The sequence below is a fragment of the Amblyomma mixtum genome, chromosome 3 (genome assembly GCF_055824585.1).
Source record: "Amblyomma mixtum isolate Tamu chromosome 3, ASM5582458v1, whole genome shotgun sequence".
In the NCBI taxonomy this organism is placed as follows: domain Eukaryota; kingdom Metazoa; phylum Arthropoda; class Arachnida; order Ixodida; family Ixodidae; genus Amblyomma; species Amblyomma mixtum.
In genome coordinates, this window is record NC_143014.1 from 395,525,592 (window position 1) to 395,597,680 (window position 72,089).

The 72,089-nt window shown below is 47.8% G+C and overlaps 1 protein-coding gene and 1 long non-coding RNA gene across 2 annotated transcripts; one reads left to right on the top strand and one right to left on the bottom strand.

The window, feature by feature from the left end:
* Positions 1-1,391: 1,391 nt before the first annotated feature.
* LOC149357260 (uncharacterized) lies at positions 1,392-57,604 on the bottom strand. The gene is made up of 4 exons (XM_089576550.1): positions 57,536-57,604; positions 55,723-55,885; positions 2,159-2,296; positions 1,392-1,498 (listed from the first exon to the last, which is right to left on the bottom strand). Exons 1-4 carry the CDS (start codon positions 57,602-57,604, stop codon positions 1,392-1,394), a joined length of 477 nt encoding a protein of 158 aa, XP_089432676.1.
* Positions 23,661-35,948, top strand: LOC149357261 (uncharacterized). The gene is made up of 4 exons (XR_016289896.1): positions 23,661-23,730; positions 28,930-29,082; positions 32,752-32,874; positions 35,867-35,948. It is a non-coding gene; the product is annotated as an uncharacterized LOC149357261 (long non-coding RNA).
* Positions 57,605-72,089: the final 14,485 nt, after the last annotated feature.

Sequence of the window (72,089 nt, forward strand, 5' to 3'; positions counted from 1 at the left end):
GTTACTTGTTTTACTGTTCAGGGGTATTGGCAAGATGTTATTCTCGACCTATGGATACTAACCAAACGCACTTGACCCTGTTCATATTTTCTTTGGTTTTTCCCTCTTATCCTCCGGATATGCAGTGAATACTTACCCTAGATAGAGGTATTTCCACTACACTTCTAATACTCCGCTACCTATTAAAACCCGTTCTTCCCTGAATTCCCTTTTTGTTGACCATTACTTCAGCTTTTTGTCATGTCAAATTTTAGCGCCACCATTCTGCTTTCAGTGCTTAGGCTCCGAACTGTTCGCTCTACTCATTTGCGCAGTTGGTCAGGAGGACAATGTCACCAGCAAATCAGAGATTACTAAAATTTCCTACGTTTGCCTTTATCCCCAGCTCTTAGCAATACAGTCCATGAGTATCTCCTGTAAAGACACGTTCCATAACATTATGTAGAAAGTGCCCTTGGCCTAGCGTCCTTTTTTATTGGCATGTTCTTACTTTTACTATGGAAAACCATGGCCTCTCTAGTCCTTAAAGATACTGAAACATAAGCGCACAGATGTATCTTTGTAACGCTACAAAGTACCCTAAACACTCCCAGGAATTTCATCCTGACGACCGTCGGCTATGATTTAAAATTACTATGGAACTGACTGATGAAGAATCTTTTGCACTCCCTTCTAATGTGTTCTTCCCTTTCTTTTGAGACAGGAAAAAAATTGAATCTTCTTTGCGTGTCTGCATTCCAATATTTGGTTTGGTTTTAGCGATTCAGTCTATGAGCGACGCCGTATCGGAGGGCTCCGGATAAATATTCCGACATTTATAAGAATCCATAGTGACGTAGCTGGGCTCTGAGTTCAAAAAAGAAACAACAATTCAATGCCTTAAAGTTGGAGCGCTTAAACACGAGACTGGTTGACGCTGCGGAGAGTTTATTGGATTGAATACAGTTTTCCTATGCATAGCAGAAAGGATGTCCTCTTTCTCTACACCCTGCACAATGTCCTTCCTACATTCATCGCCATGGGCAGTTTTTTGTGGTTGTTGCTATTGTTTCCTGTATTTCGGCAATGCGACATCTCACCAAACGTCGTTGCTCAGAGGATATTTGTTGTTTTGCAACAGAATGTGAGGTCACGTCTTTGATCCCAACCGCTGTAGCCAGATTTGGACACGGTCTAAATGCAAAAAAGCTCGTTTGCTAAGGTCTTAACATACGTGACAGAGGAGAAATATATGTGAAACAAAGGAGCTGTTCTTACAGTGAAGAGCGTTTGCGGGTATACACCTACTAATATAACAGTTCAGCCGTTTACTATGATTTACATTCCTGCAGATAATGATGAGCTCAGCCAGTTTCATTCTGAATTGAAGCGTACAGAAGCCACATACCGCACTACACGGACTTGCGAGGCCGCAGAGGGTAGCAAGGGCGCTGGCACTGGAAGTACCGCTCGACGCTCTTCTCTTCTCCGCCTTCCAAGTCCTCCCTGCGTTTGCAGGCTGCGAGAAGTTCCAAGGGTTACTGTCTACGCGGTCACAGTGGAAAGCACCTCTTGGCTTAGCTTAGCGTTCTTTCACAGCGGAAAGAAACAATGTGCCTTTAGGTGGAGTTACTTTATCCAACGTGCAGAAAGCAAAATCCGTTCATAGCGTGAGCCAGCCTCTGCCCCTTCCACGGCCAAGGCTCAGGAGGCCACGGCGCGGCGGACCGAAGCTTCCAGGAGAGATTCTCGCATATTGAAGGAACACTGAGGCCAAAGTGATCTCATTTTTGTTCTAAGGGAAAATCCATTCTGTGGCGCTTTCGGGCAACACTGATGTTTGTTTGCGATTAAAATTCGTATTTATTACTGAGAAGATTAAATTTAAATGTGGAACTTTTTTCCTTCCACTCGACTCAAACGAAAAACGTCAAGTCTAAAAGCGACTCTGTGATCCCCGTTCGAAAGTTAATGGCGGCCTAGCCTATAGCCTCTGAGATCCACAAGAAGACTGTCTGGTGATCGTGCTACCTGTATTTCGTCCTCTGACCTATTCTAGCTAAAAAAAAATCATAGATTGCAGTGAAAGTAGTCTCTGTGCCCTTACAACACGGTACGGTGCTATAGCAACTACGATTCGCCCTCTGTGTCCATTTTCGGTAGGGGAGCATGTGCTCACCAACAATTCGGACGAGGCACCAGTCGCAGCACGTGCACTTGTCGTCGAAGGAAGGCGACTTCATGGCGCACACGCTGTCGTTGAAGGGACCGCACGTCGCCTTGGCGCAGAGGTTCTGTGCACAGAGCAGGTAATTGTCTGAAAAAGAAGAGGGAGTCGCTTCCTCAACAACGGTTCCCGCCTGAGCAACTGCAGCAACGAACGTTGCCACCGCAGTTACGTATGTTCTCCTCAATCAGTTATCGGATTCACTGCACCGAACATTCCCGCCTCTTTGACAACCGTAACCAAAAAGTGAAACAGCGCATATTACTACCACTGTGGCAATAACAGTGGGGGTGCAAGCTCTAAAATGCAATTCAGTGCTAAAGAGGCGCCCATTTCCCTAAAGCTTTCTGAAAGCCTGGATGTTCTCGAATACATTTCTGATTGTATTAGAGCGTAAGCTCTACTACGCCATGTCTCCCAAGGTCAATCGTCTGCGGCGGGACAACCGTGAACCGGCTCGGAGCGGGAGTGCGTACGTGACGTCGCGGTGTCACGTGACCCGCGCAGTCGACGCAGCAGCTGCTCCGCGGCGCTGGCTCCTCAGCCTGTTTCCCCCGTCTTGCTCGTTTCGCATCTCGTTTTTTAGCTTAAGAATAGCCACAATTTTGAGCTGCATTTTTACCCTTGCGTTAATGCACGTTGGTGATTCATAGCAAAACGATTACTAAAGGCATCTTTTGTCAGTTCTCACATCGTCCGTGATTTATTTTTTAAATTTATCTCTTCATTAGGCAGTTAAATCCCTAAGAAAACCTTTCCGGCCCTTTCGCTGTTTCTTGCCTTAAGTTAGTGAAACCAATGTAATCAACGATCGCTTAGTTCACGAAGCAACAAGCAGTGTTCAGAGCAATCTCGTTGCATGGTTCATAATCATCATTTATTTATTCCCTTGCTGCTTCCATTGTTACGCCGCCTTTTGCGAACTGGTGTGCCCTTTCATATTCTACTGACATGATTTCTTCATATTCACTTTTATACATGTGGGGACCTTCCCTTGTATTCCCTTCGGTTGTCTTCCCCGCGATGTGCCCTCCTTAGCATAGTCGGTAGTCTTAAATAACAAGGGAGGGCGCCGGTGAGGCAGCGACACGAGAGCCATGGATGGCGTGATTGCTGCGTGCGCGGGGGAGAGGGCCCTCTTCGGCTCGGGAACTGGGACGCGCGCTGACGCTGACGCGCGACGCTCCGCTCTCCGCCAGAGGGCGCGAGGCCTCGAGGGGGGAACATTCTCCCACCAGCTCGTCCCGTCTGGTCTCGCAGTTTCCCCCTTGCCCTGGCATGGCCGAACGTTCGCTCGTAACCGTGATGGTGAGTCGGACGTCCTCGATTCCTCAGCGTATTTTGTTGCTAGCTGGCGTTATTATTGTTGTAGCAATTATTGCCATCTTTGTGTCAGCCAGAGTGTCTTTCCTTTGTTCTCTCAGAGTAAGACCCGCCATGCTCGGTGTGCGCTCGGTAGCGTGCGCGATCTCGGGGTGAGGTCCGGCGGTTTTGAATTGTGTCAGCCGCGATTAAGCGGGGAGAACGTATTTCTCTACCTCTCCCCCCCCCCCCCCTGTTAAAACCCCACATCTGGCCGCCCAACGTGGGGCCTGCTCATCAAACATTGGGCGATTGTCATTCGCTTCGAGGAACGCTCTTTGTCCGGACTTGACATGTGCTAGGCCTAGAGTAAATTTTGATCTCTAGGAACTGCGGCATGCTTTCTTAGTGAGAGGTGTATTGCGCTGCAGCATCTTTGAACTTTTCGACATGTTCAGCACGTTTTTTCGCCATGTTTTCCCTGCAGTTTCTTCAGCATGAGGACCGCTTGGTTCGCATCGAGGAAGCGCGAGGCCTTGCGCCCGCGGAGTTGCCGAGCTCGAAGCGAGTGACTACGGAAGCCGGGTGGGTAGCCCGAGTTTTCTGTACATATTTTTCTCGGCTGTCACGTTTTCGATTCTGGGAGTCACGGCTCCGGGAGCCGGGTGGCCTGAGGCCACGGGTGCCGCTACGAGCTTGCCGGTATTGCAGCTCGGCAACGGGTGCTCCGACACCGTCCGATACGGTGGGCGCCGACCGCTCAGAAGCTACTTCGTGCAGCGAGCTGAGTAGGACCACCCCTCAGAGCTGATGACTCCTAGCGGCAGCACGCACGTAACCCGTTTCGGGTCTCTTTTTTGCTTGCGGTCGTTGTCAGAGTGGCAGTTAGGCCTAAGGCTTTTCAGAGCTGCCTGCATCACGTCAGAAGAGACACGGCTACCGGACCGTGGTGCTGAGAGGGGACGCTTTTTGCTGCCCGACGTTTTGTAACCTCGCACGAACTAAGCAGCCTCGTTCAACACAAGAAAATGCTTTGTTCACTCGAACTTTGCGTTTGCACAGCGGCCCGACACATATTGCTATTGAGTTAAGCATTGAGCCGCGATGCTCTTGACGTCGTTTCCCCTCCCGTGACCTACGTTAAAGGCATGCGGAATGTGTTTCGAAAGCCTTGCAGATCCCGTGGAACCACCCAGGCTTGCTCTCCTGTGCACATCGTCTCGCTGCCGCATGCTGCTACAGATCGGCCTCTATCTTGTTTGGCGCATCCATCCGGGGCAGCCGTGGCGACACGAGTCGGCATTCACCTCTGGCTGCTGTTATCCTGGCCTGCAGTCTTCAACCGGCCTTCTCTTCGCAGGCCTGCGGACATTTAGTCCACGGGCCATGCGTGTCGTTCCAGCGGAGTCCTTCACGCCGCCTTCGGAACACCGCGGCAGTCTGCGCCCACCGCGGAAGTCTGCGTGGTCGGTGTCTGCGTGACCTCCGCCGCCAGACCTGCTTCAAGTGCATGAAGACCAGGAGACTCCTCCATATCATGTAATTCAGGCGCGGAGGTCTATTGAAGGTTGGAGGATGTGGGGACCTGCATCCGCCGTTCCCAAGTGGTTGGCTTCCACGCGATGCACCCGCCCTAGCATAGTTAGTTACCTTAACTAACAAAGGAGGGCGCCGATGTCGCAGCGACACGAGCGCCATGTATGGCGTGATTGCTGCGCGCGCGGGGGGAGACGGCCCTCTTGGCTCGGGAACTGTCACGCGCGCTGACGCTTATGCGCTCCGCTCCGCTCTCCGCCAGCGGGCGAGAGGAGGGGGGAACATTCTCCCGCCACCTCGTCCCGAACGGTCCCCGGAGTTTCCCCTTCGCCCTGGCGTGGGCGAACTTCAGCTCGTAACCGTGCTGGTAAGTCGGATGTCCTCGATTCCGCAGCGTATTTTGTTGCTAGCTGGTGTTAATGTTGTAGCAATAAATGCCGTGTTTGTTTCAGCCAGAGTGTATTTCTTTTGTTCCAACAGAGCAAGGCCCGCCGTGCGCTCGGTAGCGTGCGCGATCACGGGGTGGGGTCCGGCAGTTTTGAACTGTGTCAGCCTCGATTAAGCGGGGAGAACGTATTTCTCTCCCCCTTATTAAAACCCCACAACCTACCGCTCCGCTTCGCCTGCCTAGGTCCTCGATCGTGCTCCGCGATTCGACTTCTAAGACGCTTAGCAATCCAGCAATATCCCTAAATCGCAGATTAGTTAGGTATTCTCCATTAACTGTTATACCCAACTCTTCCAAATCCTTTAATACCTCCTGTGAACACGCGGTGAAAAGCACGAGAAACCATCCCTCCTTGCCTGACTTCAATTATTAACATTAAATATGCACGATTATCTTTAAAACATTCTCCCCTCTGTTGGCATGCAATCCCATAACTCATGTTAAGGAGCCAGTAAGGGCAATGCCCATAGCAAAATGTGTCTTTCCCAAAAAATTGCAATGCACTAACACCCAGATATTACAGCAATGCACAACACCAAGCGAGGCGCTGCTAATGTACGGAGGAAGAAGGTAAGTGGTGAGGGGGTTTTCTACGTGGTGAGGCCGAGAAATCTACAAGTAAACGATCTGAGCGTAAACGCCCTCGATACTTGTGCATCTTGCGTGTTTTGTGCTTAGACAGAGACTTAGACATAGCGACTTGTGCTATGATAGACACCAAGGGTTTAAAAAACAAATAAAAGAAGCCCCCAACGCTTCAGGGCCGACTCGATGGCTAGCACGCAGCGGGGAGCAGACCTCGCTTCCCCTTCCTATACACGTGTCGGGGGCCATTGGCATAGGCATGTCCAACATTCTGTGATAAAAACGGAAAAATGGTACGACACTGTTACTGAAGAGGTATGGGTAACTATACATTTTTCTGATATGTACCAAATCTTTTTTTTTAACTGTTTCCATCTATCTCGTCGAACAGCTAAGACTGCAATAGAAAACAAAAAAGGGACGCCTTTCAGGACAGCAGAAACGCTAATAAAAAAAAATACAAGACTGCTGTCGGATGATGAATGGATGTAGTGACTGTTATAGTGAAGTCTTACAATGCATGAAAAAATTGCGTTCAGAAGTGGCTTCCTACTTAAAAATGATTTTGTCCAGCGAGAGAGAGAGAGAATTATTCGGTATGGCGGAGGGCAGAGTTCCTGGGAGCCTGTTTGCGTTTCCTTTTCCATTCCGAGATACAACGTGTGGACGAAGTGGAGGCTTGGGCGAGTCGGTTCAACATTATCCGAACAATGCAAATACGTGGACGAGAAAAGAGGACACAGACAGGGCGCCGACTTACGAGTAATTTTATTGAGGCTTTACCAATGGTTACAGGCTCCCAAAGCATCGGCGAGTGACGCTGCTGCACCTGATGTGCTGTGCCATCTATGGAAGAAAAGCAAAAACCGGTACGCCGCTGCTTTCGCGACGCTTTCTTGCACGTGCACAGGCTCGCGTTGTTGCGATGTACCGGCTGCATTGCAGCTTCAAGGTGATCGGTCAGATTAGCGAGCAATTCCGCAAAGCAAACCTAATTGAAGCCGATTAGTCGCGTCTACGCTGTGGAGCAGACGATCGACGACGAGGAAGGAGGCCCCTGCAAAATGCGCGTCTTAAGCCAGTGATAACGTCGTGAAGACGTGTAGCTGTAGGTAAGTGTACTGTTTATTTTATATAACGGGTGTCCCAGCTGACTTGGACCAAGATTTATAAAAAACTAAGCGGTCTTCAGAACTGAAATCGCGTGGATGTTATTGAGGTTTATCTAAAGTTACAGTACCATTTTTTCCCTCCTCCTACTTGAATAATTAGCCCAGATAAATAAATTAACTTTTTAAATATAGCTTGAAACGTTCAGGCGTCAATAGGAAGGTTGTGGAGCTCCGCAAATATCGTCCAACCCAGGCACTTCCATCGAGATAGACCTAGCGTGGCCATTTTTATTCGGGAAAAACGAAAGCCCGCGGATTTTAAAATATACCACGTGACAGCGCGCTCCATGCGCCCGGATGCGCCGCGATTACAGCGCTCTCATCCGTGCTTCGTTAGAAACATCACCCGCTTCGGGACTTTCGTGCTGCCCAAGACAGGGCTTCGCGATGTGCTTGGTTCCAAAATAAGCGCCAGTGGGTACGATCGGCGGAAAGAAAGCGCGACTCCTGTTTTTCAGCGTAATTCACACGACGTTATCAGGCTTGTTATATGCGTCTTTGCTAGTTGGGATCTTGCTCCCAAATTCAAACTCATGAGATTGTCATCGTTCTTCCGCAAGCATTCTGCTAACGTGAGTGTGCAGTTATTACCCTCAGGAACGGGAGCCGCGCTTTCTTTCAACTGCCGCCCGAACCCTCTGGCGCTTATCTTGGAACCAAGCGCAACGCGAAGCCCTGTCTTGGGCAGCACGAAAGGCGCGAAGCGGGTGATGTTTTTTACAAAGCACGGATGAGAGCGCTGTAATCGCGGCGCATCCGGGCGCACGGAGAGCTCTGTCACGTGGTATTTTTTAAACTCCGCGGGCTTTCGTTTTTCCCGAATAAAAACGGCCACGCTATGTCAATCTCGTTGGAAGTGCCCGGGTTGGACAATATTTGGGGAGCTCCAGGACTTTTTCATTGACGCCTGAACGTTTCAAGCTATATTTAAAAAGTTAGTTTATTTATTTCGACCAAGTAATCAGATAGGAGGAGCAAAAAAATGCTACTGTAACTTTCAATAAACCCTAACAACATCCACGAGATTTCAGTTCTGAAGAACGCTTAGTTTTTTTATAAACCTTGGTCCAAGTTAGCTGGGACACCTTGGATATCTATATATATATCCACGGTGTCTCAGCTACGTTGGACCAATGTTTATAAAGAAACTAAGCGTTCTTCAGAACTGAAATCGCGTGGATGTTGTTAGGGTTTATTGAAAGTTACAGTAGCATTTTTTCGCTCCTCCTATTTAATATATATATATATATATACATATATATATATATATACATATATATATATATATATATATATATATATATATATATATATATATATATATATATATATATATATATATATATATATATATATATATATATATTAAATAGGAGGAGCGAAAAAATGGCTACTGCTATATATATATATATATATATATACAGGGTGTCCCAGCTAACTTGGACCAAGGTTTATAAAAAAACTAAGCGTTCTTCAGAACTGCAATCGCGTGGATGTTGTTGATCTTTATCTAAAGTTACAGTACCATTTTTTCGGTTCTCCTACTTGAATAATTAGTCGAGATAAATAAATTAACTTTTTAAATATAGCTTGAAACGTTCAGGCGTCAATAGGAAGGTTGTGGAGCTCCACAAATATCGACCAACCCAGACACTTCCAACGAGATAGACTTAGCGTGGCCGTTTTTATTCAGGAAAAACGAAAGCCCGCGGATTTTAAAAAATACCACGTGACAGAGCGCTCCGTGCGCCCGGATGCGCCGCGATTACAGCGCTCTCATCAGTGCTTTGCAAGATAATTGTGCGGGTTGTGGTTAAAGGCCGCTAAAAAAACTACTTTACGTAAATATTACTTTGCTGCAAATGTCTCAGTAAGCTGTTTCTCAAAGCGATCTACAACTTTTCCATTGACACTTTATTCCTCAAGTCAATAATTAAAAAGTTAGTTAATTAAGCTTGACTAATTAGTCAACCTTGAAGAACGAAAAAAATACTGCAGACTAGGTCACGCGACTCTAAAAAACCCTCATTTAGTTTCAGACGGCTAGGACACCCCGTGTTTTTTAAAAGCTTGGTTACATTTAGCTGGGACACCTGGTATATATAGCAGACAAGAGAGCGTGAATGAGGGGCTCGTTATACATATTAAAGAAGCCAACAGCCACAGAAGCCAAGAAACACAGGGGATTTATTTTAGATTTATTTTGTGGTGCTGATCACTGAGGAATACTACTGAATACGTTATCACTTAAAGATGATTGATTAGAAAAGCAGAAGAAAAAACAACCACATGCCGACGGTGGGAACCGAACCCACAACCTCCAAGTTACGCGTCCGGTGCTCTACCAACTGAGCTACGGCGACGGCGGTCAGATCTTCTGCTTGCGGGTGTATTTATGTTTACAAGTGACCTAAACTTGAGAGTGTTCATCAGCGCCACCCACGTTCATAAGCGGCGGACGCTGTACGTCCTCAATTACCGCTGGTGTGACGTGGAACGTCATCGAACGGCGAGGGTGGAAGCTGTGTGAGAACCCTCTTATGCTTCCTATGGCGTCAAGGCTGCCAGAACCGAGGCCCTCGCTAAGCAATTAAGCAGACAAAGAAAGGAGAATGAGGGGCTCGTTATACATATTAGAGAAGCCAACAACCACAGAAAGCAAGGAACAACGAGAATTTTTTTTAGATTTATTTAGTGATGCTGATCAATGAAGAATATTACTGAATACGTTATCTCTTAAAGATAATTGATTAGAAAAGCAGAAGAAAAAACAACCACATGCCGCCGGTAGGAGGTCGTGGGTTCGGTTCCCACCGGCGGCATGGGGTTGTTTTTTCTTCTGCTTCTGCTTTTTATCTTTAAGCGATAACGTATTCAGTAATATTCTTCATTAATTATCACCAGGAAATAAATCTAGAACAATGCCTCTGCGTTCCTTGGTTTCTGTGTCTGTTGGCTTCTCTAATATGAGACCGCATCTGGACATTGCATTTTCCTACTGAGTACCTGTTCTGCGCACTCTCCATTTTTTTCGTGTGGGTCCTACTTCCCCTATAATTGATTTGTCTTTTATGTGCATTTTTATTCTACCTACTTTGTGTTTCTCGCTCACCTGTTCTGTGCCCACCCCTCTAAAAGGGGAAGCATCAGCAAAGTAAAATCACCCTTGAAGAAGATCGGTCTTCCGATCGAAACGCGAGTCAAATAAATATTTTCCTTTAATGAAGCGTATACTTCGCTATATACTCCTGTAAGCAGCCAAGTACTTCATGCTCTCGCAGCCCATATATATATATATATATATATATATTGTTACGTGCTTAGCACGCACGGAGGGTTATTCACAGAGGGGATCGGTCGGAGCAGGATGGAAGCAGGAAGCCTACCAGCGTCCTTCAGCTCTTTCTCTTCCTTTCTCTCTGCTCGTCCTTTATCTTCTGCTTCTTCCGTCGAGGTTCTATGGAAGCACGTTACATTTCCCTCCTCGCAGACGAAGCCCGTCGGGCGAGTTAAACAGACCGCCTGGGATGGAATCGCTTGAGGCGGGCTACATGCACCACCTGAGACTGGCGTGACCGTCGACCACTAGCAGTTAGTCGCGATATAACGTAATTAACGTCACTAATGCACTCCAACACAACAAACGGTCCAGTGTAGTGGGATAGCAGTTTCTGACACAGACCACGCTTGCGTAGAGGGGTCCACAACCACACAATGTCACCAGGAACATAAGAAACTTCTTGGTGTTGGACGTCGTAGCGGTTCTTGGAACGCTCTTGCGAAGATAAAATTCGAACGCGGGCAAGCTGGCGAGCTTCTTCAGCTCTGCAGAGTGTGGTCGCAAGAGAAGGTTCGTCGTGGATGAAAAATGGTAGAATGGTGTCAAGGCCACAGCGAGGCGAGCGAGCATAGAGCAGGTAAAAGGGGCTGTAGCCAGTTGTCTCATGTTGCGCTGTGTTGTATGCATGAGTAACGAACGGGAGGACGCCATCCCAGTCTTTATGATCTGCAGCGACGTACATAGCAAGCATGGTGGTGAGCGTCCGATTAGTGCGTTCTACCACACCGTTCGTTTGGGGATGATATGGCGTGGAGTGGCGAAAACTGCAGCTGCTGAGGCGGAGAAGTTCTTCAACAACGTCCGCTGTAAATTGGCGTCCACGGTCGCTAATGAGAACTGCAGGAGGGCCGTGCCGAAGAATGACGAAACGAAGTAAGAAGTTAGATACTTCAGACGCAGTAGCAGCTGGTATCGCGGCTGTCTCACAATAACGGGTTAAGTGGTCTACGCACACAAGAATCCATCGATTTCCTTTCGAGGACCGTGGGAAAGGTCCAAGGAGGTCAATGCCAACTTGCTCAAACGGGGCTGTTGGAGGTGTGATTGGCCGCAGTTTGCCAGGTGGACTTGAAGTCGGCAGCTTAAAGCGCTGGCATTGCACACAGCTGGCTACATAGTGCTGGATGGTTGAACGCATGTTAGGCCAGTAAAATCGTTGCTGTGTGCGGTGGAGTGTGCGTGTCACTCCCAAGTGCCCAGACGTGGCGTCGTCGTGCATCATTTCAAGAACTGTGATGCGTAGGTTTTCGGGTACGACAAGAAGCATGCGTGCTCCTCCAGAAACGAAATTCTTCTTATAAAGCAAACCGTCGCGAATGCAAAAAGTATTCTTTGCAGAATCTTGAGCGGCATCAAACAAAGAGGTTAATGTTTGGTCTTTGCGTTGCTCAGTTCGGAAAACTTGAAGATCGGGGAAGGCTTGTGAAAGTGACGCCAAGTATTCATCAAAGTTGTCTGCGTCGTCATCAGTCGTTTGAAGCGGCAAACGGGAAAGACAATCGGCATCTGAGTGTTTACGGCCGCTTTTATGCACCAGTGAAATTAAATTCTTGTAGGCGCAAAGCCCATCGAGCAAGCCGGCCACAGGGGTCACGAAGACTCACTAGCCAGCAAAGCGAGTGGTGGTCGGTCACGACGGTGAAAGCATTCCCGTACAGATAGGAGCGGAAGCGCTGTACAGCGAAAACAACGGCGAGACATTCTTGCTCAGTAACCGTGTAATTTCTTTCGCTCTTACTCAATGACCGGCTGGCATATGCTACCACGTGCTGATCGTGACCATGGCGTTGTATAAGTACAGCGCCGATACCGATACCACTTGCATCAGTGTGCACTTCAATTGGTGCAGATGGGCAGAAGTGGCGTAGGATGGGGCCCGAGGTCAAAAGAAATTTCAGATGTCGGAAAGCTGCGTCACATTCGCTGGTCCAATTGAACGGTGCATCTTTATGCAGCAAACACGTCAGTGGGTAAGCGATGTCCGCAAACCTAGCTATAAAGCGTCGAAAGTACGAGCAGAGTCCTAAAAAACTCTGCAGCTCTTTCACTGATTGAGGCACCGTAAAACTTTTGACAGCTTCAATTTTCTTTGGATCTGGTCGAACACCTTCTTTATCAACTAAATGACCAAGAACAATTGTTTCACGGTTCCCAAAATGACATTTCTTGGAATTGAGGATAAGGCCAGCTCGTTCCATGCAATCAAGCACAATATCCAGGCGGCTGTTGTGCTCACTAAACGTTTTGCCAAAAATTACAACGTCGTCCAAATAACATAAACAAATTTGCCACTTAAGGCCACGCAGGATTGTATCCATGAACCGCTCGAATGTTGCAGGTGCGTTACATAATCCGAAAGGCATAACGTTAAACTCGTAAAGTCCGTCTGGTGTTATGAATGCCGTTTTTTCCCTATCTGCAGCGTGCATGGGGATTTGCCAGTAGCCGGATCTCAAATCAATAGAAGAAAAGTATGAAGCGGAGTGCAGACAATCAATTGCGTCATCTATACGTGGAAGCGGGTAGACGTCCTTCTTCGTGGCCGTATTTAAGCGACGGTAGTCAACACAGAACCTCCATGTGCCATCTTTTTTCTTAACAAGGATAACTGGAGCTGCCCAAGGACTTGAAGACTCTCGAATTATGCCTCGCTTTAGCATCTCTTGAACTTGGTCATCTATTAACTTACGTTCAGTGGCTGAGACTCGATAGGGCTTCTGGCGTATAGGAGGTGCGGAGCCGGTGTTGATCGTGTGATGAATACGACTGGTAGGCGGTGGTGTAGAATCGTCTTTGGCAAAGTCGAACACGAACACGTGCTTCAGAAGGAGTTCCACTAGAGTGCGACGCTCGGTTGTGGGAAGAGCCTGATTAATCATAGCCTTAACTTGGGTCTCCATATCTCTTTTCACGTGCTGCTCACTGACAGAGTTGGTTAACGTCGCGACGGAACCTGACACACCTTCCTCGAAACGGGCGAGTTTGAGGCCCCGGGGCAACACAGCTGGCTCTTCAGAGTGGTTCACTGTCCACAGCTCAGTACGGCCTCTCACCACGGGAACGACGCAACGAGGCACGACGATACTCTTCTTAGAGCAGGCGAGTGTCGTAGGCTCTACCACAGCTTCAAAAGATTCGCACTGATTGTGAATAGAGGAAACCCGCACGAATGCTGCGGAGAAAGCTGGTACAATAGTGTCTTCTTCCACCGCAAATGCTCCAAAATCCGGGTAACAATATATATAATATGAAGCGACGGACTCGTTGATCGTAGTTGTCGGTTATCGCATGCAGTGTACAGGATGTTCACTCTCAGGGTGAACACGCTAGTGTGATGCCGCGCTCTTCGGAGCGCCCACGCGCGTTCGACATGGACAAATTGGGGTACGCGCACGAGGATCCGGATGCGGTGCTTCGCGCAGCCGCCTGCTCGTGTATTCGTGATAAGAGTGGGTAAGAGTGCTTTGCTTTTAAATAACTAAAGTAAACTTTCTACATCCGGGGAAGATAGTGTATGTAGAGGAGGAAAAAAAAACCGGCAGAGACACATAACGAGTGCTCACGTGTGAGAAGATGTAAGCCCTCTCGCTCACTTTGTGATGTAACGGAATGCCGCGCAGATGGCAATTCTACCTCTGCATGGCTCTACGTAGCCGCCACTGCGACGCCACTGCACCCCTTTTGATCGGCGCGCTAACTTCGTGAAGGCAGTCGCCAACGTACTGCGGGCCGCTTTCCGCCTTAAGGGTATGACGGGACAGCTAATGGGTTAATGCGCATGCCTTTTTCTACTTAACGTTCATAGCTCCCCGCAAGCCCTAACCCTCCTGGCACAGTAGTGCAGCGGTTAAACGGTGCACCTCTGGCCTGGGATGGCAAGAGTGCTGCAACCGGTGGGTCTTGTGCGGTCCAGGTTGTCCACTTGCCCGGTTGAATTAGGACATCTTTTATGGGTACCATTGAGTGCCACACACACACACACACAAGCGCGCGCGCGAGCACGCACGCACAAAGAAAAAAGAAAGAAAGAAGGAAAGAAAGAAAGGAAGAAAGAAAGAAAGAAAGAAAGAAGAAGGAAAGAAAGAAAGAAAGTAAGAAAGAAAGAAAGAAAGAAAGAAAGAAAGAAAGGAAGAAAGAAAGAAAGAAAGAAAGAAGGAAAGAAAGAAAGAAAGAAAGAAAGGAAGAAAGAAAGAAAGAAAGAAAGAAAGACGGGCTTTCGCTCAATGGAGCAAAGTAAAACTTACGCCTTAAAAATGTGTTTCTACACGGCGAAGCACGTTATAGAATGCAAAGCCTCTTAAACTATGGCCTGGCCCATGCTCCGCGCTTTGGGACATCACCCGCTCGATGAGTCGTGAGGCAGGTGAACTTTTAAATTCTGCGAAACCAGGGTACTACTCCCCAAATTTATTTCAGTCCTTAAGCCATGTTTGTGTTTATTGGTGCTTAATTAATTAATCATGCTTAATTAAAGGTGGTCAGCGATCACCACGCACTGTGCTGGCTCGCCAGTTTGAAGGACCCCTCCGGCCGCCTCGCTCGATGGAGCCTGTGGCTCCAGGAGTTTGATGTAACCGTCGTTTACAAGTCCGGACGCAAGCACTCTGACGCCGACTGCCTGTCACGAGCCCCTGTAGATGCACCACCACCGGACAACGATGAGGACGCCTTCCTGGGACCCATCACCTCCAGCTCTTTTGTACAACAGCAACGCTCGGACCCGACCAAAAATGCCGCATCGAGTACTTGGAAGGCAATGTTTCTTCACCCCCAGCCTCGTTCAAGAGAGCATTGTCTTAGTTCTGTTTACAGAGTGATGACCTCGTGAAGAAGAACTTTGCAGCGAACAAGACAGCCTACCTCCTTGTTGTACCTGTAAGTCTGCGCGGAGAAGTTCTTCAGGCTTCACACGACGAGCTGACAGCTGGACATCTCGGGTTTTCTCGCACCCACCACCGCACTTAAGAGAAGTATTACTGGCCACGAGTGTCTGCCGATGTCGCACATTACGTGAAAACCTGCCGAAACTGTCAGCGACTAAAGACCCCTCCAACCCGACAAGCAGGATTTCTGAATCCCGTTAAACCCCCCTCAAGGCCCTTTCAGCAGATCGGCAGGTACTTGCTTGGCCCTTTCCTGAAGTGAAAATCTGGAAATAAGTGGATCATTATAGCAACTTACTACCTGACCTGCTACGCCAAGTCAAAAGCCCTAATGAATGGAACAGCAGCAGAAGTTGCCAAATTTTTCGTGGAGTGCATTCTTCTGCGACATGGCGCCCCCGATGTGCTCATCACGGACAGAGGAACACCATTCACGGCGGAACTGACGCAAGCCATCCTGCGCTACAGCCAAACCAGCCACCGGAGGACAACCGCATACCATCCACAGACTAACGGACTGACCGAGCGCCTGAACAAAACCATCCCCGATATGCTGGCCATGTATGTAGATGCCGAACACAAGACATGGGACGTTATCCTGCCTTACATCGTCTTCCCATACAACACCGCAGTGCAGGAGACCACCCAGATGACGCCTTTTAGGCTCGTCCATGGCAGGGAGGCCACGGCCACGCTAGACGCCATGCTGCCCCAATGTTACCAAAGAAGATAACGTCGACGTCGCCGGCTACCTTTGTCACCCAGACTTCGCGCACATTTAGTGGGAAGGTCCCAGACACCCTTAGAGCGTGTGGGGGTAGCGGTCTCGGTCTCGAAGGAGATGCCCTCGACTCAGCGTGGCAAACTCAGCGGAGACCAGCTACCAAGTGACAAGAGGTTTTTGGGCGTTCGGTGCCCAGCTTTCGCTGGTCGCAAGCCAGAAAATGGGTCGGAGCCAAAGGTTTACAAAACAAAACAAAGTTTATACAGCAATTGAGACGATACAGAGGGTTTCACAATCACTAGTACAGACACATACAAAGTGATTAACTGAACAATGCAACACGTGCAAAGTTAAACTCGAGAGAGAGTACAATACAAAGGCAATATTGCACCTAAAGTGCACTAACACTCGAAAGAGAGGTAAACAAACAAAACACAATTTGTTCACCGGGCACTGCGGCAGTCCGACGACCAGAGTTCCACGACGATGCCGTCCCGCAGACTGGCGACCGTTGCCTCGTTGGTCCGACGCTGGCCCAGTGGTGTTTCCCCGAGAGTCGAACGGGCGCGCTTCGATGAAGCTTAAACGGCGGTCCGGACTGACTGATAGCTGTCAGCGTCCTTCTTTTATAGGCTCGCTCTCACGTCTGTTTGTTCTACGCGCCAAAGTAGGCGCGCACATACACGCAGCATCTCCAGTGCAGTTTCCCTTTCTTTCTCTCACCGGCCGCGCGTCCCCATTGGTCAGAGTCAGGAGTCGTTTCGCGAAGATTCCAGCGTGTTCTAGCGTGGCGCCGTCGTGGCGGCGTCGCCGACGTCGGAGTGCAGAGGAGGGGGACATGTCTTAGCGCACGCAAGGCTTCCCCCTCTTCCCCCGGTCAGCCGGAGAAGCGACTCGGATGTTCTAGAGAGATCGGCGTGGATGACTCATCCCCTCGGCACACGCCGTGGCGGTGGAGAGAGAGGCACGCGCTCGGCGGGGCTTTCCCTCTCTCCCGTTGGGCTCGCGCCGGCGAGACGCCGTGCGCGCGGCGGTTTTTCTTTCTTTGTTTCTAAAATGCGCCGAATTTTGTGACAACCTTCAACGCGCAGAAGCCCGGAGACTTGCCAGATTACGGATCAAAGCAGCGGACCGACGCCAGACGCTACAACCTACGAAGACGCGACGCGGAATACAGGCCAGGACACCGAGTCTGGGTTTGGACGCCCTTTCGCGGATTGAGTGAAAAACTTTTGCGCCGCTATTTCGGCCCGTACAAGGTTCTTGGTCAGCTAGATGAACTGGACTGTGAAGTCGTCCCTGACCAAATGACTGCATCCCAGCGACGCCGCGTACGACCACAAGTTGTCCATGTCGTCCGTCTGAAGCCCTATTATGAGCGTTAAAGCACGCTGTGTTTACACCCTTGGTGTTCATTTTTACACAATCCGTTTTAGGTGTTTGTGGCCGCATTATGTACTAAAGCATCGGGTCTATGCTTATTGGAAATGGGAGTAATGCCGTGAATATTTGACAAAGCTGCTGGCACGCCGCTTTATCGCTTTGTTTTAGGTCCCGTCGGTTCCTTCTGTCCCGTCCCGTGGCTGTCCCGTCGGTTCCTTTTGTCGCTGTCCTTGTGCTTTCCACGCTAGTTGCAATGTCGCAGTCACTAACGAATTCACACCAACTAGCCCAACTGTCTTCCATGATCGCTTTGTTTGTGACGCAAGACGCGCCTAGATTTATCTCGATCGATCGCATCCAGGCGGAGCCGACTCTACGCTGTTCCAGAGTGTTCTACTAACTTTCCAAGCTTTATCTCGAAATTTCGCTGTCAGCTTTAAAAATAGCACGGCCGATAGCGGCGGGCATTCTGTTCGACGACAGCCGAGCACGCTTGTTGCTACGCCGCCGCCGCCGAGTGATTCAGTTCTTTGCGGGCGCAAGTCAGCCCAAATAAACAGTTTCGTTTCGAAGACATTCTCGCTCTTTTCCCGTTCGCCGAACTGCAGTCACCACTACGTGACAATATTAGCTTTACACTCGTAAGACCTTCGGTGCGAATGTGGTGTTCCGTGTGAGTGGTGCTGAAGCGTAGGCGCGACACAAGCGTTACAGTATCACGACACAACAATCCTTGGCAGCTCCGTTTCGCTTCGGCGCGACCGCTTCTGTCATCGGCAAGATTGCGCCTCGGGCAACTCGCGCTTCGTACGTGCACACAAAGCTGGTCATGGCCGGACACGAGCGGTGGGGGCGCGCTTACGCTGCCGCCTTCTCCAGCCTGACCGTTAGGCGGCTGCTCCGGCGACGCCCCGACTCTCCGCGGTTCGCCACTGTGTCGCCCCCCCCCCCCCCCCCCCAAACTTGAGCTCGGGTTCCCTATACTCTATTGTTCCAAAGAATCTCACGTAAAAACACACGAAAATGACAAAAACTCTGCACATGGCGACGATGAGAGATCAACGACTGTGGGTATTTTTTCTTATCTTTTAGAATACCAAGTTCCTTCTCGGACAGTGCTATCGAGGTGATTCTTACGCATTTGTCTTGAAGTTTGGGAACTTCGTGGGCTTCCATTATTTCTCTTATCGTTTTGGTTCGGCTTTTTGTTAAGATCTCACATACGTCTTTCTTAATTTCCTTTTTTTTTTTCTCCGAACTCTCTGCAGTGGATGCATGCCAAGATGATTGGCCACACAGGCACCATAGCTTTCAAAGATTTTCGGGTGCAGGGAAGGCGACATTCACCTGTGCACACTGAACCACCCTCTTGAGGTTGTCTGGAATTTTATATAGGTACAGTGTAACCGCGTCCTTTCTTTTTCTCCTTTTTGTATTTCAGTGGCTCCATGGCGGCCTGAAATTAAGCTCTCTTTTGAAAGTTTTCTGAGACTGCAAGAGAGACTACGGGATTTTGAGCGAGCGCAAGTTCTGGCTGCGGTGGAGGCACTGAAAGACAAAAAGAAGAAAAAATAAATAAAATTTGCGGACACACTAGTTACATAAAATATCACACATCTTCAAGAGTGTATGGGTTCATGAGAACATGGGAATGTTGCTTTTTGTGCACCGTAAAGCTTTCAAAGCTGAACTAAACTGTGGACTCGGACTAGGACAACTTTAGAAACGTGGGTTGCGCCAAGAAGCACCAGAACTGATTTTTGCCTTGCGCTAGCGGGGTCGTCAACAAGATCCCTTTGTCTGCTGCATGCACTACACATCACAGACGGGCAGATGCAACCTCAGCCCCTTTGTGGCCGCTCATCGCGGCATTCACTGCAGAGACTGCACGGAAAAAAAGAAATAAAGGGAAAGAAGAAAGAAGGATACTAGCCGATTCTCAGCCAGTGTGAGGTTTAACAGAAAGTCGCGACCAAACGAGAAGAGAAATAATCGAAGCTCACGAAATTCACAAACTTCAAGACAAGTGCGTAAGCATCGCTTCGATAGCACTGTCCGAGAAGGAACTTAGTTTTCTAAAAGATGGATAAGAAAAAAATGTGTACAGCCGTTGATATGTCACCATTTCCACGCTAAGGGTTCTTGTCAGTGTTGTGCGTTTCCAACTGAAGCTGTCTGCCACAGTATATAAATGGTGGCAAAGCCTCAATAAAATCTGTTAAACGCCCTGTCTGTGTCCAAATTCACGTCCACGTCTTTGAGCTGTTGCGATAATCGATGTGAAGCCGCTTTACTGGATTGCGTTCCACGCCGAACATGCTTGACTTGTCTCACTAAAGCGGCATCGTATAGGCCATCCCTCTCCTGGAAGCCACAAGCTCATGCTCCATAACACAATTAACGTGACGCTCCATGCACGTCCACCCTACCGTGAACGGCCGAACACACACGGGACAGCTTAATAAGCGTCGAAAGTACCGCGCACACGCCCAGACGTGACCCAGCGGTCTTAAAGGTGCACTGAAGAGGATACACTGCAATAAAATTCCGTGAATGTTACGTACAAACTCTCCATAACAGAACAAACGCTTGCTCTGTTGCATCTGAAATGGAGGGTCCATCCGTAACACATTCGTGAAGGTGGCTGGCCGTATTATGCATTTTCTGAAACGTATTACTCGCCGTAACTGTTGGCCCCCGGACTAGGCACCACATGACGTCCCATTTCCGATCTGTGTGGTTTACTCTTGTTCAACAATGTCCACAAACTAGCATGGCGAAAATGAGATTAACCCCATGTGCAAAGGTGAAGATCCGAGGGGGGGTGATAATCAAATTAGACCCAAGTGACGCATAATGTTGCTTCAACGTTGAGGGATTGCTACAAATTGTGAGCAACATTAAATAGCAAAGGACTTACTTTGCTATAACTTTAAAAGAAGAACGTTGACTTCATAAAAAAATATTTTCACGATGTTGCTAACCACATGACAGGGTAACAATTAATAAATGCATTTAATAAATAATTTAGAAATGCAGCTTAATGAGGTCAAGAGATAAAAAAAATTTAGACACAGACAATGGTTAGACAACTTCTCTAAATTGAAACTGAACACCAGCTGAAAATACATTACAAACATTACATACAAACATTACAAACAAGGTGAAAGCCGAATTTCCGTCTGCCGTTTGACAAGGTAACGAACCACTGAGAAAGCCAAAAGCATGGGCAAACAAATTTGTGAATGAAGTGCAATGTAGCAGTCACATCTTTGCTACACAACCATCAATCAAAAACGCTAACTCCTTCACGGATAACAAAAGCACAGGCACAACAAAATATTGCTAATTGCAATGTTCAACTTATTAGGTACCTATAGCCGGCCATTCATGCCTGCTCTTCCTGCGGATAAATGAAACGCTGCAAAAAAGCAGTGAGCAGCCATAATTGCTGTAGTGACAAGGAGGATGTGCACCGTCGGTGATGCTCCCTCATCCTGACTAGGAAATAATAGCTGTTTTTTCTGGAATGTACTCTGGAAGCATGAATTTCCTATCCACCTTTATTTAGCTTGCACTGACATGACCCATCATGAACTCTGCAGCTTTGACAAACATGCGGGCCAGTCGACAGCCACAGAAGACTGTAGAACCCTGCTAACTTGCAAAAAACCAGTGCTCAGAAAGAAAAATTATAAAAAAATGAGTAGTTCCTTATACGCACTATGTTTTATATGGTACTAAGAATGCTGCTAAGACATGGCATGAATATTGTTTTTTTCTGCTCAGTTACAAACTTTCTCGCCTGTGCTAACATATTACTGCAATGTAAATAATGAAACATGCCAGCATTGCACAACATGCTGTAAGACTTACAAAATACACCCCCTGCAAGGCTACCACATGCCTCTTAGATGTGGTAATGTTTATATCTACCAAACTATCTAGACTAAAATGAGACACCAAGCCTCTGACATCTGGAGATGTGTACCTCCCATGCAATTAGAGTGATTGGAGATGCTCCTCATTGATGGCATTTCAGTTGCTAGGTGTGGAAGGACCGGATATGAAGGTGAACAACTAGACACCCACTTTTTAAGCAACGTCACAATGAGCAATGTGCCTTGGCTTTTCTTCCATCCAAAAAGTTTTATGTTCCATGTTTACGTAACTGCTTGCATGTGCTCATTTTGGCTTGCTGAGAAGTTCTTTTCTTTGTTAAACTAGCTTTAACTCTGACCTCAGTCTTCTGCACCTTCTTAATTTTTTGCTAGTGTTCACCTTAAGTCATGTGTAAGCTCACGCAGATCTCTACTTTTCTACGTTTCCAACTGTCACATCTTCTCTGCCTTCGTCATGTCCATCACTGCATCCGACGCCTTCAAGTATAGTATGCTGTGTATAATCACCTTAACTAATCTGCCTATTACACATGTATTTTTGTTAGCCACCCACTCCTCTATCTGGCGCTGATAGGCCCTGAGAGTAAATAAATGAATTGTAGTCTAAGCTAAGTCTCAGCAAGCATGCATTATGTTCAGTTTATTTTACCATGTTGACCAGTAAAGAGTGGACAGAAAAAAGCTGCAAAGTAGAGCTTGACATGCCTCTGGCCCCTACACTGGAAAGCAGCAGGCAAGGTATTTGCAACCACTAACGACAACGGAACATGCCAAGTGTGAAGTAAATCAGTAATGTTCCTCGCATTTATCACAAGGTATACTCTCTGCTCAGTAATTTATTACCCCCTTAGACATTCTGCAAGGAATGCATACAATGATGTGTCACCACAATACAATGAGAATCATTAACCCTGTGCCAATACAACAGCAAAGAAATTTATGCCCAATAAATGCATTGCTTACATGCAACCAAGAGGCAAGAATGGGCCAACCTGGCACATATATGGAAAATAAGCTCAAAATTATAAAGAATGACATTTGAGCAGCCGCTCATTCCCCCACCCCCTCCCATCAAAAAAATATGAAAAAGGGTCCTCTTCACACGGCACGTTTGAAAGATGCGGCTGTAATATTTGCGAAAGTTCAACTACGTGTGAAATTCAGATATAAATAACGCCAACGCATGCGGTTGGAAGCGAGGCGCCAGGGCGCGGGCAAACAGTAATCGTCTTCAGGTATCGACTGGTCCCACCGCCTGAGGGCCGCTGCTCGACGAATACCACTCAAGGCCACGTTCACATCCAACAAGCTTGTAATAAACTTTAGACAGGTGTTTATCATGATGCAGCAGCAGCAGCTCATCAGAGCTATTGGTCAGTGCTGAATTTTTTAGCTTGATAAACGCAATCATCCACCGAAACGTGTGTCGACTGTTCCTCGCCAGATTCTTGCAGTCCCACGAGGGTGAGCAGCTTTTCCGCCGGCTTCAAGTCTTCTCTTTCGTGCAGGGCCACTGGCATTGTAACGCACATTCTGCACGGTCGTTTTACTATGCATCGATGCCGCATGGGACAGCAAGCGGTTGTACACTCCAATGCGGCGTACGGGCCGCACACATACACACACCGTAACGAAAATACAGCGCGCAGGACGCACGCAGCGAACACGGAAGAACAAAAACCGTTCTAAAGCACCTGTTCACTCAACACCACACACAATCCGCACATGGTTCCGACTGCGGGCTTGGCTAGCGCTTCGACTCGTCACGGCCAAGCTGCATGCACTGCGCTCTTGTGGTAACAACGCTCATGAAACGAAAAGAAAATTTTAATATGTAAAACCATTCAAATCGTCAGCTAAAAAAGCTACGGTAAAATTAAATACATCTGATATGTTTTCAAGGTGGTGCGCTTTTGCGGCGTCAGCGATGTAAGCATGGATGCGAATACGCGAATGACGCTATGAATTTCCCGTGCAACTCTGCTAGCCACCATAGCCTATGCCATAGCTCTGCAAATGGCATCGTGCTCGGCGTTTTGCGCGGCTGACTTGCCCGCGTAAATTTTGCTTCCTCCGTGCACACATGCTTGGTGAGGTGAACGGTGGTCGGTACGAACAGTTTGAAGTTTAATCGACTGAAAATTGCTCAAGAAAAGTCGGCGGAATTGCATTTTTATTGTTTCTGTGCATCGCGAGTGACTGGCGGCAGCCACACGGCATCGTCTCCGGTTTGGTGAACTTGTGAGAAGGTGAGCAATTTGTTATCAGATTTTGAAAGCGGTTTTTTGTTTCTATAGTAATCCTGTGTCTCGTCGCATGTTATGTTCACGGTAACATCAGCACAACGTGCATGCGCTTTCTGTCTCTATTTGAAGTAACATTGGTCGATCAGTGTAAACTTTTGGATTCAATTAAGCACAGGCTGTCCATGTTGGTAGTGCGTGTCGAATGTGCTTTGAGATCATTCTGCGCTCGAGATGGTCTTCTGATAATTTATTTATTACCAGGTATAGTCGAGATTTGGAACCGTTCATCCACTGCAACAGTGCTGAAAAGCTGTTTTGTGTTCATGCTGTCGCGACGCCGGACGATGGGCCCGAGTCGAGGGTAGCGAAGACCAGCGAGGCGTCGAGGAACCTCGGAGGCGAGGAGCTCTCGTAGGCGAATTAGAATTTATTTACATCTTTACAGATGGAGATTTCAGAGAATTCTGCCTCCTACGAGGCGGAAACACCGGGTTTTAAGCCTTGTAATGTCCCTAGGTCCCTAGACAGGGAATTTGTTGTCGTTGGGCACGCACCAATCGAAGAGCACAAATTGCCATTCTTTTCACACGGCACCATAAAGGCCCGCCCCCGAATTCCTGCACGTAAGCCACAGCACGTGAGCACACACACCACCAGCCTTCCGCAGGCAACCGCTGTTTCTCACGCTGCGAACTTGGAAGATCGTGTTCTCGGCGGGTCCGCTCGTACTCCTGTAGGCTTGCTTCTCGGCGATGTGTACGTTTCTCCAAACAGCGGGTTTCGGTAAACCGACCCCGGCGCGAAGCCAGCGTTGCTTGTGTTATGCCCACGCCGTTGCACCTGGGCGAGGTCGCCGTTCTCGGGTAGCCTTGTATATCTTCTGCTTCATGCGGACACTCGAAACGATGCGAACTTGAGCTCCTATTACGGCCACGCTCTACGGCAACCCTCGTCGACGAGTGCTTGTTTCCAGGCCATGGTTGCTATCCGCCTTTATGCGCTCCACGGTATACTTGTCATCGATGAGACGCACCGGCGCCTTCGTAGGCAGTTGAGACATTACAATGCATCTGCTGTCCTTAAACTTTTCGGTAATCATTCGCGTGGTTCCTTTGGATCTGGACAACCGGCTACTGTTGCTAGGGACGCCTCGCAGCAGAGCCCTTGGGGACGCCCAGTGGGTCAGCTGTTTGTCCAGGGGCAAAGTTACCTAAGGTACAATTCCAGACTTTTTTTTTCCTGTCCATCAATCTCATATTCCTTGCAAAAATTACAGTATGTAATTAGGCACTAAAAAAATTTGTAACTTATACACATTTCAGGACAGTTGAGAGAAATGAAATTAAAATTGGTTTTTGAGGAAAGGAAATGAGGCAGTAACTGTGTCTCGGTGGGCTCCTGAACCTAAGGGAAGGAATAAACGAGGGAGTCTAGAGAAAAATGCACATGCAGCATCAGTATTCTCTCTGTAGACTTTTCGAGACCTGGATTCATTCCTTCCAGGACAGTGCCAAGCAGTAGGTGAACTGCACACAAATTTATTTTCCTCTGGTGCAAAGTAAAGAGTGAAAATGTTCTAAGACAAGTCTCTAGTCTGTTTCATTCTCATTGCATTTGCTCAAAGCATAATATGAAATGCTGTATTTCTTATACCCTGGTTTCCTTTACTTTGAGCAGTAGGTATTGACAATGAACATCAAGGCAACTCCACTCTCATTGCTTATTGCTGCTTTTAGGTTCCCTCCATGATTTTCTGTTTGCTCAGTCCTGGCCTTAACATATTTTCTTCTGCTGCTTAGCTTCGAACTATTGGCTAGGTTACATGGTTCTACTACTTCTATGTTCACTGTGAGGTTTGAGAGCTTGTTGCTTTGTTCTTTTTTTATAAGCATCTTTGTCTTCTCGAGGCTGATTGGCAGTCCGGAACAGAGACCACATGCATTGTTTATGTTAAGATGATGACATGATAGCCTAACACATCGTATCGTTGCCATTCGAGCCCCCTGTGTACTTGCTTTGTTGCACTGGGAGCAAAAAAGTTTAGTGGAAGTCGCAATGAGGCGCACTTTTGTTTAGACTAGTGCAAAGGTTTACTGTTGCTTCGCAGTATAGTGCTCCCACCTGTTGCGCACGAGCATTTAGATGGCTGTTAAATACTACTATCAAGGATTTAGCCATTGTAATGTCGCAGGTCTGTTGTGTAGGATTTCAGATCATTGTCTTGCACTGTCCCCGAAGCCTGTTGTGTGCCAGTTACGCCACTATGCTGTTGTATTTCTGTCCAGTGTAAAAAATATTTTCTGTGATTATGCTACACGCACAGGTTCATGGGGAAGTAAATATTTTGTGTCGCTTCAACCGGGTAATGCTTCAGAATGAACACATGCAAAAACCCATGCTGTTAAAAGCCTTGGCTTGTGTAACCCAAGTGTGAGGAGAATACTATTATGGCAGGGATTCTTGCATTGCAACCTTTTAAATTCCTTTTTTGTAAAAAGAATGACGTGAGGTTTCATGAGTTACAGCTCTCTTTCATTGCTTGCTCAGAGAAAGCGTTTATTGTAAGTAAGCAGCAGTCGCTTTTTTCTATTGTTCAAGCAGCAGCATCAGCATGCCTCATTATTTTTGTCTTGAATGACTGAAGGTGCTTCCAGAGCATTGCCTTCTTTTTTTATTGTTGTTTATTCAGCATGCAATATTGTGTCTATAGATTGCTCTTTAGCATTATTTTGCGTTCTCCCAAGCAAATTTTAGGCGACCAAATTCAGAAGCACCTTGTATTGGCCTTACATGCTCGCTATTAATGCAGAAGTAATTATATGCCACACTAAACACCAAATCTACATCCTTCAGAGTGGGTCTAGAAGCTTGTCTCCAGACTCTTGCCTTCAAGGAGTTCTTACAGGTTTCACATATCTGCTTGGTGTTGGAAGTGACAGCCTTTTCTACTTTGAAGCGAGGTATACATTTAGAAAGGGTTCATATATACGAGGGGGCACCCAAAAGAAACCGGAATAATTTTTTGAATCGGCACAGCTTCTGTTTTACCGCGTTTTGCCGCTAGGAGTGTATAGAACGAACATTTCAGAGTCAGTAAGCCGAGTGCCGTCGCTGAAGGAGGTCAGGCTAGTTTAGGCAGAGTTTTAGAGTGACGACTGTTTTGTCTGAGCGTCGTTTTTTTCATGGCTGATTTTCATGAACAGCGTGCGCCGGTGAAATTCTGATTTTTTTCTACAAAAGTGGAACGGAAACTCTTGAAATATTCAGAAAGACGTTCAAGGACGATGCTATGGGGACAACTCAAGTGTTCCTGAATTAAATCCTGAATCAAAGCAACAGTCACGCCAATGCAAAACTTCAAATTCACCTCGCCTCAAGAAATCTCGCCAGGTGAAATCAAACCTCAAAACAATGCTGATTTGTTTTTTCGACGTGAGAAGAGTCGTCCATTCAGAATTTTTTCCGCAGGGTCAGACAGTTAACCAGGCTTTCTGCTTGTATGTTTTGAAAAGATTGGGCAACAGTGTTCGGTGGAAGCGGCCTGATTTGTGGCAGACGGGTGACTGGTTTTCCCACCACGGCAATGCCCCTGATCACACAGCCCTGTCTGTACGACAAATTCGGACCAAAATGGCATGACCTCTGTTCCTCAACCCTCATACTCACCCGACCTTGCCACGTGCTACTTTCTTTGTTTCGTAGAATGAAAAGACAGGTGAATGGAAAGCGTTTCGCTGATGTTGCTGAGGTGAAGAAAAAAACGACGGAAGGACTGTCAAGCACCACAAAAGATGAATTTAAACAATGTTTTGAAAAATGGAATGAAAGATTCGACAAACGTATCATTGTAAGTGGAGAGTACTTTGAAGGATATTGAAGGTCTGTGCTGAAAATGTGAAAAAATAAGTTCAAACAAAAATAAGTCCGGTTTCTTTTGGGTACCCCCTCGTATGTATTAGGTAGATCTCTTAACCAGAAACAGGAATCAGGCTAGCTGCATACTCAAGCTGAAATCACACAGCTGAAATATTTTTTCTTGTTCATAGGCGCTGTTTGCATTTCATTCCAGCCTGATTGTGCACTACTGCCATAGCAGGTACCCTATCTAAACGAGACACTATCTTGTGGCAAATCATGCGCATATGTTTTAGACACGTGTATGAAGAAATGTGCAGCTACAAACATTGCATACTTGGTTATTCATAATGCTTTTTTTTCTCATGTGCATAGAACAATGTTCAGCTACATTGCTTGCTTTGTTGTTACTACTTCTATTTTTCCGCTAATATTAAACTACATATTAATCTCAGAGACCCGATGTTCGACTGAATGATCCTTCTGTGTCCCACTAGGAAGGCAAAAGCATCACGCCTAGGGCTCATTCACCGCCCTTCATCCCTGTTTTGGTTTCAGTCGGTCAGTTATGCTATTAATGAATGTAATCACTTTATAGCACAAGTATATATTAAAATATATTTTAGGCTAAATGAGGTTAACAAGTTATCCACTGTGCACAATGGTCTGGTTGGTCTTGTACATCTTTACTTGGGTGTTAATGTTTCTTTTGTGGTTGCTGTCTAAATAACTTTGCCTGCCTATTGTATCCTATGTCCTTTTATGTTTTTTTATGCCTGTCTTCCTTCCTACTGGCTCTCTCCCTTTTCAGTCATTCCTTTTTCCTTTAAACTGGCGATTGGCCACAAGCCTGCTGTGGGAATGGCAGCTAACACTAGGCCCCTTTTTTTTCATTGAACCTGCACTGCTAATATTAACACTAATAGTACTGTATCAGTATTTATGTGATACTGCATTTTTTGTTATGCATAAATAGTTGGCTAAGCCAATGGTAGCAGTGTTGAATATCACAATATATCATGCATATATCTTGCATGCAATATCAGTATCAGTTTATTCACTTTGGATGAAGGTTATTCAAACAGAGTGATAAAAGCATCTGGGCCCTTAGCAAGCTGCTAGTTCGGGCCCATGCAATAAGTGTGCAAAATAGTGTGCCCAGGCGTCAGCATAAGAAAAAAAAGTGTACATTTTATATGAATAGAAGATGTTACACAAAACTATATCAGTATATTCACTATTATGCTACCCTCTATTTCTTTCAGCTCGGCCGTTTGGCTGTAGATATTTTGTGCTGCTTTCCTAGTCTAGTCCACTCAAACTAAAACTTTGCTTTCTGTGTTGCAGGTAGAATCTGCAATGAATGCCGCACTGTGTCTTGTAAGCAGGAGGCGGTGTTAATGGAGCCATGAACTTTTCTTGCGGATGACTGGTGTTGGCTTTATTATGCACTGAACCTCAAGTGTGAAGAGGAAAATGTCGTGTTGGATTTCTGCAGAGGTGAGACATCATGGTGAATCTACCAGTGCGAAAGACGAGACAAGAGACAAGACAGTCGCTGAGTCGCGGCCATAGTTTATTGAAGTGAATAGGGAATACATGAAGAAGCCAAGCAACACCACAAACCACACAATTACAGATAAGCATACATGACAACATGAGTCAATGCCCCTGAACATTCCCCTGATCGAGATAGTCCAGCTCATTGCGTGTTAGTGCGATAGACAACACACTTGCACATTAGTCACCGAGTCGTAAGGTGTGTCTAGCCTCAATAATCTACCATTTAATCTTCTCTGAATTTACTGCCAAAATGTGTGCTGCCAAAAGGAAAGGGTAGCAGCCTTCAAATCCCTTGCAATATACAGAAAAGTTAGAACCCCTACCCTCTTGTGCTCCTGTAATCTTACATTGATACACCTTCCAGTTTGACCTATATAGACCCGACCACAAGATAGAGTGTCTGATACCATGTTCATTTTACAAGGTACATATACATTTCACACCACATGTGTACTTTTCTCTAGCCACATTCACAGAATTATTCTTAACAATTTTACATATTTTAAACAACTTATTAGGGGCCAAGAAAATCGCTTTTCCATCATACCTTCTGGCCGCATTTTTCAATTTGTACGACAATCTATGTGCGTACGGTAACACAACCGGTCTTTTGGCATCTCGCTGGATGGCCCCGGCCTGATTGCGCCGGTCGCCGTGGAAAGCTTTCGGCTTCTTTAACAATTTATTGTATGCTCTTGCAATAACATGGTTAGGAAATCCTGCGTTCATTAACCTAAAATGTGCTCTTGGAAACTAGTCGTCATGCTAAGAAAGCATGACTTCATCAATTCTGAGCCCAGGCTTGACAGTCCAATGCTACCTTTCACTAGCTTGTAATAGCCAACCTGTGTCCAAGTAGCAGCTTAACACTCCTGGGTAAATATCACCAGCACACATGGTGTGTGCAGATCAAGGTAAGGTCCAGAAACCGCAGCTCTTTTTGTGGCGACATTTGCTCCAAGGTAAACCTAAGAATATGTTCACATCCCAAATTATCAGAACCTTTGTAAAAGACCACAAAATCATCAACATAGCAAAAGATTTTTTCCCCCAGTCCATGCAAGTCCTTGACAATCATTCTATACACCCTACTTAAAATATCTCTTAGCACAAAGCCCATCTTCGAACCACTACATATACCAGATTTTTGAACACATACCACACTGCAGTACTCTACAGCCATGCTCTTAAAATAAATGCTATTCACTAGCATGCTCTTCAGATAAATTTCAGAAAAGGGTTCTTGCAAAATTTTGTCTGGTTATTTATTTGCAAAAGCATTTGTCTACTTCGCATCTTGAAGATCCGTTTCTTGTACTCAATTCGCAGTGTGGTTGAGTATCTGAAGAATGGCAATCCAGCAGATTGTCTGGTGGTTAGTGTCGATGTAGAACTATTTTATTCCATCCCGTATGAGGACCTTATGAAAAGCTTGTGAATGTGTATATCGGAGCACAATGATGAGCTTGTGTTTAGGAACAGGTGCGTAATAGTCTTTTTTTGGACTTACCTCCTTTTATTTGAAGAGCATGTTTCTGGAGTATGGCTGTGCGGCACATGTTCAAAAGTCTAGTATATGTATCGATTGAATGCCTCTGTGCTAAGTAATATTCTCTTAAGCAGGGTGGATGGAGTGATTGCCAAGAACTTGCATGGGCTGGGGGAAAATCTTTCACTGCGTCTGATTTTCTGGTCTTTTACAAAAGGTTGCGATAGTGTGGGACCTGTGCATATTGCCAAGTTGTTTAAGGAGCAAGGCCTTTCTTTAACTTAGCATTTCCTTAGAGGAAATGTCCCATCAAAAAGAGCTGCGGTCTCTGGGCTTCACCTTGATGTTCTGCACATGCCATGTATGCTGCCGATATTCACCCAGGAGGGTCAAGCAGCTACTTGACTATTGGCCGAATCATTCTAAGCTAGTGAAAGATAGCATTGCGTCATCTAGGCTAGGCTCGGTATTGATGAAGTGATGCTTTCACAGCATGACAAGTGGTCTCCATGAGCAGATTTTAAGGCTTATGAAAGCATTATTCCCCAACCATGCAGGAGTGTGTGATAAATTGTTAAAGCTGAGCATATAAGATTGATCAAGTTGGTCAGACATGCTAAAGGTAAGAATGGCATAGCATCATGTAACGAGGACAGCAGGAGAGCACACACGCATTAGTGCCAACCTTGGAGCAGATACAGAATCCAAGAGCGTGTGCTTGACATTCAGCGTTGGCAGTCAAGGGTCGGGCTCATTCAATCTTGAATGTTCAAATCAGTGTTTTCTCATTTCCTTGACTGTCAGTGCTGATTGTCAAGCTCGTGCTCTTGGATTCTGTACACACTCCAAGGTTGGCACTTGTGCGTGTGCTTGTTGTCCTGCTGTCCTTATTACTTGATGCTGCGCCATTCTTCCCTTTAGCATGTTAAAGCTAAAACCCCTTCACAGGGATTGGCAGGATACGACCGGGGCCAGCCATCGAGATACCAAAAGATCGACTGTGTTACTGTACATACGTAGATTGTCGCACAATTTGAAAAATGTGGTCACAAGGTATGACGCAGAAATGGTGCTCTTGGCCCCTAATAAGTTCTCTACAAACTGTAAAATTGTTAAGAATAATTTTGTGAATTTGGTCCTGGAAAAGCATATGTGCCTTGTAAAATGTATGGGGTGCATGGGATACTGTTATCTTGGGGTTGGGTTTATGTTGGTCAAACTCGAAAGTGTGTGAATGTAAGACTACGGGAGCACAAGAGATATTTGGATATTGGTAGGGGTTCTAACTTATCTGTACATCGCAAGGAATGTGAAGGCTGCTAGCCATTCCTTTTGGCAACACTCATTTTGGCGATACATTCGGAGCAGATTAACCGGAAAATTATCGAGGCTAGACACATCTTATGACTCGGTGACAAATCTGTGAGTGTGCTGTCCATCGTGTTAATATGCAACGAGTTGGACTATCTAGATGAGAGGAAAGTTAAGAGCGATCTTTTACTCATGTTGTGGTATAGCATATCTGTAACTGTGTGGTTTGTGGTGTTATTTGGCTTTTCTATGTACTCCCTGTTTACTTCAATAAACTTCAGTTGCGAGTCAGCGCCTGCTTTGTCTCCTTTCTTGTCATTGTCTCGTGCTGGTATGTTCACGTACTCGCAGAGTAGATTCACTGAATTGTATACTTGCAGAGGCTTGTGAAGAAAAACCAGAGGAATTTTCTTTCCTTTGTCTGGAATGGAAGTTAAATTTTTTTTTGCGTAGCTAGATGGTTGCAGCATGAAATTCCATTCTGGAAGGGTAAACCCACTAAATTGTACATTTTGTGCGCAAGGGTACTGATGCTTGCATGAAACTGAAAACATTCGCCCAGGCTATCTGGCTAGCTTCCTTCTTCCTTGTGCCCAGATTTTTTTAAACAATACTTTGTCAGATTTATTTTGACCAGAATTTCTAACATGTTAATTACACCACATTTTGTGATCATATACAACAAAATTAAAACATGATGATCACTGGTGTATGGTTTAGTCTGGGGTAGAATGATGAGAAGTACCTAGTATATAGTAAAATTTAATATTACTAGTCTAACATAAACAAAATTGCTCTTTTTTTAGTGGAAAATTTTGCTACCAGGGAGTCGGAGCGGCATGGCATGATGAAGACTTGGACAGTGTGCATTCCAAAGTACCTGTATTCATGTCGGCACGAGAACTTGCGCACAGTGCTTCAAACAGTTGGTGAGTACCTTGGTGCTGTGCTTCTGCTTAGATAGGTAAATATTTGATTTTAAATGTGCCTGAACAGCCAATTGGCCTAAACGAGTGCACATTAAGTCAATACAAACACCATGACGTGAATAGACATAATACAGAAAAATGGTCACAAATACGATGATAATAATAGTAAAGAAAAACAAGCATAATGAGTAAACAATGAAAACAGCAAATTAGGCAAATATTTCTGTGTCATAAAAAGTTGAATTGTGTTATTTGCAAATGAGTCATTGGTGAAATGGCATGCATGTCAGGATAAAATCTATCATAGCATTTGGTGGTTTTTCCCTGAGGCACACGAAATCGCAGTGACATCAATAACGGCTCACAGTCAATAGAGCCGAGCACAACTTTATGTAGAAAATCCATGTCATAAAGGGTAGACATACCAAGGTCTGCTGCGGGTTCAATCCCGGCCCCGGCGGCTGGAATTTCTTTGGAGGAGAAATTCTTGAGGCCCGTGTACAGTGCGATGTCAGTGCACGTTAAAAAACCCCAGGTGGTCGAAATTTCCGGAGCCCTTCACTACGGCGTCTCCCATAGCCTCAGTCGCTTTGGGACGTTAAACCCCATAAACAAAACAAAACAAAAACAAACCAAGGTCTGCTAGAAGAAAGTCGTAGTCTTAGAAACGACAGCGCTCAATATATCTATCACAAAGGATGCATACAATCTTCTGCTGAACATTTTCGATTTCATCGCCAGAGGTAACAGAAGTACTATTCTAAGCTACTGATGCAAACTCAAGACGTGGCATCACGAGAGCACAGTAGCCAAATTATGTTTTTAATCTGAATAAGAGTGTGTATCTGAAAATTTGAGCAAAAATTGAGTAGCATTTAGATATTCTTGCACGAAATACCACTGTTAAAATTGGTTATAAATGATATGTCTCCCATGTACGCTTGTCTGCTGAATATAGTAAGCATGGCTTGCGACCTGAGTGCCTCCGATGTATGAAAAAAATGGCCAGGTTACTGCATGACGCGTGGAGCAACCCAGTGTAGCACATTCAGGCTTCATGGAGTGGAGAATGAAGGCAGTAATAACTTTAAGAATAGAAAACACAGGACCAGGAAGCTGACAGAACACACTGACACTCGGTGCATGAAGGGCATTATGGAGTTGCCTGTCGTGTTGTGCAAGATGGAGGTCGCACAGACAGATGTTAAACATGAGTCGATGCAGATACCTTCTGTCATTACGTAGTACTCACTGCAGAACTCAACAAAAAAGAAGCAAAGGTAACAGCTGAGCATGGCCAGACTCTTGTGCTTTCCTCCGCAAGCAATCTGGAAGCGCAACTCTTCAAAGTCTTTTATGCTTTCGCTCGACATATACATCATCACTGCATGCGTCGAGGAAAAGTACATACCATTAATGTCAAATGACATAGCACTTACAGGACTCAGTAACAGCTTACTTAGGTGTTCTGATGCATCTACAGGGCACCTTATGAGAGATTCTTAGGCTTCAGAGCACTCAATCTACAGGGCGCCTCATGAGAAATTCTTAGGCTTCAGAACACTCAGCCCTTGCAGAAATTGTTTCAAAGTTTGTTGCCACATGGACCTCTTCGTAATAATGACCCTAAAAGCGAGCCTTCCTTTAGTGTCACAAAAAAAGGCCTAGGACATGGGTCTTTTTTGCTCCTTCATTAGAACCAAAATGTTTGCGAGCGAGATCTTTCACAGATATGGAATGATTTCACGAAATGTCAAAGAGAAGCCTGAAGCTGTGCGAAGCAATACCAGCAACAGCCCTGCCGTGGTGACTCAGTGGTTATGGCGCTCGGCTGCTGACCCGAAAGGCGCGGGTTCGATCCCGGCCGCGGCGGCCAAGTTTCGATGGAGGAGAAATTCTAGGGGCCCGTGTGCTGTGCGATGTCAGTGCACGTTAAAAAACCCCAGGTGGTCGAAATTTCCGGAGCCCTTCAACACGGCGTCCCTCATAGGCTGAGTTGCTTTGGGACGTTAAACCCTAATAACCAAACCAAGCGATACCAGTTACAAACACATCAGAGCTGTTGAAGAAGCTGAAAGATTCATGCCTTCATCCTTTTTCTACATCAGACACATGACTACACTTTGTCTTTCTGGGCCATCATTTTGAAAAGGTTAACATGGCAGCGGCCTTCGGTTAAATTTCTGCAAGGAGCCCTTTGTGGAAACTTAAGCATCTGTTCCTCGTGAGGCGCACTGCAGAGATATTTGAATACCTTAGTGAGCTGCAACCAGCACCTGTGGCTGCATTTTCACTGACATCATAGATTAGTACATTTTCGTGCAGATGCTGAGATAATGGAAACTATGACTGAAAGCATAACGTTTCGGGGAAGTATGCTTCCTGATTGCTTGTGGGAAAGTGCTGTGTAACCACCAATCCAATGGGTACAAGCTTTCTCCTCACCTGGTGCTCGTCTTCTTTAGGGTGAAATGCCTGCCAAATGGTTCATTGCCCCACCTTGAGATGAAGAAAATACCTTGTGCCATGGTGCTCTTTGTCCTCAGATTCCCTCGCGCCATCAAAAATCACAATCATCATCATGCTTGTGGACAAGTGTCTGGCCTTTTTCAGATGTTACCAATGTTCCTTGCTCACTAAGTTGTGCATTGAGTACTATGTAATGAAAGGCATCTGCATTGAATTGTATTTGGCACCCATCCTTAACTACTTTCTATTTGCACAAAATTGTAGACAACCATAAAGACTCATGCACACAGTGGTGTCCGAGTAAGCACATTTTGTCTGCTTCTTCCTGGCCCTGTGGTTTTTGCTGTTTACTGTTATGAGAAATGAATTTTAGGCAATGAATCATATTGGTTTGGTTCTCAGTAAATGGCTTTTACAAGCTTCTACGAAAGCCGATTGTTCAATAGCGGATGGTTCAAATGTATTTGTGAAATTTATAATAGGTGTTGTGTGGCTACTAAGTGAGGATTTTTTATCTTTTCAGATGGATCCGACAGCAATGTTTAGAGGTACAATGTGTGCAATTTGTCATGAAAATAAAACGTATGTACTTGTACTCAACCAAACACTTGCCACTCTTTCATTCTAAGTTGCATTCTTTGTACGTGTGCAATACATAAAATGCATGAAAGTCTTGTACATAATACTTATTTCCTCGGCCTCTGGACTGCTATATCTGCAGTGAACGTTCTGGGCAGAAGCTATACACAGATGCATGTGCATGTACTACTGAAAGTATTATCGAGAGCAAAAATAACAGACCCCTGCCAGCGCGTGCCGATCTGTGCCAGACTGCATGCAAGCGCCGCTTGACGAAGCACTCCAGATGCTGAGACGAGCGCAGTGGCACGCAATGCGTAGCGCCCCTCGAGATGGGCGCATGCCACTGCGCTGGTCTCAGCATCTGGAGCGCTTTGTCAGGCGGTGCTCGCATGCAGTTTGGCGCGGATCGGCACGCGCTGGCAGGGGTCTATTATTTTTGCTCTCGATAGTACATAATTACAATGCAGATTATTTCCGTTCTAGATCAGATGACTTCCAAGTGAACGGAGGAAGTATGCATACACATTACGGGACCTTTAATAAGAACACAACAGAAGCATTCGTTGCAAAGAAACGATTTCATTCTCGTTCATAGCATAGCGTAACTTTCCGTTACCAAGAATGTGACAACCGTCGGACGGAGTCGCTGTATTCATGTTGCGGAAAACCCTCCGGCTACGCATTACCAGCGGGTTTCTCTGTACTGAGGAGCATTTTTTTTTACAGTGTACTAAGCCCTTCTTTTTACCGCGGGACCTCGATCCACACTCCCCAAGCATTCTTAGGAACTGCGAATTATCGTCCTGCGCGGCCCAGGTTTTTTTTTTATAAAATTGCATTAAACGTCTAGGCTCTCGCCTCTTTTTGTTTTTTCTACTGACCACAAGAAGTATGAGGAGCCAGCCAACGCATGGAGTGCTTTTCAGCCAGTCGCGTGGCGGCTTGCAACTCAGCCATCGGCGGAGTGATACGTAGTAATAGGCGGAGTGACCTGCGAAAGCAAAGAGTCCACGCGTATTTCTACTTCCGTGGGCCCAATTTGCGGCTACATTGTCTGCGGTTGAAACTGTTCATTCACGGAAACCTAAAAAGACAATGAAAGCTACAGCGAAGCCGCCACGCGACTGGCCGAAAAGCACTCCCCGCATTTGTTGTCTCCTTATACTCTCTCAGGTCAGTTCATAATTTAAAAAAAGGTGGGAGTCGTTTCATCCGATTTAAAAAGAAAATCGGCCGCGCAGGAGAATAAGTCGAAGTTTTAAGAATGCTTGGAGCGTGTAGATCGAGTTCCGGCGCTAAAAGACCAGCTCAGAATACTCATAAGTGCATGTTTAAGGTGGGGGTCGTACTTCGACAGGGTGAATGCTCCAGTTTAGACTATGCTCGTGCCAGCAACCTACGCGTTGTTCTTTTTCAAACAGTACAATGTAGGCTTCATTCTAAAGCTTATTTTGCACTCTGGCAATTGATGCGCACCCCTATAATGTAGTTGCACTATCAAATGCACAAGATTGGTATTGCAGAGGAGGAATTCGGTAGTTTCATTGATGTCACCTCCTTCAGATAACTTTTCTTAAGAAGCTATCTCCTTTACGATACTTTCGTTCGGCTTGAATACAGAACAGATGATTATCTAGTATCACACGGTCTCATAATAATGTGCATTCATTGAATTGCATTTGATCGACGGCCTTTTTAATAGAGGGAGAGATATGTTTAGTGCAATGTGCACTGTGGTTCGTACCTCGGGATGGTCTCCGAAGTTCTTCTCTCCAGCAACGTGCGGAATAAGATGCAGCCGGTTACTGCCAGACAAGATAGACGATTTTATTTACAAAGCAGGTTATCAGGAGTCTCCCCCTAGAAGCACACTGAAGCCACGTTTTATACATTTTCAATTCCCTAGGTACCTATCTGGGGGAAACTTGGTTGTTCGAACATCGCCAATCACATTCCTTGACGAAACCCGCCCACAAAAGGGCGGAACATCACCCTCTCGCCACCGTGACAAAAAGGCGGGACATTTACACTCTCGCCGGTCCTCCCAGGCACAGATGGTCGATTTGTGTATTTTGTTCACCCATCGTTCCGTGGAATTAGGAGTCCTTTGGCGGCAACTAAGGTGATATACACATTCTCGCTGTCAAGTCGGAGCCGTTCGCACCGTGATGGACTCCCTTTCGTTGTCGGTCCGCTGTCGGTTTTGAGCGAACTTGAGAATACAAACAGACGCGTTTCCGCCGACAGCCGATTTAGGGGCCTCCGTCCCCTGGTTGCGCCGCCGCGCTTTCCCACCGCCGCAGCCGCCGACAAAGGCTGCCGCAAAGGCTAGCCAGCAGTGTCTCTCGGCCGAGAAGGAGGCGGCGACGGCCGCTTCTCGACCTCGAAGGAGAGGGTAAGGAGCCACCGGCGGGCGCACGTGTGCGCGACCAAAACAATTCCCAGAACGGGACACCGGAAGCAAACGCGTACACAAATACACACACACACTCAGCGTGCTGAAACCGGCCGTTATTCACGTAGCCCAGTCCCGCTGGCGCCACTGTCGTCGCTGCAGACGGCGCGTCGAGCCCAACACCTCCCCACAAAACTGTGCGGCACAGTCTTCGAACTTGCTGCACACAACAATCACAGGAGCTCGACGCATTGCTCCCACTTCCTCTGTCAACAAGTACCCCTCGGTCCCCCGCCAACGCAGCACCCAACAATGCCATACCTCTCGCAAACCGAGGCCGCGAAAACGGACGACGGTATCTTACTCGCTTTCGTCATTGGCGACCATACGCGACATAGCGTCGGCATTTGCGTTTAGAGACCCCTTTTTGTACTCCACTACAATGTTATACTTCTGGAGAGCCAGCGCCCACCTTGTCAGCTTCGCGCTTAGTGGCGTGGTCAGAGTAAGAAATTTCAAGGGATTGTGGTCGGTAATTACCCTGATTCGTGCACCGAACAGCCACGTGTCAAGCTTTCCCAGCGCCCAAATGATGGCGTAGGCCTCTTTCTCGATTGTAGCCCATCGTGACTGGGCCGGGCTTAATTTCTTGCTCAGGAATGAAATGGGTTGCTCTTTTCCTTCCTCATCCAACTGTGCTAGACATGCTCCGACGGCATAATCTGAAGCATCAGTGGCCAGAATGAACTCTTTGTTCAGATCGGGTGCGCTCAACGCTGCGGCCTTTGTCAAACACTCCTTTACCTTTATAAAAGCACCCTCGGCATCCTCCTTCCACGGTATCTTCTGAGGCACGCGCTTTCCAGTCAGGTTCGTCAGTGGTAGCACCACCTTTGAATACTCCGGAACGTAATCCCGGTAATAATTTGCTAGCCCCAAAAAGCTACGCAGCTGTCTTTTTGTTTGTGGTACAGGAATTTCTTGAATGGCTCTAAGCTTTTCTGGATCTGCGCCGTGTTTTCCTGACCCCACGATATGACCCAGAAACCGCACTTCCTTGTGCGCGAAATGGCACTTAGCGACATTAACTGTGAGCCCTGCGGCCGCTAGCGAAGCCAGTACCCTTCCGAGGTGTTCGAGGTGCTCTTCCCATGTCTGCGAGAAGACGCACATGTCATCTATATATGCGCACGCATATTCACGATGTGGTACAAGGATCTGATTGATTATTCTTTGGTAGGTGCTTGCCGAATTTCTCAGTCCAAACGGCATAACCTTCCAAGCGTACTGTCCAGATGAGGTGACAAATGCTGTGTACTCCTGGGCTTTTTCGTCCAACGGAATCTGCCAATATCCTCTTAGCATATCGAGCAGGGTTATGTACTTTGCCTGCGCTACCTCGTAAATTAGGTCACCTGGCAGGTTCATAGGAAACGCATCAGGCTCTGTTGCTTCATTCAGCTTGCGATAGTCACAGCATAACCTGACACTGCCATCTTTCTTAGCAACGCACACCACGGGATGTGCATGGGAGCTTTCTATCGGATATATCAAACCCCACGACTTTAGCTCTGCCACCTGTCGGTCAACTTCCTTTCTTAGTGCCATGGGCACCTTGTAAGGGTACGCACGCTTCAGCTGCGCCCCATCTTTTAGCTTGATTTTGTGCACTCCCCAGTTGCAGCGGCCAGGTTTATCACTGAACACCTCACAGTGCTTCCCGATTAGTTCCTTTACCTGCCTTTGCTGCAGCAGATCTAAATGGCTGAGAGTTACCCGTTCCAGCTGCTCAACTGCTGTCGTTGTATCTGACCACGCGGGAAGTTCTCCAAACTCCGTGTCGCCTTCAAATACTATGCCTACAGTGTTGACCCTCGCGTTGTATGGCCTAAGCTTATTTGCATGCACTGATCGGCGCGTGCCATCACTTAGCTCAATCGTATAGCTATATGGCCGCACCTTTTCCACAACTGTTACTGGACCTTTCCAGTGTGCCATTAACTTCCCATCGCCTTCTTTCTCCAGCCAAAGAACCTGGTCACCTGGAGAAAATTGTTTGTCGGTGGTCCTCAAGTTGTACCTCCCCACATAAGCTTGCTGCGTGAGCTCGCTACTTTTTGCCGCTTCCCTACTGGCTTCCTCGAGATCATTTCTCAATTTCTCGAGATAGTCTGCTGCTGGCACTGCCAATGAGTCGGGAACAACCCAGTCTCCTGACCACGTCTTTTGCAATATAGCCAGAGGTCCGACAGGCATCCTACCATACATAAGCTCGAACGGTGATTTACCCGTGATGGCATGTGGCACCTCTCTATAAGCCCAAAGCAGGAATGGCACCATTCGATCCCACTCGCGTCCATGCTCACTTACAATGTGAAACAGCATCCTTTTAAAAGTGCCGTTCCACCGCTCTACCAGTCCATTACTTTGTGGATGATCGGGAGTGGAAAATCTGGGAGTCGCTCCCATTTTCTGCAGCATAATTTGCGTTAAGTTTGATGTAAAATTTGTGCCCTGATCAGAACATATGGTCTCTGGCACTCCCATTCTGGAAAATATCTGAGTGAGCGCGTCACAGGTAGCCTTAGCTGTTAAGGACCTCAAACAAACTACCTCAGGCCATCTAGTATGCAAATCAACTACACACAGTGCGTAGCGATGTCCCCTTGCTGATGGTGGATCCAGTGGACCGATACAATCCATGTATATCACCTGGAATGGTGCACTAGGCCTGGCCAATGCCGTTATGGGTACGCGGTCCTGTGTTTTCACGGGGGCCCTGATTTGGCACTGGTGGCAGGACTGACAATGCTCCTTGACCTCTCGGCCCATGGTCGGCCAATAAAAGGACATTTTTATGCGCTGCAAAGTCTTTCGCTCTCCCAAATGGCCTGCCCAAGGCGAATCGTGTGCCCTCACTAGTGCTTCCTGTCGTTTATGCGATGGCAGCACCAACTGTGTGCACATGCGTCCCACTACGTGCTCCTGGTGATAGAGTAACTCATCCTGGATTATCATTCCATGTGTGCCAGCTCTAGCCTGCTTCCATGCCTCCTGCAGCGACGAGTCATTTTCCTGAGCCTCACGGAAAACTTGCCGCGCGCTCTTCTTTTTCTCGGCTTCTTCGTCCGTTCCCGTAACCGCCAAGGACGCACCCGTCTGCTGATTTTTATGCTCTGTCGTCTCCTTTTCACCGCCTTCGGTCTCTGCCTCTGAAACAACTTCGTTTACAACTGCCCTTTCTTCAAGGAGTTGTCTGTAGTCTGCGGGAGTTATGAGCGCGTCTATTCCGGCCAACAGTTTGTCTGTCAGCGCACATAGCAAAGCTGGTTGTGCCCTGTCGAACGAGACAAACGGTGCACCTTCTGTTGCTCTGAGAGGCACATATGCAAGCTCAGCTCTCACTTCATCGCCGAAAGCTCCCCTCAGCTTTATTATGGAACCAGCTGCCTCATACTTCGGCACTAGAGCTCGCCTGATAACAGTCATTTCAGTCCCGGAATCAATCACCGCATTAATGCTTTGTTCCGAACTTTTCAATGTTACAGTTTCGAGGCAATTCCTACCTACCCTCTCTGTTTCCTGCATGCCAACCTCATTCGCGGGAGCTATTTCTTCCAAAGGAGCATTCACTTTAGCCACCACGGCGCGGTCTCCTGGTTTTTCTTGGCCTCGTCTGCCTGCCTTATCCCCTGTCCTTTTGAGAGGGCAATCTCTAGCGAAGTGATTTGGTGACTTGCATTCAAAGCACCGTCCTTTCATTCCTCTTAAAGTAGAATTCTCCCATTGATGAGGTGTTGCACCTGCCCGCTCCTTCTGGTCCCCACTCGGCCTCTTTCGATAGCCTCCCAAATGAGCTGCTGACCCTGGTTTGCATCTCACGCTTTCATCGAAACTCTCCGCCAGCTTGGCCACTTCGCCCGGAGAAAGGAACCTCTGATTCTCATTGACAACAATATGAGCCCGTGCCTCAGCTGCTAAGCAGTCCTTCAACCTGTCTGTGACCATTAACTGCTTTAATTCTGCAAAAGTGGTAGCCTTCGAGGTTTTTGTATAGTATTCAAAATAGTTTCCCAGCCGGATTGCGAATTGGCCCCATGTCTCATCTGCTGCTTTTGCCGACCCCTCAAACATCCTTCTATATTCTGCTGCTGACAACCTCAATCCATCTAGAATACTTTGCTTCATTTTTTTATATTCCTTTCTTTCTTCGGCTGTCAATGTAGAAAGCAATCCGCGTGCTCTTTCACTCAACTGTGGCAAGACAAGCCCGGCCCGCCACTCAGACGGGACGTCATATGAATCAAGAGTCGCCTCCACATCCTCAAACCACCCGGGCACTAGGAATTCCCGACTCGGCATCGGTGCTAGTACTCCTTTCAATAAGGATGCATATTTTAGGCGCCTATCCTCCTCTGACCTATCCACAGCTAGCGCTCCGCTGTTACCTTCTTCGTGGGACTCAGCCCGCTCTTGGGCTCGCAACTTCTGGCTCTCCAGAATTAAGCGTTGCTTTTCTTTTTCTGCTTCAGCAATTTTAAATCGAAGCTCCAGCATTTTCATCTGCTGCTCCGACGCTGTTTCCGCCATGGCGCTACTCAGATTGCCCCCCGCGTCACTGGTCACCGCCAACTCCTGCAAGCTTCCAACCCCGTCCGACTCCGCATCTGTGGTGTTAACCTCCCTGTCTCGCAAGTTATATGGCATTGTCATCAACTGCGCCCGACAGGAAACCAAGAGGCACTCGCCTGACTTCTGAAGAGTCGCTCCGAGGTGCTCTCTTCTTCCACAGGTCAGGAGGGACTCGCTTTGGCAGGCCGCTGGCTCCTCAGTGACGTTCTCGGGTCCGCCGTCCACGCCACCAGTCTCGTCCGCTGTCCACCGCTGCTGCTCTCATTCGCCCATCGCCGGAGATCCTGTCGACTGCGCCAGATATGTTTAGTGCAATGTGCACTGTGGTTCGTACCTCGGGATGGTCTCCGAAGTTCTTCTCTCCAGCAACGTGCGGAATAAGATGCAGCCGGTTACTGCCAGACAAGATAGACGATTTTATTTACAAAGCAGGTTATCAGGAGTCTCCCCCTAGAAGCACACTGAAGCCACGTTTTATACATTTTCAATTCCCTAGGTACCTATCTGGGGGAAACTTGGTTGTTCGAACATCGCCAATCACATTCCTTGACGAAACCCGCCCACAAAAGGGCGGAACATCACCCTCTCGCCACCGTGACAAAAAGGCGGGACATTTACACTCTCGCCGGTCCTCCCAGGCACAGATGGTCGATTTGTGTATTTTGTTCACCCATCGTTCCGTGGAATTAGGAGTCCTTTGGCGGCAACTAAGGTGATATACACATTCTCGCTGTCAAGTCGGAGCCGTTCGCACCGTGATGGACTCCCTTTCGTTGTCGGTCCGCTGTCGGTTTTGAGCGAACTTGAGAATACAAACAGACGCGTTTCCGCCGACAGCCGATTTAGGGGCCTCCGTCCCCTGGTTGCGCCGCCGCGCTTTCCCACCGCCGCAGCCGCCGACAAAGGCTGCCGCAAAGGCTAGCCAGCAGTGTCTCTCGGCCGAGAAGGAGGCGGCGACGGCCGCTTCTCGACCTCGAAAGAGAGGGTAAGGAGCCACCGGCGGGCGCACGTGTGCGCGACCAAAACAATTCCCAGAACGGGACACCGGAAGCAAACGCGTACACAAATACACACACACACTCAGCGTGCTGAAACCGGCCGTTATTCACGTAGCCCAGTCCCGCTGGCGCCACTGTCGTCGCTGCAGACGGCGCGTCGAGCCCAACACCTCCCCACAAAACTGTGCGGCACAGTCTTCGAACTTGCTGCACACAACAATCACAGGAGCTCGACGCATTGCTCCCACTTCCTCTGTCAACAAGTACCCCTCGGTCCCCCGCCAACGCAGCACCCAACAATGCCATACCTCTCGCAAACCGAGGCCGCGAAAACGGACGACGGTATCTTACTCGCTTTCGTCATTGGCGACCATACGCGACATAGCGTCGGCATTTGCGTTTAGAGACCCCTTTTTGTACTCCACTACAATGTTATACTTCTGGAGAGCCAGCGCCCACCTTGTCAGCTTCGCGCTTAGTGGCGTGGTCAGAGTAAGAAATTTCAAGGGATTGTGGTCGGTAATTACCCTGATTCGTGCCCCGAACAGCCACGTGTCAAGCTTTCCCAGCGCCCAAATGATGGCGTAGGCCTCTTTCTCGATTGTAGCCCATCGTGACTGGGCCGGGCTTAATTTCTTGCTCAGGAATGAAATGGGTTGCTCTTTTCCTTCCTCATCCAACTGTGCTAGACATGCTCCGACGGCATAATCTGAAGCATCAGTGGCCAGAATGAACTCTTTGTTCAGATCGGGTGCGCTCAACGCTGCGGCCTTTGTCAAACACTCCTTTACCTTTATAAAAGCACCCTCGGCATCCTCCTTCCACGGTATCTTCTGAGGCACGCGCTTTCCAGTCAGGTTCGTCAGTGGTAGCACCACCTTTGAATACTCCGGAACGTAATCCCGGTAATAATTTGCTAGCCCCAAAAAGCTACGCAGCTGTCTTTTTGTTTGTGGTACAGGAATTTCTTGAATGGCTCTAAGCTTTTCTGGATCTGCGCCGTGTTTTCCTGGCCCCAAGATATGACCCAGAAACCGCACTTCCTTGTGCGCGAAATGGCACTTAGCGACATTAACTGTGAGCCCTGCGGCCGCTAGCGAAGCCAGTACCCTTCCGAGGTGTTCGAGGTGCTCTTCCCATGTCTGCGAGAAGACGCACATGTCATCTATATATGCGCACGCATATTCACGATGTGGTACAAGGATCTGATTGATTATTCTTTGGTAGGTGCTTGCCGAATTTCTCAGTCCAAACGGCATAACCTTCCAAGCGTACTGTCCAGATGAGGTGACAAATGCTGTGTACTCCTGGGCTTTTTCGTCCAACGGAATCTGCCAATATCCTCTTAGCATATCGAGCAGGGTTATGTACTTTGCCTGCGCTACCTCGTAAATTAGGTCACCTGGCAGGTTCATAGGAAACGCATCAGGCTCTGTTGCTTCATTCAGCTTGCGATAGTCACAGCATAACCTGACACTGCCATCTTTCTTAGCAACGCACACCACGGGATGTGCATGGGAGCTTTCTATCGGATATATCAAACCCCACGACTTTAGCTCTGCCACCTGTCGGTCAACTTCCTTTCTTAGTGCCATGGGCACCTTGTAAGGGTACGCACGCTTCAGCTGCGCCCCATCTTTTAGCTTGATTTTGTGCACTCCCCAGTTGCAGCGGCCAGGTTTATCACTGAACACCTCACAGTGCTTCCCGATTAGTTCCTTTACCTGCCTTTGCTGCAGCAGATCTAAATGGCTGAGAGTTACCCGTTCCAGCTGCTCAACTGCTGTCGTTGTATCTGACCACGCGGGAAGTTCTCCAAACTCCGTGTCGCCTTCAAATACTATGCCTACAGTGTTGACCCTCGCGTTGTATGGCCTAAGCTTATTTGCATGCACTGATCGGCGCGTGCCATCACTTAGCTCAATCGTATAGCTATATGGCCGCACCTTTTCCACAACTGTTACTGGACCTTTCCAGTGTGCCATTAACTTCCCATCGCCTTCTTTCTCCAGCCAAAGAACCTGGTCACCTGGAGAAAATTGTTTGTCGGTGGTCCTCAAGTTGTACCTCCCCACATAAGCTTGCTGCGTGAGCTCGCTACTTTTTGCCGCTTCCCTACTGGCTTCCTCGAGATCATTTCTCAATTTCTCGAGATAGTCTGCTGCTGGCACTGCCAATGAGTCGGGAACAACCCAGTCTCCTGACCACGTCTTTTGCAATATAGCCAGAGGTCCGACAGGCATCCTACCATACATAAGCTCGAACGGTGATTTACCCGTGATGGCATGTGGCACCTCTCTATAAGCCCAAAGCAGGAATGGCACCATTCGATCCCACTCGCGTCCATGCTCACTTACAATGTGAAACAGCATCCTTTTAAAAGTGCCGTTCCACCGCTCTACCAGTCCATTACTTTGTGGATGATCGGGAGTGGAAAATCTGGGAGTCGCTCCCATTTTCTGCAGCATAATTTGCGTTAAGTTTGATGTAAAATTTGTGCCCTGATCAGAACATATGGTCTCTGGCACTCCCATTCTGGAAAATATCTGAGTGAGCGCGTCACAGGTAGCCTTAGCTGTTAAGGACCTCAAACAAACTACCTCAGGCCATCTAGTATGCAAATCAACTACACACAGTGCGTAGCGATGTCCCCTTGCTGATGGTGGATCCAGTGGACCGATACAATCCATGTATATCACCTGGAATGGTGCACTAGGCCTGGCCAATGCCGTTATGGGTACGCGGTCCTGTGTTTTCACGGGGGCCCTGATTTGGCACTGGTGGCAGGACTGACAATGCTCCTTGACCTCTCGGCCCATGGTCGGCCAATAAAAGGACATTTTTATGCGCTGCAAAGTCTTTCGCTCTCCCAAATGGCCTGCCCAAGGCGAATCGTGTGCCCTCACTAGTGCTTCCTGTCGTTTATGCGATGGCAGCACCAACTGTGTGCACATGCGTCCCACTACGTGCTCCTGGTGATAGAGTAACTCATCCTGGATTATCATTCCATGTGTGCCAGCTCTAGCCTGCTTCCATGCCTCCTGCAGCGACGAGTCATTTTCCTGAGCCTCACGGAAAACTTGCCGCGCGCTCTTCTTTTTCTCGGCTTCTTCGTCCGTTCCCGTAACCGCCAAGGACGCACCCGTCTGCTGATTTTTATGCTCTGTCGTCTCCTTTTCACCGCCTTCGGTCTCTGCCTCTGAAACAACTTCGTTTACAACTGCCCTTTCTTCAAGGAGTTGTCTGTAGTCTGCGGGAGTTATGAGCGCGTCTATTCCGGCCAACAGTTTGTCTGTCAGCGCACATAGCAAAGCTGGTTGTGCCCTGTCGAACGAGACAAACGGTGCACCTTCTGTTGCTCTGAGAGGCACATATGCAAGCTCAGCTCTCACTTCATCGCCGAAAGCTCCCCTCAGCTTTATTGTGGAACCAGCTGCCTCATACTTCGGCACTAGAGCTCGCCTGATAACAGTCATTTCAGTCCCGGAATCAATCACCGCATTAATGCTTTGTTCCGAACTTTTCAATGTTACAGTTTCGAGGCAATTCCTACCTACCCTCTCTGTTTCCTGCATGCCAACCTCATTCGCGGGAGCTATTTCTTCCAAAGGAGCATTCACTTTAGCCACCACGGCGCGGTCTCCTGGTTTTTCTTGGCCTCGTCTGCCTGCCTTATCCCCTGTCCTTTTGAGAGGGCAATCTCTAGCGAAGTGATTTGGTGACTTGCATTCAAAGCACCGTCCTTTCATTCCTCTTAAAGTAGAATTCTCCCATTGATGAGGTGTTGCACCTGCCCGCTCCTTCTGGTCCCCACTCGGCCTCTTTCGATAGCCTCCCAAATGAGCTGCTGACCCTGGTTTGCATCTCACGCTTTCATCGAAACTCTCCGCCAGCTTGGCCACTTCGCCCGGAGAAAGGAACCTCTGATTCTCATTGACAACAATATGAGCCCGTGCCTCAGCTGCTAAGCAGTCCTTCAACCTGTCTGTGACCATTAACTGCTTTAATTCTGCAAAAGTGGTAGCCTTCGAGGTTTTTGTATAGTATTCAAAATAGTTTCCCAGCCGGATTGCGAATTGGCCCCATGTCTCATCTGCTGCTTTTGCCGACCCCTCAAACATCCTTCTATATTCTGCTGCTGACAACCTCAATCCATCTAGAATACTTTGCTTCATTTTTTTATATTCCTTTCTTTCTTCGGCTGTCAATGTAGAAAGCAATCCGCGTGCTCTTTCACTCAACTGTGGCAAGACAAGCCCGGCCCGCCACTCAGACGGGACGTCATATGAATCAAGAGTCGCCTCCACATCCTCAAACCACCCGGGCACTAGGAATTCCCGACTCGGCATCGGTGCTAGTACTCCTTTCAATAAGGATGCATATTTTAGGCGCCTATCCTCCTCTGACCTATCCACAGCTAGCGCTCCGCTGTTACCTTCTTCGTGGGACTCAGCCCGCTCTTGGGCTCGCAACTTCTGGCTCTCCAGAATTAAGCGTTGCTTTTCTTTTTCTGCTTCAGCAATTTTAAATCGAAGCTCCAGCATTTTCATCTGCTGCTCCGACGCTGTTTCCGCCATGGCGCTACTCAGATTGCCCCCCGCGTCACTGGTCACCGCCAACTCCTGCAAGCTTCCAACCCCGTCCGACTCCGCATCTGTGGTGTTAACCTCCCTGTCTCGCAAGTTATATGGCATTGTCATCAACTGCGCCCGACAGGAAACCAAGAGGCACTCGCCTGACTTCTGAAGAGTCGCTCCGAGGTGCTCTCTTCTTCCACAGGTCAGGAGGGACTCGCTTTGGCAGGCCGCTGGCTCCTCAGTGACGTTCTCGGGTCCGCCGTCCACGCCACCAGTCTCGTCCGCTGTCCACCGCTGCTGCTCTCATTCGCCCATCGCCGGAGATCCTGTCGACTGCGCCAGATATGTTTAGTGCAATGTGCACTGTGGTTCGTACCTCGGGATGGTCTCCGAAGTTCTTCTCTCCAGCAACGTGCGGAATAAGATGCAGCCGGTTACTGCCAGACAAGATAGACGATTTTATTTACAAAGCAGGTTATCAGGAGTCTCCCCCTAGAAGCACACTGAAGCCACGTTTTATACATTTTCAATTCCCTAGGTACCTATCTGGGGGAAACTTGGTTGTTCGAACATCGCCAATCACATTCCTTGACGAAACCCGCCCACAAAAGGGCGGAACATCACCCTCTCGCCACCGTGACAAAAAGGCGGGACATTTACACTCTCGCCGGTCCTCCCAGGCACAGATGGTCGATTTGTGTATTTTGTTCACCCATCGTTCCGTGGAATTAGGAGTCCTTTGGCGGCAACTAAGGTGATATACACATTCTCGCTGTCAAGTCGGAGCCGTTCGCACCGTGATGGACTCCCTTTCGTTGTCGGTCCGCTGTCGGTTTTGAGCGAACTTGAGAATACAAACAGACGCGTTTCCGCCGACAGCCGATTTAGGGGCCTCCGTCCCCTGGTTGCGCCGCCGCGCTTTCCCACCGCCGCAGCCGCCGACAAAGGCTGCCGCAAAGGCTAGCCAGCAGTGTCTCTCGGCCGAGAAGGAGGCGGCGACGGCCGCTTCTCGACCTCGAAGGAGAGGGTAAGGAGCCACCGGCGGGCGCACGTGTGCGCGACCAAAACAATTCCCAGAACGGGACACCGGAAGCAAACGCGTACACAAATACACACACACACTCAGCGTGCTGAAACCGGCCGTTATTCACGTAGCCCAGTCCCGCTGGCGCCACTGTCGTCGCTGCAGACGGCGCGTCGAGCCCAACACCTCCCCACAAAACTGTGCGGCACAGTCTTCGAACTTGCTGCACACAACAATCACAGGAGCTCGACGCATTGCTCCCACTTCCTCTGTCAACAAGTACCCCTCGGTCCCCCGCCAACGCAGCACCCAACAATGCCATACCTCTCGCAAACCGAGGCCGCGAAAACGGACGACGGTATCTTACTCGCTTTCGTCATTGGCGACCATACGCGACATAGCGTCGGCATTTGCGTTTAGAGACCCCTTTTTGTACTCCACTACAATGTTATACTTCTGGAGAGCCAGCGCCCACCTTGTCAGCTTCGCGCTTAGTGGCGTGGTCAGAGTAAGAAATTTCAAGGGATTGTGGTCGGTAATTACCCTGATTCGTGCACCGAACAGCCACGTGTCAAGCTTTCCCAGCGCCCAAATGATGGCGTAGGCCTCTTTCTCGATTGTAGCCCATCGTGACTGGGCCGGGCTTAATTTCTTGCTCAGGAATGAAATGGGTTGCTCTTTTCCTTCCTCATCCAACTGTGCTAGACATGCTCCGACGGCATAATCTGAAGCATCAGTGGCCAGAATGAACTCTTTGTTCAGATCGGGTGCGCTCAACGCTGCGGCCTTTGTCAAACACTCCTTTACCTTTATAAAAGCACCCTCGGCATCCTCCTTCCACGGTATCTTCTGAGGCACGCGCTTTCCAGTCAGGTTCGTCAGTGGTAGCACCACCTTTGAATACTCCGGAACGTAATCCCGGTAATAATTTGCTAGCCCCAAAAAGCTACGCAGCTGTCTTTTTGTTTGTGGTACAGGAATTTCTTGAATGGCTCTAAGCTTTTCTGGATCTGCGCCGTGTTTTCCTGACCCCACGATATGACCCAGAAACCGCACTTCCTTGTGCGCGAAATGGCACTTAGCGACATTAACTGTGAGCCCTGCGGCCGCTAGCGAAGCCAGTACCCTTCCGAGGTGTTCGAGGTGCTCTTCCCATGTCTGCGAGAAGACGCACATGTCATCTATATATGCGCACGCATATTCACGATGTGGTACAAGGATCTGATTGATTATTCTTTGGTAGGTGCTTGCCGAATTTCTCAGTCCAAACGGCATAACCTTCCAAGCGTACTGTCCAGATGAGGTGACAAATGCTGTGTACTCCTGGGCTTTTTCGTCCAACGGAATCTGCCAATATCCTCTTAGCATATCGAGCAGGGTTATGTACTTTGCCTGCGCTACCTCGTAAATTAGGTCACCTGGCAGGTTCATAGGAAACGCATCAGGCTCTGTTGCTTCATTCAGCTTGCGATAGTCACAGCATAACCTGACACTGCCATCTTTCTTAGCAACGCACACCACGGGATGTGCATGGGAGCTTTCTATCGGATATATCAAACCCCACGACTTTAGCTCTGCCACCTGTCGGTCAACTTCCTTTCTTAGTGCCATGGGCACCTTGTAAGGGTACGCACGCTTCAGCTGCGCCCCATCTTTTAGCTTGATTTTGTGCACTCCCCAGTTGCAGCGGCCAGGTTTATCACTGAACACCTCACAGTGCTTCCCGATTAGTTCCTTTACCTGCCTTTGCTGCAGCAGATCTAAATGGCTGAGAGTTACCCGTTCCAGCTGCTCAACTGCTGTCGTTGTATCTGACCACGCGGGAAGTTCTCCAAACTCCGTGTCGCCTTCAAATACTATGCCTACAGTGTTGACCCTCGCGTTGTATGGCCTAAGCTTATTTGCATGCACTGATCGGCGCGTGCCATCACTTAGCTCAATCGTATAGCTATATGGCCGCACCTTTTCCACAACTGTTACTGGACCTTTCCAGTGTGCCATTAACTTCCCATCGCCTTCTTTCTCCAGCCAAAGAACCTGGTCACCTGGAGAAAATTGTTTGTCGGTGGTCCTCAAGTTGTACCTCCCCACATAAGCTTGCTGCGTGAGCTCGCTACTTTTTGCCGCTTCCCTACTGGCTTCCTCGAGATCATTTCTCAATTTCTCGAGATAGTCTGCTGCTGGCACTGCCAATGAGTCGGGAACAACCCAGTCTCCTGACCACGTCTTTTGCAATATAGCCAGAGGTCCGACAGGCATCCTACCATACATAAGCTCGAACGGTGATTTACCCGTGATGGCATGTGGCACCTCTCTATAAGCCCAAAGCAGGAATGGCACCATTCGATCCCACTCGCGTCCATGCTCACTTACAATGTGAAACAGCATCCTTTTAAAAGTGCCGTTCCACCGCTCTACCAGTCCATTACTTTGTGGATGATCGGGAGTGGAAAATCTGGGAGTCGCTCCCATTTTCTGCAGCATAATTTGCGTTAAGTTTGATGTAAAATTTGTGCCCTGATCAGAACATATGGTCTCTGGCACTCCCATTCTGGAAAATATCTGAGTGAGCGCGTCACAGGTAGCCTTAGCTGTTAAGGACCTCAAACAAACTACCTCAGGCCATCTAGTATGCAAATCAACTACACACAGTGCGTAGCGATGTCCCCTTGCTGATGGTGGATCCAGTGGACCGATACAATCCATGTATATCACCTGGAATGGTGCACTAGGCCTGGCCAATGCCGTTATGGGTACGCGGTCCTGTGTTTTCACGGGGGCCCTGATTTGGCACTGGTGGCAGGACTGACAATGCTCCTTGACCTCTCGGCCCATGGTCGGCCAATAAAAGGACATTTTTATGCGCTGCAAAGTCTTTCGCTCTCCCAAATGGCCTGCCCAAGGCGAATCGTGTGCCCTCACTAGTGCTTCCTGTCGTTTATGCGATGGCAGCACCAACTGTGTGCACATGCGTCCCACTACGTGCTCCTGGTGATAGAGTAACTCATCCTGGATTATCATTCCATGTGTGCCAGCTCTAGCCTGCTTCCATGCCTCCTGCAGCGACGAGTCATTTTCCTGAGCCTCACGGAAAACTTGCCGCGCGCTCTTCTTTTTCTCGGCTTCTTCGTCCGTTCCCGTAACCGCCAAGGACGCACCCGTCTGCTGATTTTTATGCTCTGTCGTCTCCTTTTCACCGCCTTCGGTCTCTGCCTCTGAAACAACTTCGTTTACAACTGCCCTTTCTTCAAGGAGTTGTCTGTAGTCTGCGGGAGTTATGAGCGCGTCTATTCCGGCCAACAGTTTGTCTGTCAGCGCACATAGCAAAGCTGGTTGTGCCCTGTCGAACGAGACAAACGGTGCACCTTCTGTTGCTCTGAGAGGCACATATGCAAGCTCAGCTCTCACTTCATCGCCGAAAGCTCCCCTCAGCTTTATTGTGGAACCAGCTGCCTCATACTTCGGCACTAGAGCTCGCCTGATAACAGTCATTTCAGTCCCGGAATCAATCACCGCATTAATGCTTTGTTCCGAACTTTTCAATGTTACAGTTTCGAGGCAATTCCTACCTACCCTCTCTGTTTCCTGCATGCCAACCTCATTCGCGGGAGCTATTTCTTCCAAAGGAGCATTCACTTTAGCCACCACGGCGCGGTCTCCTGGTTTTTCTTGGCCTCGTCTGCCTGCCTTATCCCCTGTCCTTTTGAGAGGGCAATCTCTAGCGAAGTGATTTGGTGACTTGCATTCAAAGCACCGTCCTTTCATTCCTCTTAAAGTAGAATTCTCCCATTGATGAGGTGTTGCACCTGCCCGCTCCTTCTGGTCCCCACTCGGCCTCTTTCGATAGCCTCCCAAATGAGCTGCTGACCCTGGTTTGCATCTCACGCTTTCATCGAAACTCTCCGCCAGCTTGGCCACTTCGCCCGGAGAAAGGAACCTCTGATTCTCATTGACAACAATATGAGCCCGTGCCTCAGCTGCTAAGCAGTCCTTCAACCTGTCTGTGACCATTAACTGCTTTAATTCTGCAAAAGTGGTAGCCTTCGAGGTTTTTGTATAGTATTCAAAATAGTTTCCCAGCCGGATTGCGAATTGGCCCCATGTCTCATCTGCTGCTTTTGCCGACCCCTCAAACATCCTTCTATATTCTGCTGCTGACAACCTCAATCCATCTAGAATACTTTGCTTCATTTTTTTATATTCCTTTCTTTCTTCGGCTGTCAATGTAGAAAGCAATCCGCGTGCTCTTTCACTCAACTGTGGCAAGACAAGCCCGGCCCGCCACTCAGACGGGACGTCATATGAATCAAGAGTCGCCTCCACATCCTCAAACCACCCGGGCACTAGGAATTCCCGACTCGGCATCGGTGCTAGTACTCCTTTCAATAAGGATGCATATTTTAGGCGCCTATCCTCCTCTGACCTATCCACAGCTAGCGCTCCGCTGTTACCTTCTTCGTGGGACTCAGCCCGCTCTTGGGCTCGCAACTTCTGGCTCTCCAGAATTAAGCGTTGCTTTTCTTTTTCTGCTTCAGCAATTTTAAATCGAAGCTCCAGCATTTTCATCTGCTGCTCCGACGCTGTTTCCGCCATGGCGCTACTCAGATTGCCCCCCGCGTCACTGGTCACCGCCAACTCCTGCAAGCTTCCAACCCCGTCCGACTCCGCATCTGTGGTGTTAACCTCCCTGTCTCGCAAGTTATATGGCATTGTCATCAACTGCGCCCGACAGGAAACCAAGAGGCACTCGCCTGACTTCTGAAGAGTCGCTCCGAGGTGCTCTCTTCTTCCACAGGTCAGGAGGGACTCGCTTTGGCAGGCCGCTGGCTCCTCAGTGACATTCTCGGGTCCGCCGTCCACGCCACCAGTCTCGTCCGCTGTCCACCGCTGCTGCTCTCATTCGCCCATCGCCGGAGATCCTGTCGACTGCGCCAGATATGTTTAGTGCAATGTGCACTGTGGTTCGTACCTCGGGATGGTCTCCGAAGTTCTTCTCTCCAGCAACGTGCGGAATAAGATGCAGCCGGTTACTGCCAGACAAGATAGACGATTTTATTTACAAAGCAGGTTATCAGGAGTCTCCCCCTAGAAGCACACTGAAGCCACGTTTTATACATTTTCAATTCCCTAGGTACCTATCTGGGGGAAACTTGGTTGTTCGAACATCGCCAATCACATTCCTTGACGAAACCCGCCCACAAAAGGGCGGAACATCACCCTCTCGCCACCGTGACAAAAAGGCGGGACATTTACACTCTCGCCGGTCCTCCCAGGCACAGATGGTCGATTTGTGTATTTTGTTCACCCATCGTTCCGTGGAATTAGGAGTCCTTTGGCGGCAACTAAGGTGATATACACATTCTCGCTGTCAAGTCGGAGCCGTTCGCACCGTGATGGACTCCCTTTCGTTGTCGGTCCGCTGTCGGTTTTGAGCGAACTTGAGAATACAAACAGACGCGTTTCCGCCGACAGCCGATTTAGGGGCCTCCGTCCCCTGGTTGCGCCGCCGCGCTTTCCCACCGCCGCAGCCGCCGACAAAGGCTGCCGCAAAGGCTAGCCAGCAGTGTCTCTCGGCCGAGAAGGAGGCGGCGACGGCCGCTTCTCGACCTCGAAGGAGAGGGTAAGGAGCCACCGGCGGGCGCACGTGTGCGCGACCAAAACAATTCCCAGAACGGGACACCGGAAGCAAACGCGTACACAAATACACACACACACTCAGCGTGCTGAAACCGGCCGTTATTCACGTAGCCCAGTCCCGCTGGCGCCACTGTCGTCGCTGCAGACGGCGCGTCGAGCCCAACAGGGAGCTTTGTCTATTTTGGGTAGGAATATCCCCAACGTATCGGGGTGCACAGTAAAAAAAATTTGGCACAAGATGCGGATAGTATTTATCTTCATCACTTCGTTTTTAATTGCATTTCCAATTTGAAGATTTCCTTAATACTGCCTCACGATCAGAAGTCAGCACCGTTTTGTCAAAGACTCCCTTCTGTCTGTTTGCTGTGCTGTTGTTAATCGTGGATCTATATCAACTAGCCCAGATTTCTTTACGGATGAAGCGTGAGCCAGTTCGAGAAAAAGCCTTAAGGAAGTTTGCGTCTTATCGCGTCTTCGCGTCGCACGTCCGAAGCGCGCGGCGCCCTCGCGCAGTGTCCCGAAGGCCTCGCTCACCCTTGAGGCTGGTGTCGCCCCAGGTCGGGATGTCTCCACAGCGACGCGCGCCCACCAGCGACTGCTGCGTCAGGGAAACGGGCGCCACGGCGAACACGATGGCCGCCGTCAGGAGCACAACGAAGAGCACGAACACGCAGCCCAGGCACACCAGCAGCCGCCTCTGCAGGCCGCAAAATCAATGTTCAGTGCGACTCCGCCGCGAGTGAACACGGCATGAGCATGCAGCTGCCACCTCATGTGCGGGCCTCCGCTCATAGCTATGCGTGATGCCGACACCGCCGCGCCGGAGATCCGCATTTTGAGCCCCTAACAACTGACACTTTAAAGCCACCGTTTTTTTTTTCAGCGACAGTGTGTCCTGAACGCGATACGTTGCCTTGAGCGGGCTTGCAGTCTCCACCTGCGTCCTTAGTAGGGGTGTGCGACTAATATTCGAAACTTTCGAATAGCCAATCGAAGATTCTCCTACCGATTCGCTGAACGAACAAAATAGTGAACGTTAAAAACTATTCGAAACAACATGAATTAAATCAGAGGCTTCCGAATAGTTTTCAGGTATAACAGGCTCGAAGTTCGAGTAGGATACGCCGTAGCTTTCTTCGACGGCTGTTTCGAAAGCAAGGCCCACTGCGGTGACGCACAGCATGCTGTCTCGATTGTCTACGCGTTAAGCGCCGCGACGAGCTCCATTCGTGTGGCGGCCTTCATGACTTTTTTCTATGAGCATCACATGGAAGTCACACAGTCGCAGACTGTGTTTTGCGTGCTCTCTAGCGGAGATCACTGCTGTGTCTTTCGATGGCTACAGCGTTTACTCCACGAGCCATATCGCCGCAGCTACAGTGCTCCGCTCTTTCACACGAATATTCGTTTTGCACGAATAATCGCATAGGTAGTGAAATATTATGCGAATAGAGTTGAAACCAGACTTAACGAAGTGAAGCGCATCCAGGAAATGTTCCGTTAGATCGGAAAATTCGTAAAGTCAAGTAAGATATTTTTCCGCCCTTCGAAATCTGAAATGGCAACCTAGCGGCACCCAAAAGCTATACCGCGCCATCGTATTTGCCGACAACCCGCGCCTGCCCGTGTGAAAAGTCCACGAAAGCGGCCCGAATCGCTTGAGCGTCAAAGCGCCATATGGTAAAATGGATTCGAAGCCAACGTGGGAAGCGCCGCCGACTGCCGAGTCCGTTGTTCTGTGCAGCGGCGCGGGTTGCTGCCCCGTCAAAACAAAACCAGGGCCGTGTCTTGGCCGCCTAGATGTTACTGCTGGCGTGCTGCCAATAAGGTGCGAAACATCGTTGCAAAATAAGTGAGAAATCGAACTTTTTTTACTGAGTTATTCCGGAACACGTCGGGTTTAGTGGTCGTTGTTTCGTTATTTAGGGTTACTGAGAACATTGAACCCTATTAGCGCTTGCCGGGGAATCAAAATTTGTTCTTCAGATCGGGAGCTTCGTGAAATAGGGTTTGATTACATCGATTTCTGACTATATTCAATTCGTATTCAATTTGTTTTTAACTGCACTATTCGTATTCGGATGGCTACAGAAGCTGGACTATACGTATTCGATCCGGTTTCGAAAATATCAGTTCGCACACCAGCAGTTCCTAGCCGATTCTGTCGTTTCGGGACTAATGATCATCATTACATCCCAGAGGCGTCGTTTGTGTCATCAAATTGCGGGCCGATGCGTGCCCTGTGCAAATATCAAAGACTAGATGTTTAGCCCCCGGCTTCAGAGACCAACGTAGGGACGAACGACATTAGTTTTAGCCCATGTTATTTCAGTGATTCCCTTCCCACTCTGCTGGGCTGCAGGTCATCTACTTTGGTGGCAAGTTCGGCGCTTACCAAATCGCTGCCTTTTGTCATAGAAGTCTGCGAGAGTGTGCAACAACTGAACTCAATGGGCAATGAGAGGTTTACTAAATGACAATAATAGCACCGTCGCTTTCAGCGCAGAGGCCAACAGACTCTGCTGCGTCAAAAAACGCCTGTTGCAATCGGACCTATCGACCGCTGAGAATGAGCGCAGATATCTTCACAACGATGTTCGAAGCGTGTTGTTGGTCAAGTTGCACGAACACGCGTCAAGAGTGCGCGAAATTTCCGTTCGTTGCAGTAAATTTTCGAGTTGACACTATGAAAGAAAGGACGCGTATGCACATCTCGTGTACATAGTCCCACGTTCGGTTTATTTTTGTGAAAGCTTCGGATGGCTCATCGACACGGAATCCCGGCGCAGCCCAAACAGTGGCGGTGTTACTAAACACTCCATTTTTCTAAACGGTGTGACGTCATCAATGAAAAATATCAAATGCTAACCAATAGGTCAGTATTGGCACTTAAAATAGCCTCAACTATAAAAATCTAAATAGATTTAGAATAGAAGTGGAATAGAATTAGAAATGAATATCATTCCTTCAGTTGTCCCGATAATTTTTGATGACGTGTTGCCTCTATGCGGAGGGACTCCATTGCTAAGTGCGAAAGTGCTTTTGTTTTCCTTTCGCAGTTACTCGAGTGAGGCCCTTGTCAGTGCAACGGCCTATATGTTCGTGATGTTCGGAAAATCCAGGGCAAGCTTCATTGCCCTCATTGACGACATACTCTTGTCCCTTGAAAAGTTTCTGGATATTTTCTAATTCGCAAGGTAAGCAGCATAGCAGCCATTGCAAGAAGTTTTCTAACACCTGAGTAACTTCTCGCTCTATCGGATCCTACAATGTGGTTTTTCAACGCAGCATTTGTGTTGGCCACTTGAACGGTGCATGCAATCGGGTGATATTCTTGCGAATTGTTCCCAGACGCAGCAAGCATATGGGATGGCTGCGAACACTTTGATGAGTATGTTTCTCGCGTAAGGGCAGCTGTTGCCATGTTCCAAGTTAAAGTATGGTAGTTGTGCTCTGCGGCTGATTTTGTCTAAAACCTGCAATAAAAAAAACTGCGCACTGTTCTGTGGTAAATAGTAGATGCAGGAATCAAATCCACTTCAGGAAGGCGCCCGCCGCGGCTTTCAGGGCCAGTCATAGATGGCGGTAGCCACGCACCGGCTTCGGCCGTGACCGTTGGCTGCTGAACGTGTTCTCTCTTTCGGCCACTTCCGTTCTTCGACCTGGGTTTCGCGCGTGGTATGCCCGGCTGCTCTCGCGGCTTGAGAAGCCTCCGTGATCAGCCGCTTTTCTACCCGGACTGCGCGCTCGGCTTTCCTTGCCGCTTCAGGTGATTTATGTGCATTACGTGCCGCAGCGTTCAGCCACTTCTCTTTTTCGAGCTGGTTGACGCGATCATCGACCCTCGCTGCTTTCGCACCCTGGGGCGCCGTAGCGGTCGCCCGGTCTTTAGCAGAGTTACCGACGACTTCGGCCGCACTGGCCGCCTTCTGACCTTCGTGTGCGGCTACATGAAGCTCCCATAGTGGCACTGGAGAGCCTTTCTATCTCTGGACTGATGCCACTCCATTATACGGCCGCGGTGGCTGTGAAATGCAACCATGCGTTTGGAATAGTATGACAGAACGATGAAAGATGAAGAAGGTGGTTTTCAATGCGCAGCGCGAGAGGCTGCGGCGATGGCCGAGTGTTTTACGTCATCGGGAAACGAAGCTGTTCTATTTTCACTTTTGCTGGTTTCACTCCCCTGTGGGGCTGTAATATGATATTTTTGCTTTAATGCGATAGCATTTAGGTTCTTTCCTTCTTTTTCAAGTTTTATTTTCTTCTTGATTGCTAGTATTCAAACTAAAAATTTTCGAATGGGCAGACATATATGGTATGCATGAGTCATCATCTAGAATATTTGAGTAGATTGCATTGGAATATCACATGGGAATATACTAGCCCACCCATGAGGGTCGATAGCGCACAGCAAGGAAGGTACCCAATACGAACGCTATGTGACGTGTTTTGTAAGTGTATTACACTAGGCTGATTTAAAGAGCAACTACAGCGTTTTCTCTATCTTCTCTGATTTTACTGAAACTTACGGACCATTCTTCGCAGTATTCTGGTCCTTTGTGCCCAATTTCGCAGCGGGGCGGACGAATTTAACATTTTTCGTTTCGTGGCATAAATCCGGGAGATTTCGCGGACAACCTTGTGTGCGTGACGTCATTGAACGTACGGCTGTTGATATTAACTTTGCGTTTTCTGGCGAGAATTTCGAGTTGGCTTTTCGTCATTTCAGACAAATATTGATTCAAGCTCTCACTTACAGTCGCAAGTTTATGCAATCAACGCGGACACGATATGTTGTGACAGTGTCCGTGACGTCCATAGGATAGGCTGTCGTGACGTCATCGTTTGGTCGAACCACAGTTTCGGTTTCGGTTTTCTGATTAGCACTTTCTCTTTGCGCAAATACCCCGTCTTGGTATTTTGAAATTTTTTTTTCATCGAAGCGAGGGGACTCTATGGAATGCGTTGTGATTATCAAACCAAAATGTTAAAAAAACCTATTGTAGACCTTTTTCAATTTTCTGTGCTGGATCCACTTGCAAAATTTTGGGACTCCTCAGATTTTCAAATTTGGCGGTGCCCTATGATTGGTCTACTGTGTTGATGACGTCACGACCTTCTAAATCGCGTTCGTAGATCTCGGGGAATCCTCATACGACTACTTGGGCAGTGGTGCAGCGGCTAAGCGATGCGCTTCAAACACAGCCACAGGTGGGGCTTGAGAAACCTAGACTGCTCTTCCCTAGTTTCTCTAAGTCTCATGCACAGCGCCACTGTGGGCAGGTGGCAGCTGCATTGAATTTATTTGAATTACCTTCAGTTCCACTTACCACAGGAAAGGGGAGGGGGAGGGTAGGTAGCTAACAACACGATAGGCAGTTTGCCAAGTGCCATGGGGGACATGTGATCATGACGTCGCAAGGTAACGTGATCTCTCTCGACCAATCGGAGAATTTCGTGACAGAGAAGCCGGAACTTATTTGTAAGATGACAGCCTGAATGCTATCGCAATAAAAGTTTCTAACATTAAATGATTTCTAAAGCTACCCGATTCGTAAACCTCTTAGTTGCGCAATTGCGCAAAGTTTCTGAGGCTCTGGGCTCATGTCAGAGTTAGTGTTGCGCTTTTCTGAGGACAGACTGGTGAGATGTGGATGGAGAAGGGGTTAGCAATGGTAAGATATACTAAATAAAAAGAAATTACATCATATAAAAATTATAGCACATAGTCTGAACCAGATGATGCCCTGTACTGGTATGGTGGTATGCGTACCTTTCAGGGAAATGCAGTTTTCTACACTTCTATTGCACAGGGATAACAGGGCACTTGAGAAGGACATCAATCCCCCCCCCCCCCCACCCCAAAAAAAAAGGAAGCTACACACTTTGAAACCTGCGGTTCTAGCACGCCTAGAAAGAGGCGCTAGTGCGTGTAATACGTACGACCTATTATCAGTCTTCAGGGAATGACTTGCTTGATATTAGTGTTCCCTTTCAATCCTGTCTCAGTCTATTAGCGCTTCCACTTGCGCCCTTGCATACCAAGTTTCCTGCATCTGTGTTTTCAGGTACTCAAATGAAACACGTTCAAAATCTACAGTTTCTCAAAGAGCAGCTGATGCTGCGTTGCAAGGTATCTCGCGCGCAGGCGGCATGCGTCGGCGTACACACCTGTGGTTCAGATAGGCTGCATGGCGTGGACTCATGATGTGCCATACCCAACAATTCTGCACAAAATCATTTTTGAACGGTAAACCAATCATGAAAGCAATTTTTTATATAATTGTAAGGTTTCACTATGACAATCAATGTATCCACAGATCACCAGACGGCAGTATTGCATTTCGGTTTGGTTTGGTTTGGTTAATGGGGTTTAACGTCCCAAAGCGACTAAGGCTGTGAGAGACGCCGTAGTGGAGGGCTCCGGAAATTTCGACCACCTGGGGTTCTTTAACGTGCACTGACATCGCACAGTACACGGGCCTCTAGAATTTCGCCTCCAGGGAGTCGACCACCGCGACCGGCATCGAACCCGCGTCTTTCGGGTCAGCAGCCGAGCGCCGTAGCCACTGAGCCACCGCGGCGGCATAGTATTGCATTTCGTTTTTCTATTAACGTTTTTTGCTTTCGTCAAAAGCGTCCCCACTGGTTTTTTTACGCCAGTCTTAACTGTTCGAGGCGATCGATGGAAACAATTTAAAAGAACTATTTTGCTGCGTATCAGACGAATGGGCCATTACCTTCGATATTTCCATAACAGCATCTTAAAATTTTCCGATTTTCGAAAATTTTGTCCTAGAATGTTAAGCATGCTCCGCGCCTCTCACTATAGAGGGGAGAAGAAGGGAAACGTCGCCTGTGGAATCGAATCGCCCGAAGGCTAATTGCTGCACGAAGGCTAATTGCTGCTGGAGAGAGCACGCCTGAGAGCGTTAACTAGACTACTAATTCGTCCCAGCAACAAATTCTGCCCAAAGCTGGTTCCTTGGACGATACCTCACAACTAGTGGGGCAAATTAATTTTAGGCCACAGGTGGTCCGAAGCCTGTTTTAAATTGCAGGGCACTTAAATAACTTAAAAACGGAGTCGTTCCAGATAAAATTTCACCTACGTGTCTTCTGTTGGCGTTCTGCTGCGACGGGGACGCTTCAGGGCTGTGCGCGCTGTATGAGTGCAAGGGTGGAGCTCCGTGACCCACCTGCTGTGTGAAAAAGAAAAAGAGGAATCGATTTATTCGGTAAAAGAGGCTTCTTGTTGCATGCAAAATGATAGTGGTGTTATTGGCGTTACATTAGGTCCGTTTTGCTGGGACCACACAGTTAATTTATCGATTCCGTCAGTGCGCCTGCTAATAAAGGGAAACTGAGGACGCGTTGAAGTTGGCCTGCATCAACTGATTGTCGCGTTGTAGTGACAAAGAACCTACTTCCAGTGATATCACAGCTCTTATAAGCTACCAAATGCATTTAAAAAAAAAAAAAACAAGCATCGCCCCTACTGGCAGATTTTACCGAATGCGGTGACGTAAATTCCTTACTTACGCCCTTTTTGGTGGCAAATCTCTCCAGCTACACCACACACTCTAAACACGAAAATGCTCCCTTTTTAGTAGTTTCTGGTTAAAGTGATACATATACCACCCTACGTCTTCACACGGTGGTCAAGGAGTCCTTTTCATCATGAAGGAGCTAGACACCGCAGCGCACACGGGACAGAGAAAGAAGACGACACAGGGCGTGTCCGCTGCGGTGTCTAGCTCCTTCATGTCTCACCAACTGGCCTACACATCTACCCTCCTTTTCATCATCAACGCTGCTTGTTTGATTGACGTCACGGGAAAAAAAAATGTCAACTTTCGACTGCAATTTTCTCGTAAATAAACTCGCCTTTTCCAGCCCAACAAACTTCAGCACAGTCACAAAAATTCAAACAATTCATTTTTATTAAGAGCTAATATTAAATGGAGGAGCCCTCACCGTCCGTTTAAGGCATTTGCGTAACGAGCAGAAATTTTTACAATGCAATCGCGGGCGTCTGTAGTAACTTCGTTCGATTTTACTATAGTAACAGCATCATTCCGGAATGTAATAGAACAGAACGAGCTCCTAAACAGCTCTGTAGAAGAAGGGTGATCACTTTTGATCCATATATTCCACACGACTGCTATTCATTAGATAGGATATAGATAACTTCCCAGCGTTCCCACGTCTTCCTTAAGAGAAAAGGTTCTGGACAAATATGCTATGGTCGACACAGTAATGCACCTTCGAGATGACGATGAAAAGATCAAATATGTATATGTATATATGCTAACCTATATCTCTTCTTCACAATATGCTGTCTTTTGCAGGTCAATAGCGCAATATAGGTGCATCTACCTTTTATAAATCGCAGAAATTTTAAATCGATAATGTATTGTCAGGTACTCGTGCGAGGACCTGCCAACACCAACAGAGAACGATTTTGAACCAGATTGTAAGCAGGGTACTGGAGGCCGTCGCCTTCACCCCTTAGTCGGCCGACGCTACGAATTCCCTGATTCAAGACGTCGTTCGCCAGGAGTTCGCGAATGTGAGCCTCAAATCTGATTGGCCTCAGTGGCGGCCTGTTTGCAACCCGCGCTCCACTGACTGCTGCTGATGCACTGCCTCCGACATTCCCGACGAGCTTCCGTAATCCTGCGGAGCGGCGCACCCCGGAAGACTGGCCCATCTGTTTCACTGTTCCCGTGCCGGCCACATTTCCCGCTGCTGCCGCTGGTTCTCGCCACCTCGACCCAGCTCATATCCCGATCGCAGTGCCGACTACGGAACCCGCCAGATATCGCCCAATGCTGAGACCACACACGTCTCCGACACTCCGATGCCGCGCAGGTCTATAGCCGCTAGTCTTCACATGTGGTCCGCCGTTTCCGTTTGCCGCAACCTCGCCGCCCGTCCTTCTCGCTCTACTCTGGCGCTCGCTCGGAGAACTAACCAATGTAGCTCCTGGAGGTGACGCTGCCTTGACGAACCAGCCCGAAAATCCTCTCCTGAACCTCGCTCATCGCCGCAACCTTCTCGATTCGATTTCTGCGTGATTGGTTTATTGGTGTATTGGGGATTAACGTCCCAAAGCGACTCAGGCTGTGAGGGACCGTAGTGGAGGGATCCGGAAATTTCGACCACCTGGGGTTCTTTAACGTGCACTGACATCGCCCAGCACACGGGCCTCAAGAATTTCGCCTTCATCGAAATTCGGCCACCGCGGCCGGGATCGAACCCGCGTCTTTCCGGTCAGCAGCCGAGCGCCGTAACCACTGAGCCACCGTGGCGGGGCGATTTCTGCGCGAATGGTGTCCCTGTTACCGCTCTGATTGACACTGGCGCCCAAATTTCTCTCCCGAACACCTCCTTTCGCCGCAGTGTCAACAAGGTTGTGACACCCGTCGTATCCACAGCGGTTCGTGTTGCCGATGGAAGTGCCACTGGTGACGTTGGGATGTGGACCGCGCGCTTTTGCACTGCCGGTCGTACTACACCTGTTCTGTTCACCGTCATCGACCGCTGCCCTCCCCTCCTCCACCCCCCCCCCCCCCCCCCCTATGCGTTCCTCGGCATCGACTTTTTAACGACCCACGCTGAGCTCATTGATTGCTCTAATGGTCTTATTCGACTGGACTTGCCGCTCTGCTCTAACAACGCCGATACCATGCCACCCCCCCCCCCCCCCCCGCCCCCTACATTCCTCTGAGTTTATTGGGCCTACGCATGTCCAAGACAAGCTGTCATAAGTATAGTGAAAGACAGAAATTCAGTCCTCATTCGTGTTTCGGAGTTTAATGCTTCCATGGGAATGTTGGAAAGTGATTTTAGCCAATTACAGAGTGAACCAGATGTCTGTTGTGCAATGTTTTGTTACATACTGTTTCCAGTATCTCCGCTTATTATGTCCGTATCGCTATTCAAAGCCGCTCCTGTTTGGGCCAAAGTGTTGGCCTGCAGCAAGAGTAAATAAATAAAAAAATGTTTCGCCAAGAACTTTAAGTTCATTCACATATTTTAGATGGTTTTACCATCACCGTTGGTACCTTGTTAAATAGTGACTGATTTATTTTTTGCGCGAAATAAGATGCCTTTGCTTTTTGTTGGCGTAATGTTCTTGGTTTAATCTTGAGTCGCCCAAATGAAGACCCAAGAAGAGGTGGCAAGGCGACGTGGAGGAGGACCTAATTGTCAAAATGGCGTTGCAATCTCGGGAAACCGATATTTAAAACCATGTGAATACTTCTTTTCATTCGTTTTTCTTCACGTCCTGCCAGTGAGAGATTTTCATCTTTCGCCATGGACGCAAATAAGTGACATTTTCCGACATTGCTGTTACGCTTGTCATTTACCTTGAGCAGGTCAAACAAAAATTAATTCGCACCAGATATTGTAGTCAGACCCTTCAGGTATTTCATAATGGTGACAACGACACCGCATAGATCCTGTGCGGATAGAGAAATCGTTTTAACAAAGGCAGACCACCTGAGCATAGTGTCGACCATTACTTGACTGTCATTTGAATTCACAGTGCAGCAGGCAAGGAAAAATATAGTATATTGCATCTGTCTGTGTGCGTCCGTGTGTGTGTGTGTGTGTGTGTGTGCGTGTGCTTGTGCGTGTGCGTGCGTGCGTGTGTGTGTGTGCGTGCGCGTGTGCGTGTGTGTGCGTGTGCGTGCGCGTGCGTGCGTGCGTGCGTGCGTGTGCGTGTGCGTGCGTGCGCGTGCGCGTGCGCTCCAAGACTGCTGCTTTTATTAATCTTAGCCGTACTTTTTTTTTAATTTTTTTAAACTGAATTTTTCCCCTCATGCTGTTTCGGTTTCAACATCAGAATGACGGCTGAGCCGTAAACGACAGTTTGGGATCACGTGAGGCGTACAAAGACGGTAGTACGGTCGCTGCTTTCTACGTTGAATTCATGTGAACTATTGCCCAAGCCCGCCCATGAGTTAGAATGACGAAAAATGTGTAAGCAGCGATTATATCGCAGTTTATGCATGATTCACGTGCCCTCAAATCGGCTGTTGCTTCGCAGCTGTCGTTCGGCTGTTGAAAAAGTTAATAATAAATTATTCTGCTGATGTAGGTGAATTGCACGACGTGGCTCGTGTGCAGTGTTGTCTCTGGCACCATTCCAATAAAAAATAACACACATCCGAAAATTTCGTTTTTCCACTCATTTAATATCTAGTTTGCCGCGAGTTCGCGGCAAGGGTGATTTCCAAACCTTTGCGTCGGTTGAAGGAAGTATGTGGACGTGCACCTGCTGCGGAAAGCGTAAATTAGTACCCGGCACCAGGCAGGCGGTTCACTTGTGGTCCTCAAATGACAATGGCCGTTACGCGATAGCGCCAGGACTTCATCTACTTCTCCCAAATCAACTACGCGCCACCTAATAACACCTGTTGGTATTATATATTCCCTTACAAAGAGGTAGAGAAGCGGTGTGATGCTGCCCACACCGCAGGCAAGCTAAGGAGCACAGAGAAAACACCAACACATTAGGTATAAAAACCAGCACTGAGTCAGAACTGAAGAACGCCCAGCCGTTCGCTGGCCTTTCTTTCGTGTCCGAAAGAGCCACCCTAGGCACTTCTCAAGATATACACGAACTACTGCAAAAGATGCTGAAACTTTTATAAGCCATTTTATTTCAATTACCTTCTGATGTCCTGACAATGAATTCTATCTAGCAAGGAAAATTAAGAATTAATTCGTGGCTGTTTAAACACGTAGGCTATTTCTTTAACCACCACGTCGTTTAAGAATTAATTCATGGCTGTTTAACCACGGGGGCAAATTCTTTAACCATCATCTCTTTTCTCGTCTTTAAGAATGTTCAGCTTGTTTTTGTATCACCCCATTAATGCAAAAGCGTACACAGTTGGTTTAGTTGGCAGTTCATCGCTCGTGTTGTCCGTCTTCCTTTTATGTCGTCTTTCACACTGTTTCTCAAGATGAAAGCCCAATAATGTTGGACCTCATAATATTTCACCGAGTACAAATCTGAGCGACGATATTGCTGTTGTTCCTCCTCGTCTTTTCTCTTGGTTGCGTGATGTAATGTTAATGTATATAAACATGCAATATATACAGGTGCTGTATGTCCGTGTCAGTACCTCGACTTTTAGAAATCGCCAGTCCAGAGTGCCGTATTTCAATTTCTTTTCTACATGCAGAGTTTTTGTGTTCCTACTTTTCAAGATGCTAATGTTTCGTTCTACCGCTCCACCCTGTGTACCCAGTGTGCCAGGCAGCGTATGCCGTGAGGAATTCGCGTGTCGCCCTGCCATCCTTTACGACTTATGTCACCGCATTCTATTTACCACCTGTGTAGACATTTCCATACTTACCATGGCCTTTGTATTCCTTACTGAGCTACTCGCTTGTCGTGCTACTTTTCAAGTAGATAAAAAAGCTAACTCACCCTATTCGGCATTCCTGTGTTCCCGATTCGGCCCTTATCATGTTATTACCTTTCATTTCGACCCTCGAAAAGACGTTACTGGTCGTCTTAAGATTTGTTTTCACCCTGTACGTTCTCCTCTTTTTCTCTTTGAGCTTTTCGTGCACGTGTTTCTTTGTGTTCGTGTTTGTGTTGCATCCAGCCGCCGTACTCTCTCTTCTTGCCCCTGCTTATACTGCAGTCGCAAATGTTTATGGTTTTGTATTGTGCATTCCTCAAGTTCTTTGTTCTTAATGATGTCTTTCTAAATGTTTTCGATATTCTACCTCTGCATTTATGGAGAACGAGGCACTGTCTGTCGCCGTTCTTTGCCCCGATTCCCAACGGTGCCAATAACGGCACCGACAAGTACGTGCCCCATCCACGAGCGCTCGACGTTTCCGCAGGCTCAGTTCATTGCTGTACTGCACGCATTGAAGAATAAAATTGTATCGTATTGTATTGTATTGCATTACATTATACAGTAGTACGGCTTAAGACGCACAATGTGCACAATGCCAGGGGTCGGCTGTAGGCCTTTGTCTGGAAGAACTTCATAGTTGACATCACTGCCACGTGGCAAAACTTTATAAGGCCGCAATGGCAGCAAAGTAGGTTTGCGGACAAGCCTTGGTGACTGGCAGATGCCCACACACAGACTTCTACGGTATCCCGGTTTGTGGTCCGTCTGTCGGCGGCGCGCATCAGGGCGCTGTTGTGCACGCGAGCTTCTCCAGCATTCTCCAGCATGCTGGGGGAATTGCTGGGAGCTTTCAGTGAACTGGGCACCGGATCATAGCAACGAGCATGTCCTGGACTTCTCGGCCGCTTCAAAGACGAAACGGCGTAAAACGCCTAGTTTCCTTCAGGACCATGTTGTACGTGAAAGTAGCATACGGTAGCAGCTTACGCCAAGTTTTGTAGTGGACAATATCGAAACTAATTGCGCTGAAGAATTTACGCGTTTCTTCAGATTCCTGCACCTTTAACAGGCGCATTTTATGATCTGTTAAAGGTACAGAAGGCGAAAAGAAGCGACGTTTGTGAGAAAATATCGGACAACTGCGCACGAAACAGGAACTTGAACGAAGGGAGGGAGGAGATGACCTCAAGCCTCTCACCAATGGACACTCTTACAGATGATGGATCTAACAGATCTCCGTTATTACGGAGATGACGGCGGCAAAAGCCAACGAAAGCCTGGGTTTTCTTTTGCAAAAGATGAAAGATAACATGTGAAATAGATGTGAAGAGGCAGTCCAGAAAGCGTCAAATTGCCAAATAAGAGGCAGAAAGCGGCTGCGCTACAATGGCCAGGTTTATATTACCGTTCCAAATGCAACGTGCGCCTCTCTCTGAGTGAGAACAGCTGTTCATACGACATTAATTACGAACACGCCTTCGAGTTGGTCTCCCACACAGCTCAGACTAGTCACGCAAAATGGAACTAATGCCCATTTTTGCGAATTCGTGGGCTGCTGATTTCCCAAATTTCATCGGCGCTAAGAAGTAGTTCAACTTTCTTTGTCTATGTTGGTGCTGTAGGCCGCATAACCAGCCAATTTTTATTTTGTATTTCTTCATAATGTGTTAGTTAAAGGGTTAAACAAACATTTGCGACATAAACTGCTATGACGCTAGGATGAACAAACTCAATTTTAAAAAATCTGTCGCTAAAAGGGTACAGGGTGCATCCTTTCACAGATGATCAAACCACGTGCCGTTCTTTCAGTTAAGATGTTAAGACGCGACCGGATAAAGCTTACAAGGACATATACATTAGTCCACCAACTTATCTGTATCCTCAAGTCGATCCTTCAGTAAAAATCTGTAAATTAACCAGTATGGAAAATACATGTAAATATATTTTCTCTCCAAAAACTATCCATGACTGGAAAAAAATTTTCAGGACATATTGTCACTGCTTCCCTTTCGTGATTTTCTACAAACCTACAACCTTTCATGTCGAGCTCTAATAATTCTTAGTGTATAAATGCGTTGCTTTGTCGCCGAGGCGTTTGGTGGATTTTTTTCTCCAATGCCTCCATCATATCATACTCTGTGTGTATGTACGCGTTACCATCACTGCCTCCTATTTTTCTGCTCATTTTTCTGCTCTACATTAGTGTCCGATTTTAGTCGTGTAGGTATTGAAAATAAATAATGACTTCAGCTCAAATGCGTTTGCTCAATGCGCAGTCATTGTAATGATTTCTATGTGACATAAGAAGTGACATTTAAGGATCGGCGCACGCAGATATAATCAGCACTGCTTGTCGCCAAGCCGTAAAAAGTGTGATATGATGACGAGAGGCGGAAAAACTACAGGGCAATATTCCGAGAAGAAATCTGCCAAGCTAATCTCAAGCAGAAACCAGCGCTCTGTCACCCACGAGCCAAAGGGACTGCGACAAAGTACTAGGCTTCCAGTTGATGACTGCGTCTTAGGGACTCAACTATCTCACCATATGCGACTTTGAAATAACTGCCGCTTTGAGCTGTACTAATGATCCGTTCTACCTGTTTTTTTTTCTTTTTATTGCGAAAGCAATACTACGCTCATGAATGGCCTTTCGCGTAGCGGCGGCCGGTAGCCACGTTTGATCTTTAGAATGACCTCTGACGTCATACCAGGGTGAGAGATGGGCTACCACGTCGAGTCGTCGCGCAGCGGCGTCCGGTAGCCACGCGGGACATTTAAAAGGACCTATGACGTCATGACATGCATAGTGACGTCATAGCGTGACGTCATACAATGGTGAGAGATGGCCTGCCAACTCGAGTCGTCGCGCAGCGGCGGCCGGTAGCCACGCGTGACACTAGGCGCAATGCCTAGTGACGTCATAGCGCGACGTTATACCTGAGTGATAGATGGGCTACCAAGTCGAGTCGTCGCGCAGCGACGGCCGGTAGCCACGCGTGACCTGTAGACGCGGCGCACTGCGTTCCTTCTTTAGACGTGGCGCGCCGCGTTCCTTCCCCTAGAGGCGCTGCGCTCGCTTTCGCAACCTACCAGGCTTAACCAAAGCGAAGCCCCCCGCCAATTTTTATGTTCAGTCGAAATAACAAACCATCATAAATATTCCAAGATTGCTGTAATAAACCTGCTCACCATTTTCTTTTTTGATAGTGGTAGGGGATAACCGGGTAAAACCTTCAATAAACGCATCCATCCTGGCGCCTAATTTTAAGGCGAAAGCCTTTAATGCCTCACACGGTCGTGACCAACGTGTTAGCAAATGTGTGCGCGTTTCGGATGCATGCCTTATATGGGCATGTGCCAATCAAAAGCCAATCGATGCTAAATCAAGTGCAATCGAAAGACATCGGAATATTATATAAAGTGATTTCATGATTATATCATTGTACTTAATGACTAAGTGACTAATTGGTAATTATTAGTAGTTAAGAAGTGGCATGTGGGACTCAGCACTGCGCCTGTACCTTAACTAACACTAATAAGTTAGTGTACTAGTTAAGGTCACGTTAACAATCACTAACCATACATTAACTAGTATCGCGAAATGTGCAAGTCATGTTTAACTGTCATTAACCATCATTCATGGTTAGACGTTTCTAAACGTTTCATAGCCATTGTGTCCAACATTCCAGAGTTCCATCACTTGACAGGTAAGTGAAAAGACATGACGGATAGCAATAGAACTATAGTAAACACCAATTACCCTAATTAACCTTTCTAGTCAGACCAGAAAAATAAATAAAACCCACTAGGAAATTGGTCGAGTTGGAGAATCGAACCTGGGTCTCAGGAGTGCGATAAGAGCGCGCTAACCCCTCCGCCATGCTATAGCTCGATGGTTTGGAATGAACACAGGCGCGTCTAGCCAATACGGCGACTTCGTTCACTCCCATCTTCCTCTCTTCCCTTACGGCGAGGTTCATGTGTTCACCGAGATATGCTAGACAGATACATTTCCTTTCCTCAAAAAACAATTTGCCGCTGAGCAAGGCGTAGAGCCGAACGGGCCATAGCGTTCTGTGGACTCGCTGGCAGCGTTGCAAGACGCTGTCGCGTTCCACACTCAGGGCGCGAAGCCTAACATCTTAACCACTTATCAGTGACACAAGCAACAACACTGCGCTTAAGGCTTTCGCTTCACCGCACTTTAGGTCAACAAAGTTCCCCCCTGAATTTTTTGTCCTGGGCATACTGAATCTCATTCTGTGACCTAGCATGTGCCGAATACCAAATCAGGTTTTCAAACTTACCAAGTGGCTCAAAGATGACGGGCTAGACGACATGCTTCACCTGCAAGAAAGATGAATAAACACAACATTAGAAATGCCATGTTCCAGCAAACTGCGTTAATGAAGGTCATTTCCGCGGTGAGGACGAAAACTGCTTTGGACGCGAGGGCATGACAATTGAGAAGCACCTGTTTTCCATCTAATTGGAATGTGTCACGAC

What these genes read in the sequence shown, in the direction of transcription:
- LOC149357260 (XM_089576550.1), bottom strand. Translation starts at nt 57,604, where the DNA reads ATGACAAAAGGCAGCGATTTGGTAAGCGCCGAACTTGCCACCAAAGTA. An exon ending in ATGACCTGCAGCCCAGCAGA is followed by an intron (nt 55,886 to 57,535) that starts GTGGGAAGGGAA and finishes TGCGGCCTGCAG; the next exon opens with AGGCGGCTGCTGGTGTGCCT. An exon ending in GGGCGACACCAGCCTCAAGG is followed by an intron (nt 2,297 to 55,722) that starts GTGAGCGAGGCC and finishes CTTCTTTTTCAG; the next exon opens with ACAATTACCTGCTCTGTGCA.